General features: G+C 33.9%; 4 protein-coding genes across 7 annotated transcripts in view; 3 read left to right on the top strand and 1 right to left on the bottom strand.

Annotated features, from left to right (window-relative positions):
* The window catches only part of LOC129000881 (GTP cyclohydrolase 1-like), a 20,643-nt gene extending 15,010 nt beyond the window's left edge, over nucleotides 1–5,633 (top strand). For both annotated transcript variants that reach the window (XM_054427948.1, XM_054427947.1), the window contains 4 exons: nucleotides 2,983–3,192; nucleotides 3,840–4,037; nucleotides 4,646–4,730; nucleotides 5,152–5,633. In XM_054427948.1, the coding sequence (XP_054283923.1) occupies nucleotides 2,983–3,192; nucleotides 3,840–4,037; nucleotides 4,646–4,730; nucleotides 5,152–5,281 (623 nt within the window). In that variant the 3' untranslated portion in view covers nucleotides 5,282–5,633. The remainder of the gene's footprint in view (nucleotides 1–2,982; nucleotides 3,193–3,839; nucleotides 4,038–4,645; nucleotides 4,731–5,151) is intronic.
* Nucleotides 5,634–17,334: 11,701 nt separating this feature from the next.
* LOC129000474 (uncharacterized protein K02A2.6-like) lies at nucleotides 17,335–21,168 on the top strand. The gene is made up of 2 exons (XM_054427437.1): nucleotides 17,335–18,148; nucleotides 18,632–21,168. The coding sequence occupies exons 1-2, from the start codon at nucleotides 17,335–17,337 to the stop codon at nucleotides 21,166–21,168; spliced, it is 3,351 nt and encodes a 1,116-aa protein (XP_054283412.1).
* Nucleotides 21,169–22,912: 1,744 nt separating this feature from the next.
* Nucleotides 22,913–40,853, top strand: LOC129001023 (uncharacterized). 3 transcript variants are annotated; one of them, XM_054428156.1, is made up of 21 exons: nucleotides 22,913–23,062; nucleotides 23,325–23,400; nucleotides 23,845–23,958; nucleotides 24,134–24,210; nucleotides 25,353–25,453; nucleotides 26,634–26,829; nucleotides 27,412–27,572; nucleotides 28,147–28,250; nucleotides 28,333–28,471; nucleotides 29,386–29,565; nucleotides 30,497–30,700; nucleotides 31,772–31,933; nucleotides 32,894–33,019; nucleotides 34,599–35,218; nucleotides 35,743–35,868; nucleotides 36,273–36,510; nucleotides 37,813–37,962; nucleotides 38,505–38,636; nucleotides 39,854–39,957; nucleotides 40,466–40,585; nucleotides 40,780–40,853. In XM_054428156.1, exons 2-21 carry the CDS (start codon nucleotides 23,342–23,344, stop codon nucleotides 40,829–40,831), a joined length of 3,165 nt encoding a protein of 1,054 aa, XP_054284131.1. In that variant the 5' UTR covers nucleotides 22,913–23,062; nucleotides 23,325–23,341; the 3' UTR covers nucleotides 40,832–40,853. The 3 variants fall into 3 exon arrangements, 2 of the variants coding, with proteins under 2 accessions (XP_054284131.1, XP_054284132.1); XR_008491382.1 differs by lacking the exon at nucleotides 39,854–39,957; XM_054428157.1 differs by lacking the exon at nucleotides 38,505–38,636.
* A 389-nt stretch (nucleotides 40,854–41,242) lies between these two features.
* Nucleotides 41,243–64,867, bottom strand: LOC129001776 (UV radiation resistance-associated protein-like). Its single transcript, XM_054429219.1, has 10 exons — nucleotides 64,707–64,867; nucleotides 59,455–59,668; nucleotides 58,484–58,772; nucleotides 57,058–57,163; nucleotides 52,518–52,728; nucleotides 50,327–50,499; nucleotides 49,396–49,622; nucleotides 48,428–48,598; nucleotides 47,718–47,916; nucleotides 41,243–44,802 (listed from the first exon to the last, which is right to left on the bottom strand). Exons 1-10 carry the CDS (start codon nucleotides 64,770–64,772, stop codon nucleotides 44,536–44,538), a joined length of 1,923 nt encoding a protein of 640 aa, XP_054285194.1. The 5' UTR covers nucleotides 64,773–64,867; the 3' UTR covers nucleotides 41,243–44,535.
* Nucleotides 64,868–72,089: the final 7,222 nt, after the last annotated feature.

Raw genomic sequence — 72,089 nt, 5'->3', positions numbered from 1 at the left:
TACAAAGTAGTGAGGCCATATTTTAATGGCTAAAGACAATCTCGCCAATCCAGTGAATACATTAAAATGACTTGGATCTTGATAGGTACTCTCGTTTTCCAGGAGAAGATAGCGTAAAATGCCATCTTGAGTGTTACAGACAAAGGGAAAGACTAGACAGACAGACAGACAGACAGACAGACAGACAGAAATTGAGATAAGACTCGTTTCTGCTTATTTAATGTATAAGACGTAAAAATAACCTAAAAATATATAATTCTGAGCAATGAACAGACAAAACTCTAATTTTATTTATATAGAAGATAAAAAATTTAATCTGTCATTTAACCAAACGTAATGGTTGTCAATACTCTCCTACAAATAACTTTTTTGTTTGTTTTTATTTAAACAGTTCCTTTTAAATATTACGTTCAAGAATGCAGGATATTCCTGATACACGGTGATCCCATTACAACGATCTTGATTTACACTTATAGTTGTAGTTTCTCATTCAAAACATCAGTTGAGACCAAGATAACTAAATTGCCTTTTAACATCGCCTCTTTTCTAGTCTTGTTATTTTTATTTTGACATATTTGTCAACATTTTGCAACATGGAGAAAGTAAAAATTCTGACAATTTAGCATATATGCAAAAATACACCAAATGATATATAATATAATAAATGCAATAACCTGAATATTAATATATAATAACTTGATGGATAACAATCATTAACACGTGAAGTAACATTTTAACAATGTTTATCTGAGAATACACCTTATCCAACAATTGATCAAGCGAACTGCGTATTTAAATAACATCTAATTTTTTCTAATCTGATTGCAATAATGAAAAATCTGATAATAATAGCCTCCACCAAATTTTATTTGTCCAATTTTTATATTTGGAAGGTTAGCTTAAACTCTTTTTAATGTAACTAGTTTCATCACTGTATGTACTAAACTTAAAATTAGTGACTCTTGACATGGTTTTTAACAAAAGTGTACCTATTTTATTCAAATTAATTACCGCAGACGGTTTTTGCAAATCGTCACTTGCAGTTAAGATTTTAACCTCTTTAATGATGGTTTTGGTTAATAAACTAGCAAACTTAGTATTGAGGCGTTTGTAAATAATAGATTTATTAGAGCAGAGACCTTAAACAATAAGTGAAAAAGTCTTTCCCTTTGTATACTGGTTTCTCAATCATGTTATTTTGAATCATGTTGAATTAAAGGCCCTTATTGGTGGACATGATTTTTGATACTTTGCCTTCGCCAAATTAATGTTTATAGTTTAACCATGCAGACAAACAAAACGTTTAGACCTCGGTGTCTATATTTTGCAATATAGGTTGTAAGTCCTGGGTAGTTGCAATGCTATTATTGCTGCCAATCATTATGAAGGAAAGGAGCTTTTTAACATTCCATAAGTGGTTTTCCTTCAAGCCGCTCCTTCGTCGCCTACAACCTCTGAACGACCAACGATGACGATAAACGAGGGAAACAACCAACAACAAACGAGGAAATCCCGCTCTTAAAACTCGAAGATTAATATCGATAAATAACGATAGGATTAAATCATGCATGTTGAAACTGTCAAGCAAAGGCTTCTTGAAGTGGTTTGCGAATTTCCCCTCTTGGAAATGAATCTTCTTTACTGAATAATAACGAGATAAATAATACTTAACTTCGAGTGGAGAGTGCGTCATGTTTATCTTGCAATTTAGAATATATTCAACTGTAATGTTTCGAACCCTGGGAATATGAGTGATTTATTTTCTTGTTTTGTCAACTGATTTATGTAATACAACCTCAATTTATGTCACACGTTTTCCTTCTCAAAGACAAATAATCTACGAAGTGAATATTTTTTTCCTTTTTAAATTGTACTATTCGATAGTGATCTGTGTTGTTTTCATATATACATAACTTCTGTATGGACTATAAACAGTGCTTTCGGAGATAAATTGAATTTTCAATTATTTTTTTTTTCATTGATTACTTTTACAATATATTCAGTCTTTATCCACAAATCATCGGATAATGAAAAAAATCATAATTCCTTGTTTATTGTCTTGCATTATTGCATGTTATTTAATATAGTACTGCATTTATACAAACACACATCAGCTTACCAATGTTTAAAGCATTAAAGGACTTTGGAAATTAGTCCTGAAAGGTCAAAGGAATATCTCATATTTCTTATAAAATAACTGATCTTTATCTTTTCGGTTTTAAAGTTTGTTCATTTGTTTTTCTCACCGGTTTCCTTTGTTGTTAAACAAGATCCACGGACGGGTTGGAATGTTTTTGATAGCGGTCGTGCATGGCAAATTAGCAAAACAAACCATAGTCAAGGGTATTGGCATTGCTCAACTTTCTATGTAGTCTTCGAGGTTATGTTTTTGTCCTCTATCGCACATTGTTATTGTCTACGTAATGGCGTTTCCTTTACAACCCGACGCAATTAAAATATGGCAGCCGAGAACGCTCCAATGGTTTATAGCTATAGCTGAATATCCCAATACACTTAAACTCGCGCCCTAGCGGAGGTAACTCTTCTTGTACCTACTTCATTCTCTTCTTATAATACCTATTTTATATAATAATAATGTTTATTGTTTAACCAATATTTCAAAGCTCGAGTTTATGAAATAATGGGATTATAAAAGCTAAGTGCTAAAAAATGGAGCTGGACTTGTACCATCCCATTTATATTACATATTCATTCTTGCCAATAATTAATGGTGTCACCTCACTCCACATCTGTGTCACACTTTTTTCTTTAGCTCAATGTGCGCTGTCAAGATCATATTACTTTTATGCCAGTGTATGTTACTTTTAGTTTTGCAATAATTCGTCCAGCTTTTGACTCGTAAAAACATAAAGTTGGATGTCTTCATGATTTAAAGGATAGGCGTAGATATTTATACAGAAGTTCAACTGCTTTCCATCAGCTATAGCCAAACTAATCCTTCCCTAAACCATCTTGTTTCAGGTCACGAGAAGTGCACATTCCACCATGACTTGGAGCTGGACCACCGACCACCTACAAGGGAGGCACTTCTGCCTGACATGGCTCACAGCTACCGCATGCTGCTGGGCTCCTTAGGAGAGAACCCTGACCGCCAAGGACTCCTGAAGACACCTGAGAGGGCTGCCAAGGCCATGCTCTTCTTCACCAAGGGATACGACCAGTGTCTTGAAGGTAAACATTTTACGCTATCATTGAATCCTCAAAATTATATAATTTTCCACTAATTATATAATTTTTACACTCCATTCGGGGTTTTATAGTCTCAGAAGTAAGTCTGTATAATATCTGGATCATTTCTCATGGATGGTCGCAGAGATGAATGGCTAAGTTGAGTACAACGCCTTGGCAAGATGGATCCCTCAAATTCCTCATTACTAATATGAAGAGTCCAAGGGGAAACGGGCTAACCCTAAAAAATGCAACATTTAGTTATGAACAGTTTTTAATGGGCCTACATCTTTTAAATCTAAACAGTTTGCCAAATTGAAAATTGACAAAAATGGGTTCCTTATACGAGTAAATCACCTTTGAAATAAACACATCCAGGGGAAGAACGGGACAACCCTCGTTTAATTTTTAAAGTAATGGGCTGGCAATTAGTTCCTGAAAAACCTTCTTTTGGCTCTCCTGAAAATTTTACTTTTGCGGGGTTAGTCCGTTTTTTCCTTGGACTCTTCATATTTACTCTGCTTTTTAAATAACTCTATAAGCCATTATTGAAAAAATATATAATATACAGTTTTCCGTTTCTTTCAAACATGCCAAGTTGTAATTCAGATATTAAAATTTGATAACTAACCCACTCCTTCTATGTGCAGATGTTCTGAATGACGCTGTGTTCGATGAAGACCACGATGAGATGGTGGTTGTAAAGGATATTGAAATGTTCTCCATGTGCGAACACCACCTCGTGCCCTTCTACGGCAAAGTCTCCATTGGCTACCTTCCTAACAAGAAGATCCTTGGTCTATCCAAGTTGGCCAGGATCGTCGAAATCTACAGCAGGAGGCTTCAAGGTTTGTTAGTTATTCAATGGATCATATACTTTTTGAGGTAGTCATTTTAAGTCAGAACTAAAAAACTGTGAGGCAACCTGTCATTTTAAAACATTTTTATTCGCTCGCTTTCTTGTATGTTTCGTAGAAATTTTGCAATCGATTTTATACTAACTTCCCGATAAGCTAGAGCCTTGAAACTTGAAACATAGCTCACAAATGGATGACAATGCAATATTAAATCATTTCATATTTCACTTGGGCTATGCCCCATAGGCTTCCAAATTTTCAATGTTTACATTTTGGAAGAATGTAAAATAGGTAGTCAATTATATCAATTTAAGTTAGCTGTAAATACTTTAGTTTGACAGTTTGTTCAAAGAGCAGAGGTTAAGATGTACAGCTTCTGTTCCCGAGAGATTCTAAAAATGTAAACAAACATTTCGAAGTAAACCTAAAACATCTAATTGCAGATAAAAAGTATTTGGTTATTGTATTAACAGGCCATAGAAATAGATTATAATAAAAGTAAAAACACCAATATATGTCTTCCATCCATCTTATCTAGGTTATTATGGTAAAGTCATATTGAGGAGAGTTGCTTATTAACAGCTAAATTTCCATTGCAGTACAAGAGCGTCTGACAAAGCAAATTGCGATCGCAGTCACCAAAGCAGTTCAACCCATGGGCGTAGCCGTTGTTGTTGAGGGAGTGTAAGTATTAATTTTATTCTTTAATATGTTTTAATAGGAATTTTATTTACAGTACATAAATTTAATTTATAATGAATTTGATTTACATCAGTTTAATTTAATGTATTCATTTTTACACACATCTTACAAATGAACAATTCAATTTAGACCTAAATACAAATGAAGTTATCTAGCTGCAGGGTAGCTACTTCTGTAAAGTTGTTTGCACATTGTTCGTATCATCTTATTATATCATCTTCTTTAACTCTTTTTAAACTAAAGATTTTGAATCAAACTAAACCAATATCTACTGATTTTGTTAATGTACACATTACATTTACCCAAACTAGTCGCAGTAAAGGTACATCAGCTGAGTTATTCCACACAAGTTTCCACTCTAACATTTTATTTTGTATTTTTACTGATCATTGTGTTATTGCAGGCACATGTGCATGGTTATGCGAGGTGTGCAGAAGATCAACTCCAAGACTGTCACCTCCACCATGTTGGGAGTGTTCCGTGACGACCCTAAGACCCGCGAGGAGTTCTTGAACCTGGTTCAGCAACGCTAACTTCCCTCTCCACCTCCGCACAACGACCTCCCGCCAAGTATTATCAGAGACAATAACACACTCACACAAGTGACCAACAAAACATTCCTGTCTTTCAATTGCATTTAATTCAAATTCATTTTAACAAGGAAAATACTCGACCAGTGATGGCTTTATAAGATTAATTTTAAGAGTTTTGATTGTTGAAGTATTTAAATTGTTTGTATTTTTAGATAGGTATATTTTTATATTTGTAGTTGTTTTCACTATTTCCAGTTGTAATGGAATTGTTTGCGTATGATTGAGGACCAACCTAGTTCTAAGCTGATAGTGTGCAGTTGTTACGATTGTTATTAAACATATATTTTATGGATACGTTTGTTTTATTTGTCAACACTTCTCTTATTTATCATCCAGAGTAATTCTCTCAATTTTTTACTTAATATTTTGATTGTATAACATTAAGATAGCAACTTTTAAAATTCAATCCAATGTGGTTCTTAAACATACAACTCAATTAAAGTACAGAATTTTCTTGTTTTTAATAGCAGGGAATTTAATTAATCTGATCCAAACCTACTTAGTGAAATGGATCTGTGAGATTCTGAAGCCTATAGTTTTCAGAGGCATATATATTTTGCCTGAGGCACACTTGGACATAAAATTTTGAGGATATTAATAGTTGTTTCACTTTGTGAAAAGTGTCCAATATTTCAAATTGTATTCAATTCGAAAAAAAATATTATTTTTAAAATATTAATCAAAGTTGAAGGTAAATTAGAGCGTTGACAATGGTTCATCTTTAGAGGACGTGGAAGAAAATCAAGAACAGAATAGAATAAAAAAGTGACAAGAAATAAAGAGACAGTGAGAAGGAAGAGAAGGGAGGAAATGGTTGGAGGATGGACTAATTGAATTTCAAAGTAAATGTTGGGATTTGTTGTCTTCTGAACTGAACAGAACCCTCATTGAGCGTGCTAGCTATTATTACACAGAGTACAACTACAATTTAGAATTTTTTTTAAATTTAGTGATTTTTTAAACTTTCCTTCAAACACTTAAATGTACAAAAGCTGCAGATTGTTACACATAGGAAATTATAAATTATTTTAAAAATATATTTTGATGGGTTTTCTGTAGTACTTTTGTGTAAAGAAAGTCATCTTACTTCTGCTGGGACAGGGGCTTACTTTATACTTTCAGACTGTGACTCTTTATATAGAAGATTACAAATAAAAATATTCATGGTCATTAGTCAATAGGTAAAGTTTAATTAATGCTTCATGCTCAAGTTAAACAGACACTTTGTAGTCACTATAATAGGATTTTTCCTCCTGATCTGTGTAAAAATATTAAAATAAGTAAATAAATATTTACAGTACAATGTAACATATACAAACAAATTTAGTAACAACTACAAATCGATACGTTAACTAACCTTTATTTCAAGTGTCTTAGTTAAACATAAAAAAATTGAGCATGGGATGGTTAAAATAATATTAAATGGCATTTTTGTTCCTCAATGCCCAATCATTATTATAACATGCTAGGCTCTGGATACCTATCTGTTTGAAAGTAAAAGAAGGAGCTCACATAAAGCAGAGAGGATAAAATTTATCTCCTCAGAATTAAATAAAACATGAAGTTACTTGGAAAACCAGAGTCTACTGAATCTTTGCTTTAACCCCTCTCCCCATGTATTTAACCCCCTGTCATCTCCTACAACCCCCCTTACACTTTGAGATGCCCTCCACTAGGCTCTCTCGACATTAAATGCTACCACTTGTTGGGTTTCTTTTATTTTATCTCCTCTTCTACAGCATTAATTGTTGTAAGCTTTATTTCTTAGGCTACGCACAAAATACATATCGTAGCAAATTTGTTTATTTTTTTATTGTCTAAAACACAAGCTGTAATATTGAGTTAGGGCACCAACATTGCATCAAGGTAAAAGGAATGTATACACAACTAATCAAACCATTAAGATTCCAGGTGTTAGTAGTTGACAGTACTCACAATAGTTCAGAACACAATTAATTAAACATTTTTTTCATCATACTGCAGCAAAAACAGCCTTTTTGAATGCATGGTGGGTCTAAATTAGCATTATTACTCTCTAGGGAGTAAAAATATTGTTTTAGACCCTAGAGAGTAAAAATCAGCCGTTGTCAACTTAGTTGTGAATTTCTATTGTAAAAAATTGCATGTATCGATTGTTTAATCGATTGTAGTTAATTGTTGCCTTATTGTAAATAGTTCGACATATCAATAGTATAATGTACACTAACACAATCAAAACGATTGAATCACTTACTAAACAGCTGCTTGTTTCCATTAGCAAATTAAATTGAAAACATCAAGCTTGAAGTAGTTCTGAAAGGTTATCTTTAAATTAAAACTATTTTAGATTTGTAACATAGTTTGTTTAAATAATGGTGCTTTTCAAATAATGGGGCAATATGACAAAAATATAGTTCATCACACAGGCAAAATGTGTCTTTTACCTAGCTCATTTTCCAACCTCGGCTTCACCTCGATCTTAAAACGTGGACTCAGGTCAAAAAGAGTATCTTTATTGACCACTCCCCTGAGGCTTCTTCACAAGGAAATAATAGAGTTTTCTAAATAAGTAAAAATTAAACATTAAGTCTACAGAATTTTAAGTACTCTTCTTTTAATAAGTTTATTCCTATTGTATCATTTTGATAACTTTTTTTTACAAGAGCGCCTAGGAATTTAAATACGGTAAAATAAGTTAAAGCAGCTGTGTACATCCGCTACCGCTAGTAGTCGGCAACATTAAGCTTCAAGCCCCATCATGTGTCTCAATTGTAAGGTTTAACCAAACTACTCTAGGGACCTATTGACATAAGCTATTACAACAATGCCCTTCTAACCAACAATTACCTTGGCTTTTACACAGAAAATGTATTAGAAAAATAATAGGACATCTAATTTGAACTCTTTTTAATTAAATATGACAAAAATAATTGAACGCTGCTGTCACTTATAAATGTGCCCTTTTCTATGAGAAGACAATCAGTATTACATATTTCAATCCATCTAGAGTCAAAATTTAAGAACAATTGTCATACTTAGTCATTTGAAGATATTACATACTAGTTCAACATTGATTATTACAGATAAAGAGCTTCAAAGCACCATTGTTCCATTCTCAGACCTAATCATAAAAACCACAAATTAACTTATGTCAGTTCAAACAATATTTAAAAACACTGAGCACTACCTTTATGTAACACATTTTATTTAAACTAGTATCACCTTCAATCCAATTTCAAAGTGTTACATAGTATAATAAGTATACAGGGTGGTAAAAAAGTCTTGGGAAAGTTAAATATTTAAAAAGATAATAAAAAATGGAGCTACAAAACTTAGAACAAAGTTACTTAGCATGAAAATTATTTTTAACTCATTATTCAGTGGTGCACTACCTCCTCATGGATACGGACTGAAAGGGATTAGAATAAAATTAATTCTTTATTAAGGCAGCTCCAGACATGCGCCATTCGCCAAGCACCAAACAGGGACTCACCGAATCGCAATTAGTGTGGAGTGGATAAGTGATTGTCTATTTGGCAAGCAGCAAACATTCGTACTCGTGTTTTCCCTTTCATTGTCGGTATTTTTGCACAGATCAAAGTGAACAAATATTTTTTTTATTCCTGAAACGAACGGTCGCCCGGAAAACAACACATGTGTGTAGACTTCCACTTAATCGGCCAATAGTACAACTAGATGGCCGATCGTCTAATATTTCGTGATTTGCGAATGGTGCCTGTCTAGAGCCGGCTTTAGTAAAATACAATGCCACAAACCCAAACTTAAACAGAAAACAACTGATCAAAAATGGCAGCGGTTGAAAGAATAAGCTTTTTAAATAATATTTAATTCCGTGCAGCAAAATAATAAAGCACTTAAATATTAATTTTACGACAGTAATTTCCCCTGTGGTAGTAACAAAAATAAAACGTTTATCTGATACTGAAAAGGTCTAAAGTACTCAATCTTGAGGAGCTGAAATCACTAGAATTACATCAAAAGGCAAGACAATGTTCAGATAAGAGCAATCATGATACTGAGGGGGGGAGGGAGGTTGGTTGCCTAGCAACAGTCTCTGTTGTGTCCGACTGACTCACATACACCTGTGATACTGTCAGATCTGTTGGTCAATTTGCTAACAATCAAAACGGAATAGAAAATATGCCACCTTTTGCATAACAAATGTTCATATTTTTTCGTATCAAGACATCTAAATAAGTTTTTTTTAATTCCTACCAACCTCTTTAAAAACATAATGCACCACTGGCTTCGATAGAGGAAAACAGTTATGGAAATATTGTAATACAACACCTTGCTGTCTATAATATTTGTATTATAACTGATAGATTTTCATTTAAGTTCAACAAAGAAAATTTGAGTCGAGGGCATATATATCTCCTAAAAAAATTTACATTACACCATATAACACTGATGTTTTCCTCACTTCTTCAGAGTGAAGATTGATGAAAATGTTTGTTACTTAATCATTGCACTCCTTTTATAAAAAACCTGATATTGGGTTAAAATATCAGTGTTTTGCTGTATGACCTGTTTTGGATACCATATTTTTTATGTCCCACTCCCACCTTCACATCCTCAGACGCTATATAGCTCTAGCCCAGGATGGTTTCACACATTACTTCAGGCTAGACATAGAAGCTGTGAGATAAAATGAAAATCCAATGGTCATTCGCTGCATTCTGCAAGAGCCGCTCACTCCCTTGTATTTGTAAACCATTGGAATTTAATAAGCTAAAAAATAACTATTCAATCAGCTTTTGAAGTTTTTTAACATCCCTAAAACTAAAAAAAAAACTTTTGGTTTGTTGAAGACGAGTTATTTTTATTTGTATTAGTTTTACTATTTGTCTGTATTTTATTGCTTTAAATTGTTTTTGTAATCGTATAAAATTAATTACTATATACTGAGGACAGTATCCCTCTCAGGAACCCCTTTTTTATTTCCTCTCTTGAAGAGGAGTACCTCAGTCAAACTGGTACACAATAATAATAATTTTAAAGTTTCCCTATGGTATTTTACTTACAAATGTATTGATTGGTGTTAAGCCTATTTCAATCTAGTTTATCTACGCTATAGGTTTATTTATAGGCCTACCTATTGTAAGTACTGTTAGTCTGAACTATTCCTAGGGGAAATAATTTTTGATTTATTTAAACAATATAGTATATCTAACAAAATTGTGAAAATTATCATTTCAAATCATCAATTATAGTTCGACCGCTTAGAAAACGACCTGCGCGCTGATGCTAAACCAATGCTGGAGGAGGTCGCTTTCTAAGCGGCCGAACTATAATTTATAAGTTAACAGTAAATAAAACTGGCAACTACCCCAATATTTGGATCTATGTTATTGTAGTTTACGCAACGATTGCGTAAAGATGTAGTGTTAACAACACAAGTAGAAAATTTAAGGAACAAGCCTTGGCGAGTGCCTTTAAAACTTCTACAAGTGTCATTAAGACTATTTACGCGAGTTGTGTACACTATAGTCCAGGACCTGACTAGGGTTCTGTGTGCATGTCGTGTATAGTGAATTTTACTTTTGCATTTCAATATAGGTGTCTTAGGAAGTGTTTTCCACTCGGGTGTCAAGTTCGCACCTGGTACGTTTTCGAGCTATGACGTCATCAAGATGGCGGCTCAGCAATTTTTGAATGCGTATATTTCGCGAACCGTTTAATGGATCAGGATGATTTATTTTTTGTTTGAAAGATATTTTTACACCCTATCTTTCTTGTATTTACACTTTTGTTGTAAACTTAATATTTATCTCACTATATTAAAAAACGTGTTTTTTATTATTATTATATTTATTGTTTTGCTTATAACTTCTTAACCGCTGATAAAATCAAATACCACCCATTGCAAAAGTTGCAGATGATTCTATACCCTTTCCAATGATACCAAACAATATGTGATTAGACCTAAAGATAAAGCAAAGAGATTGAATAAATCGTAAACGAACACTGAAAGTGGTGTACGTTCCGGGAAAGATTTAGTCCTGGACATGACTAGAATTCTGTGTGCATGTCGTGTATAGAGAATTTTGCTTTTGCATTTCAATATAGGTGTCTTAGGAAGTGTTTTCCACTCGGGTGTCAAGTTCGCACCTGGTACGTTTTCGAGCTATGACGTCATCAAAATGGCGGCCATTGATTTTTTTAAATCGTATATTTCGCAAACTATTTGTCGGATCGGAATGAATGTTTTTTTGTTTGAAAGATAATTTTAAATGCTACCTGTTTTACATTTACACATTTGTTGTATGTTTAGTACATTCTTCGTAATTTTGCAAAAACCTGTATTTTTAAATATTTTTGAGTTGTTTTTGTTTGTAACGTTTTATTGATATAATTTATCAAAAACCACCAATGAAAAAAGTTGTAGAACATTTAAAAATCTTTACAAAAATACCAAATTCGATATGTTTTACTCAAAATATTACGTCAAGAAACTAGATAAATCTCATAAAAACACCAATTTTGGCGCAAAAACGCCTATTAGTCCGGCCTCTAGGGCAGATCGCAAGTCTTATAAAAACAGTTTCGCCATTCAATGTTGATGTACGTGTCTAAATAAGGGTTTTCAACTCGGGTGTCACGTCTGCACCCACTGCAGTTTCCGGTTATGACGTCATTAAAATGGCGGAAAGGGCTATATTAAAAATAACGATATTTTACATACCATGTATTGGATCCTAATGAACTTTTTTTTGTTTGAAAGATAAGTTTACATGCTATCTTTCTTACATTTGCACTTTTGTTTTATGTTTAGTACATTTTTCGTAATTTTGCAAAAACCTATATTTTTAAACATTTTTGTGTTATTTTTGTCGATAACGTTTTATTGATACAATATATCAGAAATAACTTAAAGACAAAGTTGTAGCACGTTAAAAGAGCTTTACAAAAATACCAAATTCGATATGCTTTACTCAAAAGATCACGTCAAGAAACTAGAAAATCGTACAAAACAACCTAATTTTGCGCAAAAACGCATATAAATCTCAATCCATGCAAATGGAAATTCGCTTAGTCGAAAGGATTGCTGCACCGGGGGTATTTATATAGTGGAAACATTCCTATGGACTAATTACATTGATTTGTTGTGCTTTTATTTGCATAAAAGAGGGTAATGGTCTTATTTTAAGTAAAATAGCTGGTGAAATCGTAACATGTAGCAATTTTTAAGACATCATAACCGGAAACTGCAGTGGGTCCAGACGTGACACCCGAGTTAAAAACACTTCTTTAGACACATACATCAACATTGAATGGTAAAACTGTCTATATATGACTCGAACACAGCCATCGATGTCGGATTTATATGCGTTTTTGCGCAAAATTAGGTTGTTTTGTACGATTTTCTAGTTTCTTGACGTGATCTTTTGAGTAAAGCATATCGAATTTGGTATTTTTGTAAAGCTATTTTAACGTGCTACAACTTTGTCTATAAGTTATTTCTGATATATTGTATCAATAAAACGTTATCGACAAAAATAACACAAAAATATTTAAAAATATAGGTTTTTGCAAAATTACGAAAAATGTACTAAACATACAACAAATGTGTAAATGTAAAACAGGTAGCATTTAAAATTATCTTTCAAACAAAAAAACATTCATTCCGATCCGACAAATAGTTTGCGAAATATACAATTTAAAAAAATCAATGGCCGCCATTTTGATGACGTCATAGCTCGAAAACGTACCAGGTGCGAACTTGACACCCGAGTGGAAAACACTTCCTAAGACACCTATATTGAAATGCAAAAGTAAAATTCACTATACACGACATGCACACAGAACCCTAGTCAGGTCCTGGACTACTACTTTACCTATGACAGTTTTTAAATTACAAACAATCCCTACTCATAACTTCTACGAAAGGTTATTTTTCGTTTATAACCTCTCATTGCCACTGACAGTGATGCAAGGAATAATTTTACCAAACACCAATTGCACCAAAATCGTTAACAATTAAATTAGTAAACAGTTGATTAGCTGAAGTCTGAAGTATTACAATTTTACTCCTTCTCTCTCATTCCTTGAACCTCATTGGTCCGTTACCCGTGTCGTTAAGTAAAACTATACTGTTATGTAAGTAAACAATGCTGTTACCTATCTAAAACTTTGCAATTCTAAAAACTGAACTGAAACGGCTTTTAAAAACGGTAGAAGGTAAATTTATTTTTAGTATGCACCTACAAAAATAAGATAAATATCATGGAATAAATCAGAGATATATTATATTTAAGGAAGAAGCCGAACAAGATTTGTTGCTAGGAGACCAACTTATTGCTGCAGATGCTGCCTACTAAGTCAATCTTCTTCCTTGCTACAATATCTTAAATGTTAAAAAAGAATATGTGTTTCTATCATCTGCAGTTTAAAATACACATTTATATTTATATCACATAATATAAAATTGATAATTTGAGTTAGGAGGATGATTTTAGTTCTACAGTAGCTACTACAAATTAAGAACCCATTTACTACCAAAAAATTCAATAAATATCTGGACAACCGTTCTTAATCACGTTTAATAACAATATTTATAATTGGTATACAGTATTTGAAAGTAAACATAAAGCACTTATCAACAGAATAAGCATTTTAACAAAAATATTAACTCATGGTTAATATACTTTTAAAATACAATACAAATCAATTGAAAATACTGTATGATCATTTGTAAGTAAGGTGAGGATATCCTCATTGAAAGTATCTACAACTATTCAGAGAAATTAATTCTCTAACTGGATAACCATTAAAGTTGTTATGAAATTTAGGTGGTTCAGTGCATCATTGTTTGAGTTTAAAGATTCCAAAATAATGCGTGAATGAAGAGCGATAAAAAGGGATGAATTCGAGTGTGGTCATCCAGCGTGGAGTGCTATACATGTGAGTTGCATTAAACAACACTCTCTGTTGCTAAGCAACCAGCTTCATCCCCCCACACACCCCCCTACAACCAATCAAACCAGCTGGTAGACTTGAGGTGATTGTGTTTATCTTTGGTCACATGACAACTTTTGAAAATTTTATGCAGATATAGCGTTGACATTTTAGTAACGTTTTAGCGAATTTCCCATATAGGGAATAAGCTATTACCGTAGTACTCATGGTAAGACCTGGATGCAGGACCGATTTTTTTTTTCGTTTTGAGGTCCCTAGAGGCCAAAAACAGAATCCGTTCAAATTCATATATATATATATTTATATATTTATATATTTATCTATATATATATATATATATATATACTAGCTGGCCCGACAGACGTCATCCTGTCCTAATGTGGTTTTATGTCAAATGCTCGTTCATTTTCAAGATGAGCTCGTTCGCATCGTTCAATCACGTCCTGGTTGAAGTTCGTTTGCTACGCTTACTCACCTTTAGGTTGGAGGTCGTTCGCCACGTTCATTCACCTTTTGGTTGCAAATTAGCTGTAATAAATTTAAACAAATAATAGTGCTGCTTAATCGGTGTTGGTAAACCGATTAACTTTTTAATGTATTGAACATCACAGAATCAAATTATTTAGTTGAACCAGCTGTTAAGATTATTTAATTCCATTTAAATATAAGTACTCATAAGGTTAACATGGGAAACTCCAGAGCTACTGGGGCAGAGCCCTTTTGACGGATCTGCACAAAACTTCACACAAACCATCCTTGAATAATGCTTAATAATGCCTGAAAGTTTCATTACAATCTGTTGAGCGGTTTCGGAGTCCATAACGTTCAAATTTAAATATATATACATACATACATACAAACTTCTTCTTTTATAAATATAGATACAGTGACCAAATGTTCACACTATGTTTATACAACCATTTACTAGTTCCCTACACAGGTGTTTTGTAGTAGTTGTTATGCAACCTAAATAATGGTATGTTTTAGTAAGAAAGAAATCTCAAAATCGCAATATTTTTCATGATTTTGTATAACGAATTTATCATTATGGATAACTAGCTGAGTACCCGTCCTTCGTACGGGGTGGGTAAGCAATGCTTATTGTAGTTAAATACTCGTGCTTTGCATTTGCAATGAGAGAGGACACGTTTTGAGAAAATTTGGTTTACTATTTTATCTACGGTATACTATAGTATATAGAACATCTTACCATAGCCATAATGTTCTACTACTTCATTTAAACAATAGAAAAAAGTAAACTTCTCACACTCAGGTTTTTGTTGCTGCTTGGTTCAAATTAGCTGTTGTCATAAATGTATAAAGAACTAATGGTGCTGCACCCTATTGGTAAACCGTATAACCTTTTAATGCTATTGAATATCATAGAAACAAATTATGTAGTTGAAACAGCTGGCAAAATTATTTAATTCCTTTTAAATATGAATACTCATAAGGTTAACATGGGAAACTCTAGAGCCGCTGGGGCGGAACCGGAAAGGATTTTTGAGGTAAGAATATGTCTATATGTTAATCGGGAATGTGAGCTATCATCATACCAAATTTCAACACAATCCGACCAGTAGTTAATGTGTGATTGAACTTCAAACAAACAAACAAACAAACAAATAAACAAACACACAAACTTTCACATTTATAATATTAGTATGATGTGTGTGTGTGTGTGTGTCCGTTAGCACCATAACTCGAGCAAAAATGATCCGATTTTGATAAAATTTGGTACAAACGTGTAAACCTACGTTTATTTGAACGAGTTCGCGATCCAGCATGATCGGACCATGGGAACGGGAGTTTATGGGGGGTTTTCTGGGGTAAAAATAGGTTTTTCCCATTTTTGACCCAAAAAACATAAAATTTAGCAATTTCTTTCCAAACCATTTTGTAGAGCTCAAAAAAACAAATAATTTAGTATATTGAAGCGTTATTATGCACCTAATGGTTACGGAGAAAATTCCAAAAAAACTGTAAATTTAAAATTCCCATGTTATTCTTATGGAGAACTAGCTGTAACCCGCGGGCTTTGCCCCGTTTAACTTCTTAATTTTCAAAATTATCTCGTTCGCATGGCTCAATCACGTCCTGGTTGAAGTTTGTTCGCTACGCTCACTCACCTTTAGGTTGGAGCTCGTTCGCTACGCTCACTCACCTTTAGGTTGGAGCTCGTTCGCTGCGCTCACTTGCCTTCAGGTTAGCTCGTTCGCTACGCTAACTTGCCTCCAGGTTGGAGTTCGTTCGCTACGCTCACTCACCTTTTGGTTACAAATTAGCTGTTGTCATAAATGTAAAAGAAATAATAGTGCTGCACCCTGTTGGTAATCCTTGTAACTTTAAAGCTATTGAACATCATAGAACAGAACCAACTTGTTTAATTGAAACAGCTGTTAATATTCGATAATTCCATTTCTCATAAGGTTAACATGAGAAACTGCAGAGCCACTGGGGCGGAGCCCGAAAGGATTTTTGAAATAAGAATATGCCTATATTTTAATCGGGTATGTGAGCTATCATCATGCCAAATTTCAGCCCAATCCGACCAGTATTTTTCGCGTTCACTTGTCACAAACATACATCCATACATCCATACATTCATACATCCAAACTTTCTCATTTATAATATTAGTAGGATAAGTAAACTGCTGTAGTTTGCTTGTTTATGAACATATTTTGATCAAATTTGGAAAATGATTTTATTTCTTACTAACTATTAACATTTTACAAAAAAAAAACAAAAAACAGTTTTACCCTCCCTGATGCAGCAAACCTAAGTACTTGTTAAACTAATTCTTTTTAAATAGGAAATAAATGTTATATTTTTAAGTAGACATTTTAGTGTAAATCCAATCAGGCAAATGGAAATTCGCTTAGTCTGCAGGTTTGCTGCGGCGGGGGTGTAGTGTACTGAATCAGCTGATACAATTTAAATGTGTTTTCAATACTTTGTTTACATTGTTGTTTGTTTACGTTTGACATAACAACAGAGTTACTTGGTTTTTCTAATATAACTTTTCTTACGAAAATGTCTTGTTACTTTACATAATTAACTCACAGTACTACAAATGGCGCAGTCTACTAAACGGACCGACGATTTACGTATAGATGCTTTTGATGGTCATTCTGAAGAATGGACTTACTGGCTCGAACGTTTCAAGATTGCATTACGAAACAGAGGAATCAAGAATGAGGATACAAAACGAGACTTGTTGCTAGGGAACCTTGGACCTCAACCCTTCAAGCTAGTATTTGACCACGCACGACCTGATCCCGTCAGTAATCTTCACTTTACAGGAGTTATTGATATACTTAAGAAATACTACACACAAAAATCCGCACCACTATCACAGCGGGTTATCTTTAGTCGCCGTTTCAGACAAGAAGGTGAATCTGTTAGTCATTTCGAATTTGCTTTGCGCGAAATTGCAGGTCTCTGTGACTTTAGTGACAACTTAGACGAACAGCTGAGAGATCAGTTTGTTCTGGGCATCAACAATGATCGCTGGCAACTTGAACTTTTGCGCTTACATGCTACGACAGATACTACATTTGAACAAGTCACAAACACCGCTACTTTATTGGAAAATGTTGACAATCAACAGTCACAATTCCGTAATACACGTTCAGTCAACAGAATAAGCAACAGGAACAAGAAGAATGCTTTCGAAACGATACCGTTGAAACAAGAAACAAAAGGAAACACTTCGAAACAAAACATCTTACATCTTAACAAGAGAACTGACTGCATTCGGTGTGGTTACAAGAAACATACACAAGGAACGAGCTGTCCCGCTGTCGATGCCACTTGCAACGCCTGTGGAGGACTGAATCATTTTGCACGCACTTGTCTTAAAGTGGGTAATGCAGTCATTATCAAAGGTAAGCGACTTAACATGTTAGAGGCAAAAAACTCGTCTTGTAACTCTAGTGTTAAATCTTTTCCTGATACAGATCAAATCCAAGCGATTAATAAAGGGTCAAAAGTAATGCTTTCAGTCAAGTTAAACAATCATACAATTTCAATGTTGTATGACCCAGGTGCAGCGTTCAGTATCATTAGCAGAAACATATGGCGAGATCTAGGAACTCCTAAACTATTTCCCACAGAAAATCTTAATGCATATACAGGAGTTCTAATTGAAACTATGGGTAAAACGTATGTTTCAGTTGAAGCTTTTGGTTCCAAACGTAAGTTACCGGTAATTGTTGTTAAGAAAAACGATATACCTTTGTTCGGCCTAGACTGGGTTCTTGATTTTAACTTACCACTGCCACCTGGGGCTCAAATATGTACATTGTCCAAACAGCAAACAGAACAAGTAAGTGAACAGATTGTTAATGACATTGTTAACGGTTTTCCAGAAGTTTTCAGTCCCTCTTTAGGTACGATTAAAAATCACAAGGTATCTTTTCACATGGCTTCAAATGCAGCTCCTGTAGTTTCAAAACCACGGCCAGTTCCTTTTGCTTTACGGGAACCTGTGGAAAATGAAATTCAACGATTAGTAGACAGTGGAGTTTTAGAACCAGTCGATGCCAGGAATGAACCTATCATTTGGGCTTCGCCCATAGTAATAGTGGTAAAACCGTCTGGAGCTATCCGCATATGCGCGGATTTCAAAAATACTATAAACAAACATATGCTCCCCGATAAATATCCTATGCCTACATTCGAAGAGATCACCTCAAAACTTACAGGTGGCCAGGAATTCTCCGTCATAGATCTCAAAGATGCATATCTGCAGATGGAGGTCGAACCATCGGCACAACAGTACCTGATTATTTCTACTCACAAAGGATTTTTCAAGTACAAACGCTTACCCTTCGGAATCAAAATTGCCACCGGGGTTTTTCAATGCAAGATGGATCAAGTACTGGCAGGCTTACATGGAGTCGCTTGTCTCCTTGACGACGTCATAGTCACAGCCCCAACGAGAGAGGAACATATAGAACGTGTCAAAGAAGTGTTAAGACGTTTTCAAGAATCTGGAATTCGTGTCCAGACATCAAAATGTAAATGGTTTCAAGATTCCGTTAACTATTTGGGTCACAGAATTGATAGAGCTGGTATACATCCAACGACAGAACATCTGGAAGCAGTGAAAAACATGCAATCACCGAAAAATGTGAAAGAGTTAAGATCATTTCTTGGGTCGATCAATTACTACAGTAAATTTATTCCCCATTTACAGTCCTTGTGTGTTCCATTACACAAACTGCTAAAGAAAGGCGTGAAATGGCATTGGAACGAAAACCATGAACAGGTAGCAGCAAAATTGAGGCATCTTCTTACTACAACAGACACGTTGGCTCACTATGACGAATCCCTACCTCTCATCCTCGCAACTGATGCGAGTGATATTGTTGTTGGAGCTGCTCTTTTCCAAAAGTATCCTGATGGGACTGAAAAACCTTTAGCTTTTGCGTCAAGGCGCCTTGATCATGCTGAGTGCCGATACAGCGTGATAGAAAAGGAGGCGTTAGGTTTGGTTTTTGGAGTAACTCGTTTTGAACAGTACCTTTATGGTAGACATTTCGAAGTTCGAACGGACCATAAAGCATTGGTTAAAGTCTTCGGTGAACATGATTCAATTCCGAAGGTAGTTTCAAATCGAATCGCTAGATGGGCATTAACACTGAGTGCCTATGACTACTCGATCAACTATCAACAGGGCAAAGATAACAAAACAGCCGATCTATTATCAAGATTTCCCTTGCAAAATACGATAAAATCTACAGAGGAAGACCAGGGTGGCAGTAACAAAGCACACCTTTTCCATTTGCGTTCACAGGATCTACCAATATCGACAAAGTGTTTGCAAGAAGCGACAAAAACTGATCCAATACTTTCAAAAGTAGTAAACTATTTAAAAAGGGGTTGTTGGCCTTTGGAAAATAATGAAGACACTAACCTACAACCGTACTACAGCAAACGTGAAGAACTTTCCTTTGAGAATGGAATTCTACTTTGGTTTGGGAGATTGGTCATACCTGTGAAACTTAGATCAAGAGTGATGGAAATACTACATGAGGGACATCCAGGTATTGTAGCTATGAAAGGGAAGGCACGTTTTCAAGTCTGGTGGCCTAAACTGGACAAGGACTTGGAAGAACACACTAGACATTGCAATGGATGTCAAGAAAACAGAAGCAAAGATCCTGAAATGCCGTTATTCTCATGGCCTGTTCCTGGAGAAGTTTGGTCACGGATCCACATCGATTTTGCCGGACCCTTCATGGGGAAAATGTGGTTGATTGTAGTAGATGCTCGGTCAAAATGGCTTGAAGTATTCCCGATGTCGTCAACTTCAACAAAGTCAACGATCAAAGCTTTAGAAGAGTTATTTTCAAGATTTGGCTATCCAAGGGTAATTGTAAGCGATAATGGACCACAGCTAACATCCTACGAGTTTCAAACCTTTTGTAAGAGCCTAAACATTAAACATGCTCGAATCACCCCCTATCACCCAAAAAGCAATGGGTTAGCGGAACGATGTGTTCGTACATTCAAAGAACGCATGAATGCTTCAAAAGGAAATGCTGGGACTTTCCAAGAAAAACTCAACAGCTTTTTATTTGCTTACAGAACGTCACTGAGAAGATCTACTGGAAAAACTCCAGCATTTATGATGTTTGGTCGCGAATTACGCTCCAAATTAGACATGTTGTTTCCTGACGTTGAGCAGAAAAACGACGAAGAGTTGGTTCAACAGCGGCTACAAAAACCTGGATCAAAAGAAAAAGTTTTTAAAGAGGACGACAATGTATGGGTACTAGACAAATCTGGAGCTGGGTTCAAGAAAGGAACGATTGTGAAAGTGAATGGTCCTTACTCATATGTAGTAAATACAAATGGACTAAATAGACGATGCCACGCAGATCAACTTCGTCTGGCTTAACTCTTAGAAGAAGGTGGGACGATGTAGTGTACTGAATCAGCTGATACAATTTAAATGTGTTTTCAATACTTTGTTTACATTGTTGTTTGTTTACGTTTGACATAACAACAGAGTTACTTGGTTTTTCTAATATAACTTTTCTTACGAAAATGTCTTGTTACTTTACATAATTAACTCACAGTACTACAGGGGGTATTTATTATAAAGCTGTCACAGTTGTGTTTTATAGCTGTAGGGCTTTTAACACACATGGTGTTGGAATACCATTGTTGTCTAGCACTTGAATAGAATTTAAAATTAAGTCTTAGACTGATTTATTTTACAATTATTACCAGCAAGTAAAAGGGAGGGCTAAAAAAATGGACAGATCAAAAAGGGTAGAAAAAAATTCTACTGTGCCACTAATTTTTATGTTTGTCAATAAACATAACTAGACCTTCCATTCCATTTCCATATTAAAGTTGTAACCAATTTATTGTATAGAATGAAAATGAACGTAGTTGAATTTAACTGACAGATTGTGCTTAATATAAGTTACTGATTTCAGTTGACTGACTGTGTCAACGTTTTGACCAAACCAAACAGAAAGGACAGCTTATTTTAAACAATAGCATCTCGTGTCACATAAACTATCGTGGTAATAAAAATAAGGAGAATATACAAAATTTTACACAGAGAACTCTCTGCATGGTTTATTCAACTAATGAGAGAAAATGTGTGTCAGATTGCTGATACCGGTTATTTAATAAAAAGTTGGCCACAGCTTTTCCTTATAGATGAGATGTCTGATCCATAAAGTAAAGGTCAGTATTTTCATATAAGAAATTGTTCACCAATATTTATTACATTTCTTACAGAAGGTTAGACTCAATATATGACAAACTTGTGGCTGGTTGGAGATAATACGAGCAGGCAATTTATCACACACGAAGCTCAGGAGCGAGTATACACTGCAACTCCATTTGAGTACTTTTTCCGCAGGTGACGTGACAACAATATACAATTTGTGCCTGAATGCAATGAAAAATCTTCAATACCAAACTTTTGTCTTTAAAATGCATTATTAAAACTTTTCTAAGAATGAATTCTCAATTAGATATTCCTTGAATGGAATGTTCGATTCAGAATAAAGAGAGAGAAATAAATTCAGCTAACCCTTTTGTATCTGTAATATAGATCAAATAAATTACACAGAGTATTTGAGTGTTGTTTCATCGGATTTAATTTGTTGTATGGTGTAGTGAAAAATAACTAAATGGAAATGAATAAATTAAATGACATTGGAACCTTTATTGTAAGTGGCATGAAGCAAACTTACTGAAATCAAGCTTTAGATTTTCCAATGGGATGAGAAATCCACTTGTAAAATGTTCAAGTCAGTGATGGTAATTTGTAACAGGTTGGTTGATAGAACTAGTTTAAGAGACCAGTTGTTTGATCTTCTTTTGGGTGTGGATTGAGCTTATTCGGTTTGTTTGGGTGGAAGATAAAACTGTTAAGGCAGTGAATGATTATAAAACAACCAATGATCAAACAAAGTCTTAAGTATTTTTTCTCTTGAGTACATTTTTACTCTTTCAGGTCTGCATCTTAGCCTGAGCATGTACTAAGAAGATTAAATTTGAAATATCAACTGTTTGTACATAAACAAACAAATTTTGTTTATTTAAATCAGTGTTAGTAAACAATTATGAATAAACTATGAAAATTGTGTTTACCTATTTCTAACAAAATTAATCTTTGCTTTCTTATTTTTGCACTTTAATATTAAATTAAGTACTACCCAAACTATTTATTTATTCTCTCCTATATTTAATTGTTAATATTTCGGTATTTTTTTGTGTGAAAAAGAGGTAGGATTAACCTGCATTAACCTTAATCTGCATTTCCTCAGGTAGGTTTCCAATCTATTGAGACTTTTAGTCAGTTTATTATTTTTTTATTTAGAAGAGTAAATAATACTTTTTTGTAATATTTTTTTGTATACTTAATACTTTGTAAGTGTAAGAAATATGACATTTTAAAACAATATAGTTGTACCACTTATTTGATTTATCAGTAAATTATGTGGAGATTAGTTAGTCAGTTTTATAATATTTCAATCTCTGATTTTAGATTTTAAACTTAGAACTCAGTTGTTTTACATGTTTTGCCAGGATTGACCACATCAGCGATGTTTACAAAGTTTAAGCAAAATGAAATAGGAGATGGGAATGCTTATGAATACACTGAGTAAGTAGGCCTAGTTAATATATTGATATGAATTAATCAATAAAAAATATGTATCTACTTAAATTTACTTTAGTTATCGGTATGTGACCAACAAACTAAAATTTATTGCGTCCTTGACAAATTTTCTCTTGTGTTTATTTCTGTCACATTTAAAATTGCAAATAAATACTTGGCTGAAGTTTTCGTTTAGTAATCAAACTAGTTTTATTTTGAACATATTTAATTGTTTTATGACCTTGGTAATCAAAACAAGTACTATTCATGCATTCAGATTTTAATTAAGGTATTTACAAAATTCAGTGGGTGTTTATGAACCTGAATAGACGAGGCTTAATATTACATTAATAAAACTCAATAGTGATTGGAAGAAAAAATCATATAGGACAGATTTTTTCTCTTATAATTATGTTTTATTACGTGCATTAATCTGTAATCATGTTTCAGATCAGACCAGTACAAAACACATGAAGATAAACCTTCTTTCAACTTTTTATCAAAAATATTTTCATCAAAAAAGCCAAAATTGATTAATGGAGCTAGAAACCCATTTCTACGAAGGTAAGCAGTATTTTATCAATTAAGTAGGTATGTTTCTTTCTGATAAAAATTAACCTATCATTGAATTTTTTTAAATTCTATGGTACCTATTGATTATCTTAAGTTTCAACACATATTTGTCAAATACATTATTGAAATATTATTGTAATAAAAAATGTTAAATATTTGATTTCAGGTTTGAGCCTCAACCACACTCTGATCCAAGAGAGACGGTGTTCGTTGAGGATGACAGGGACGAAGCTTTGTACCATGGTAAAATATAATTTATTGAAGTATAGAATTATTTATTATACAAATAGAAATACCGTACATTATCTTGTACCTTCAATATACAGGGTGTCCCGGAACTCTCTACCAATATTTTAGGGCATTGCTCCTGGGTAAGAAACATAACTAAATATCATATTTAAACTGTCCGGAAGTCCTTAGTTACTCACACAGCCACCATTTTGTTTTTTTCAGTTATTATTTTTTTCTAAAGAATGGTTAAACATACGAAATGGAAACTTTGCACAAACATTTATGACAACTAAACAAAGCTACCGTACCAAAAAATTATCACGATTATTCAAATTCATAAAACAAAATGGCGGCAATTTAAAATTTTTGTAAAATCAATGGTTTTTGAGTTATTTAAGAAAGAAAATTTTAAATGGCCGCCATTTTGTTTTATGAATTTGAAAAATCGTCATAATTTTTTTGTAGCTTTGTCTAGTAGTCAAAGATGTTTGTACAAAGTTTCCATTTCGTATGTTTAACCTTTCTTTAGAAAAAAAATAATAACTGAAAAAAACAAAATGGCGGCTGTGTGAGTAACTAAGGACTTCCGGACAATTCAAATATGATATTTAGGTACGTTTCTTACCCAGGATCAATGCCCAAAAATATTGGTAGAGAGTTCCGGGACACCCTGTATATTTTAAAACACATAGGTGTTTTTTGGATTAGTTAAACTACATAAAGTCACATATTTAATATTCCTGACATATTTTACTATGTCTATGACCAAATTTTTCAACCCCATTCGTTCATTTCAAAGCCATCATATAAATTCGGAAATTGAAATATTCTGTTAGTTACTTCTGAATAATAGCTTGGCCATGATTTTTCTGATAGCAAACAACACAATATAGGAGTGTATTTAAAGTGAATATAAATCAAAGACGAGTGATGAATGAAGTGCGTTTATCTATAGCTTATTACTGGCAAGGATCGGCTGTTTCTGTGGCCAGGATCACTTTATTAAAAGCCATACAATCGAGGACTAATTTCAGCCAAAACCTTTTGACAGTCAAGGGAAGCAGAGTAGGCTACACTTCCTTGTACACCTGGTTTCCCAACATTTATTTTAAAACACAACTATCTGACGAGTACAGTAGTTTGTCTCTTTGTAGCTGATTTTGAAGACCAAGAGGTTTGTTCAAAATCGGACTCCCGATACAACCTCATGTTCATCGAAGGTCCTGCAAACACACTTAGCCGTCAATTTATGCAGGTAATACCTAAAAGATCCTACTACAAATGAATTCTCAGTAGACCAAATTTAAGTGCACACTTAATGTCTATGTCAGTAAATCTGTTAACAATAGCAATCAGAATCCAACAAACACTCTCAGAAAAAGGTTATTGGTTCAGTCAATCCAGACCAATGACTCTCATCATAGACAGTAAGAAATAAACAATTTATCATAGCACACCATGATTGAGTCAAGTTTAAGTCTACATTAAGTTAAGTTTGAAAATAATTACTCTCAATTCTATGAGTATTGTAGTATCAGTTCATGAGACAGAGCCGTAGAGGAAACCTTATACACATATGTTATCTTTGTTCTGCTGTATGATTTCACTACTGAGTTGAAAACAAATTACTGATAATGAATAATGAATAATAATGAATAATGAATAATAATGAAGATACAGATCATCTTTTTGTATTTGACATGGTGTTCAACAGTGGCGGTTTTAGGATCTTGTCAAGGGGGGGCTAACCTGGCTAACGGGGGTGTCCGACCAAACAAAACCCCACTGGTCTGATACCAGGAAAGAGCTTTGGGGGCTCTCTCCCAAAGTTTTATTTTTATTTTTAAAGTAGATTGGTGACTTTTAAAGCCATTTTAAATATCTAGGACTGTGTCTAAATCCCCTAGTGCAGGTGTATGACAAAATGCATGATTACATTTATATTTCCAAGGTCCAAGGACTTTGGCCTCTTTAGACCCCCCCCCCTCTTGGAACCACCGCTGGCGTTAATTTGATAGTATAGTAAGCTATCTAGACCATAACATAGAACTACACATAACATTCAAACTATTTTATTTGTCGCTAGTTTTAGAATTTGCATATTAAATTAGATTAATTAAGCCAGCAACAAAGAGTGTTAATTCCTGTTGCTTTTTAATCCAGCCAAACTGAAAGAACTATATAGTTGCATCAACTCTAGGATCTGTTGTCACGACTACCACTACCAGCGTAACAAATAATAGGCCTAAGGGAGAAAACGAAATCTCAGACTATAGAACACTCTGTGATTGGCTCACTAAACCTACTAGTTCATATATATGGGATGTCTATTTTAGTATCCAGAAGTCAATAATACTACAAAGTTCATACATTATGTGGTAGTTTGTGTACGATAACATGCATTGCTTTATATGAGAACTTAATTTCATCAACAGGGCGAACCTTATGCAGAGTATAGTAACGGACAGAACACAGAGCAGAGGAGGATTGGTCCACACAAATCCTTCCTGGAAGTGGTCAGTGTCACTGACAGAGGCACTGACCTGTGTGACTTACTGCCAGAGAGACCTCTCATGTTAGACATGGGAACTGACCCACCAGAACACAGGGAATGTGCTCTACCCTCTTGTGGTGAGTTAATCGTAACTCTTTGAGCCCTTGTGATTAGTTTTTCCTTTAATTTGATTATAGGTCCTACCTATTTTTATCTAGTTAACTTCTCATCTTAAGACATCTTTTGTAAACTCACATACAGTTAGGATGAGTAAAAAAAGCAGTGTAATGCGTGGGTTGTGGTGCAATTCACAAAGATCCACAGATCCTGTAAATTTCCACTCGTATACGTTTATTTTATGCGGTTTAATTTCCATAAAAGTAACATGGGAATTTTAAATTTACAATATTTTTGAATTTTCTCCGTAGTTAATAGTAAAATAATACTTTAATATAGTAAATTATTCTTTTTTAAGCTTTTCAAAATGGTTTAGAAAGAGGTTGGGAAAGTTTATGTTGTGAGGGCCAAAAATGGGAAAACCCAATTATTTTTATCCCATAAATCTTCCCTATAAAACCCTGTTCCCGTAGTCCGATCATGCTGGTTCGCAAACTCATTCAAGTTTATTCCAAGTGAAAAAAAAAAACATTTCATTTAAAGTTATTTTATTGGAACTTCAAGAAATTAAATAATAATTATTTTAAAGGTTTTTTTTATAGAGAATCAAAAGTCACATCTAAATGAAGAACTTGAAAGAAAAGAAAAATTAGTAAAGAGTTGTTTAGAGGAAGGAAATCTGCTGTTGGATGATTTGGAGAAAATAAAGAGACATTTGAGTGGAAGTTCAAAGATTCCTGAGATCATCAGTTCATGTTTAAGTGTAAGCGTAAGCATCTCAAAATAACATGTATCAAGTTAAATATTATTTAGATGGAAGTACAAATAATCAATGGTACAATGAACTAAATGAATTGAATTGGATGATGGATTTATCTACTGGATAAAATTATCTGAAAATACCAGAATGAATAAATTACTGTATCTAAAAAATATAAATAAAATATTTAAAATTTATGATTAGGATATTAACATGAGCCTCCTGTATCCTAACACAGAGGGGAAATTTTAAAATGTGTTCTCTGGAAGTTCTGCTTCATAAAGTGATCAAATGTTTCATTAGCTTGCACTAATACGCTAACGCTAAGCTAATGGCTTGTTAAAATGATATACATTGGCTATAAGAAAAGGGAAGCATAAAATCTGTTTCAAATAAAACTTCAATGACGAACAACATCAAGAGACAGTTACAAACCAATCAGAAATATGTAGTGCGCACTTAGCACTATTTCATGTTTTATAACAAAGCAAATCATAAAACGTAGTCAATATAATATAAAATATTTCTATATGTTCATGTTTTGAGTATTCTCTGTTTTCAATTTTCATTGTTTCAGGTTAAAAAAGAGGACCCAGCTGACTTTCTACACCTCAGTCGTAAATGTCTAATAGAGCTCGGAAAACATTTGCTGGCGACTCAGAAACAGACTGAAGCTGACATGTGAGTTTTAAAAACTTGCACAACTTTTCACACATTTACGTTAAGCTAGCAAACTATGTTGTCAATAATGGTTTTCTTGTAGGCAAACATTGAAAAGTGAACTGATCACTGTGAAAAAAGAAAAACTAGATAAAGAAGAAAAGATTTTGAGTCTGAAACGGAAACTTGACGTGCAAACTAATAAAGTAAATCATGAAGAGGAAGATAGTGCACAGTTACAGGTACTTTAGTTATAAATAAATAGTCTCCTACCCTACCCCCTCTATTAGCTCAGAAAATTAATCTATTACATAACCGTTGGATACTGAAGCAGATATCCCATCTGTATGGGCCGACTGCAGCTAGATTTTTTACTGGAATACAGTGTAGTTGAATGAGACGTTGAGTTTTAATTTTGCTTTTTTTATTCTGATATAGATATTCTAGACTTAAAATATGCTGTTTAAAAAATGTTGTCCATTTTGGCACCGTTGTGGTTTTTTTTAAGAAAGATCAAGTTATTTTACATCAACACAATCTTTAGGCTGCCCGGCTTTCACATAGAAATAAGAAATCTACTTTACAGTAGGAGGATATTACACTTAATGCTTATTCAGCGGTTGAGCAATATTTTAAAGGGAAGGGTCAAGAGGAGGGGATAGATTTCTTCCCCTAAAGCTAAAACCGCCTAAATATTATGAAGGAACTATAGTATATTAATAATATTTAATGGAAAGTATTTTTGAATAAAACAATAAATCGTCTTTAACTTTACTTTGACAACCGTGGGGACTGTCACATTAGGAGTAAACATATTTCCCTTGATTTACAGACCACTTATAATTTTGACTATAAATTTGTCGCTTGCGAGATTAAGAGGTGTAAGTACAAAGACTTATCATGTGTGTTCTTATTTCTTCTTGCAAGCGTTGAATTGGATTGTGTTATAAATTCAGGAAAATCAACCTTTTGTAGCAGGTAAATCAATAGTCTACCAGAAAGAAATTGAAACTCTTTAATAGTTTTTCCACAGCAACTTTTATGATTGCAACACAATTAAGAAAATAGACTTTTGTACACTTAAAAGATTTATTTAGCAATTTGTTTAATCTATCTTACTTTTTAATTTGTAATTGTCTTCAAATATTTTTTCCAGTCAAAAGTTAGAAAACTCCAGGAGGCTTTAGAAGCAGGAAAGAAAACGTTAAAAGATACGGAGGCATTTTTCAAAAGTAAAATAGATAAACTGGGACTTGAACTATCCATTGAAAAGGAAGCTAATCATAAGCTAAGTAAAAGTTTGGAAGAAAAGACTTACCTCATTAAAAAATTAGAAGTAAGTATTTTTAAAATTTTTATTTTACACAAACCTTCTATATTTTTAAATATTTATAGAACAGCTGAGGTTTGCCAGAACGTCAATCAGCTGAAATATATACATTGAGCAAAAACAAGTGGTGGGGGAACTTTCCCTCAAACCGTCTAAATTGTGTGAATGGAGTATAATGCCGTCAACTTCCACCCAATCTGTGGGCCCTCCCACTGGCTAAGCCACAGATTAGTAAGCTTAATATTGATTTCACACATACAGGATTTTAACATGGGATATTAAAATGGCTTAGAAAAGTATGTGTTACACCATGTTACTCTTGATGAGTATGATTTAACTGCTTTAGATTGGGGTCCTTTATCATTAGGTTTTTAATAAATGGTCTGGATAAAGACATTTTCAGTCCTAGTGACAAAGTTAAACAATGTATTCGAGTCCATTCTACAATTAGCCTAATTATGAGTTATGGAATACAGAAATGAAGTGTAATAAATCAATTTGAACTGGGATGATTTATTAAACTTGTCTGACTGGCTAAAGTCATTTTAACCTATGGATCACGTTTTAAAAATTTGTTGCACCAAAGAGGTGGAACCATTTTAATTATATTCTCTGTAGTTGAGACCTAGTTGTAAATATACAACACTAACACTGTTAATATTAGTAGTAAGAATTAGAATAAGAATCCATTTATTTGTCAATTTACATTGCTATAGACAACGCCAAAGAACAAAAGAAATACATTAAAGTGCAGTATAAAAGGTAAGAGTACAATGTACTTGTAAGGCTAAAAGATAAAACATCACAATTAACAATTAGCAACAAATCAATATAAACTATGAAAGTTAACAATAAATAAATTACAACTATTCACCAAAGCATCACTGGATCAAAGCTCATAGTATTAACTACACAAATATTTTTGTCTTTGTGTTAGGATGATATGAAAGAGTTCCAAAACAGTTTGGAAAGCAGCAAACAACACGTGAAAGATATTCAAGCCTCGTACAAATCAAAAATAACAAAACTAGAACAGGACCATGCAAATAAAATGGCTGTTTTGTGTGAAAATCAAACTTTAACTAACGAACAGCTGAGCAAAGCTCTGGAAAGGTCTTCAAACTTTGTTGCCCAGTTGGAGGTAAGATTAAAAGGATTTGTGGTATTTGGTAATAAATAACCAAGTAAATAACTCACGGTTTATAACTATTTACCAACAAAACTAGCAAGTGTTTTGTTGGGCACGGTATCATAATGCACTGGGTGAGTAAGTTATCAATAATTATTTTAACTGTGTGAAAGTCAGTAGGAAGCTGACAGAAGACATGCTATTTAGTCACAGTAAGACTTTGGATACATTAAACCATTGTCAAATGTTGAATCAAATGAGGCAAAAAATACATACGAGAAAATCTACAAAAGAATGCAGGACTATAATTTACTGATAGATGATTGGAATATTATGATGTAAAGCCCGCTTCAGACATACGCCATCCGCAAAGCACAAAATATTTTACTAGATGTCGTGCTTCGTGCTATTCGCCAATTAACGAGTAGACGTCTACACATATGTGTTGTTTTCCAAGCAACTGTTCATTTTGGGAATAGCAAAAATATTCGTTCACTTTGATGTGTGCAAAAATACCGACAATGAACGGGAAAACACAAGCACGAATGTTTGCTGCTTGCCAAATAGACAAACACATATCCACACTACTCGCGATTCGGCGAGTCGGTGTTCATGCTTGGCGAATGGCGCATGTCTGGAGCCGCCTTAACATGTTATACAAATATATCCAGAATGGTAATCACTTCTGTTTTGCGGTGTTACAAATCACTATAATGACACTGATAAAACCAATGATTCAAATTCTAGTGTAGCATTTCATCTGAGGATCCTGTAAGTATAATTTTGTTTGACTAAACTTTGGTGATCCAAATCCTTGAAAAGGCAACCACTTTTGAAATCTTTTTCAGGTGAACGTCGTTTTATTCTTCATTCCAAAGTCATAAAGTTTTGCAAACACTGATTCACACACACATAATATATTTCCTCGGCAATAGATACAAAAATGTAAAAACATTTTTGTTGAATGCACGGAATAATGGATAAGAGGAAGATCTTATGTAAATCGAAAATGGTTATTTTCAAGGGTTTTTGGTCCCATGGCAGATAAGGCAGTTTTAACCGGAATGGTGTTTTTGATTTAAGGAGTGTAAAAAAGAGAGCTCAGTCCTATCAGATGCTAACAAGAGCCTGCAAGAGAGGTTGGTAGCCCTAGAGAGAGACGTGACCAAGGCTCGCGAACAGAGTATTGTGGCTGAGCGACGACTGGCGCGAGAAACCCAGGAAGTCATGGCACTGAAGAGTCAGGTCACTATTGGTTGGATTAGAAATTAAAGAAGCTAAAAAATACCTTAGAGTTCTTAAAATAAACAAAAGGACATGACTTTATACTTAATAAGATAGCCAGCTACATAATAAGACTGAAAACAATGTATAGTGTAGCAAGGAAGACTTGTAATTACCTTATTCATCATTGCCTCCAGGATTGATTATTGACAATATAAATAGGTTACATACCTTACGTCGTCAATCCTAAAATAAGTCTATGGCGACTAGTTTCGAAACATCAAGGTTTCATTGTCGAGCCTCATGCCTCTTAAAAACATTGTGACATCTTGTCGTCGTCATTATACACAGTACATTTAACATAAACACACGAACACGGACACATACTATTTACAAAAATGAATTACAAAAATGACCGGCCGCGCATTCATTTTTGTAAATAGTATGTGTCCGTGTTCGTGTGTTTATGTTAAATGTACTGTGTATAATGACGACGACAAGATGTCACAATGTTTTTAAGAGGCATGAGGCTCGACAATGAAACCTTGATGTTTCGAAACTAGTCGCCATAGACTTATTTTAGGATTGACGACGTAAGGTATGTAACCTATTTATATTGTAATTACCGTCTCAATTGACTCGACTTCAGCATTAGTAAACTTTTAAAGTGATTCTTACTCATCACGATGGAAATATTATTTTATGTAGGTACAATTAAATGTTAGTGCAATATTTTTGGCACCTTAAAGTTTTAAATTGGTTCAATACTCATGAAAAGGTGTTAACAAAAGTAGTTTTTCTACTATGAATGCAAGGGGCGATACTGGCTAGTAATTATTTGCCTTCTGTCTTTTAAATTGATTAACACATAGAATAGTGTATTATATTAAAATCAATGCAATTACGCAGAACACTGTGTCCCTGTTGCAGTAGCTTTGGAAAAAAAAACTAATAATTTGTATGATACTGCCATGTTTTAAGGTGGCCAAACTAGAGGCGATGAAGGAGGAAGAGTTGTTGAGCATAGACGGAGACATCTGGTGTCAAATCATGTACCAACATGATCAGTGGATAATAGAGGATCTGAGAGCCAGCTTGCAAGACAAGGTGATTATGAGTCATATTGAGATAATTGTAAATCATTGTTACTTTTCCCACATTAGTGTTGATTGTAAGATGTAGTGTGGGTTTGAAAGATACAAATCACTTACGGCCTAGCAATGTCATGTAATAGGATATAACTATTGCTATATTTTGAAATTTATTTCAGATGTAATCTATCTATATATATAAAATCCAATGTATGTTTGTATGTTTGTATATTTGTATGTTTGTATATTTGTATGTTTGTCCTTTATGGACTCCGAAACCGCTCGACAGATTGTAATGAAACCTTCAGGCATTATTAAGCATTATTCAAGGATGGTTTGTGTGAAGTTTGGTGCAGATCCGTCAAAAGGGCTCCGCCCCAGTGGCTCTGGAGTTTCCCATGTTAACCTTATGAGTACTCATATTTAAATGGAATTAAAGAATCTTAACAGCTGGTTCAACTAAACTATCTGATTCTGTGATGTTCAATAGCATTAAAAAGTTAATAGGTTTACCAACAGGGTGCAGCACTATATTTTTTTAATTTATGATAACAGCTAACTTGCAACCAAAAGGTGAGTGAGCGTAGCGAACGAACTTCAACCTGGAGGCGAGTTAGCGTAGCGAACGAGCTAACCTGAAGGCAAGTGAGCGCAGCGAACGAGCTCCAACCTAAAGGTGAGTGAGCGTAGCGAACGAACTTTAACCAGGACATGATTGAGCCATGCGAACGAACTCATCTTGAAAATGAACGAGCATTTTACATAAATCCACACTAGGACAGGACGACGTCTGTCGGGCCAGCTAGTATTATATAAAATCCAATGTATGTTTGTATGTTTGTCCTTTATGGACTCCGAAACCGCTCGACAGATTGTAATGAAACTTTCAGGCATTATTAAGCATTATTCAATGATGGTTTGTGTAAAGTTTGGTGCAGATCCGTCAAAAGGGCTCCGCCCCAGTGGCTCTGGAGTTTCCCATGTTAACCTTATGAGTACTCATATTTAAATGGAATTAAAGAAAATTAACAGCTGGTTTAACTAAGCAATTTGATTCTGTGATGTTCAATAGCATTAAAAGTTAATAAGTTTACCAACAGGGTGCAGCACAATTATATTTTTTTTAATTTATGACAACAGCTAATTTGCAACCAAAAGGTGAGTGAGCGTAGCGAACGAACTTCAACCTGAAGGCAAGTGAGCACAGCGAACGAGCTCCAACCTAAAGGTGAGTGAGCGTAGCGAACGAACTTCAACCAGGATCTTGAAAATGAACAAGCATTTGACATAAAAGCATAGGACAGGACGACGTCTGTCGGGCCAGCTAGTTTATGATAATCATGAATCATGAATGATGTTTTTTTTTTAGTATTTATTTCCTAATTATGTAGGGAACAAGTGCTTGGGTACTAGGGATATTTTTGGCATGTACAGTAAATCCTTATTACTACCAACTTTTCTTAATTCTTGGAATAGCACTGCTATTCTTCACTCCTTGTTTTTTATTTTTTATTTTATTTCATCCAACTAATCTAGTCTCAAATTAGTTCAGATTAACAAGGGTTTTCTGTACTTAAAATAGAAGACTTTTACAGGAGAATTATCTGGAAACCTTACGGTCACAAGGCGACTGTGCTCTGAGAGACTTTGAGAAAGTACAAAACGAACTGCAACAAAGGAGACAACAGTTTAATGAGCTAAAAGATGTTTTCTTGGATTTTGAGAAGAAACGAGACAGTGTGGTCAGGGAACAAAGAGATTTTTACAACAAAATGATGCTTCTCAGTAGGAAAACCATTCCTAGGGATAGATTTTTCAAAAATCTCATAGAAGAATGCCAGATGAAAACCAACAGGATTGGGGAGATAGAAGATATGTTAAGAGACACTAACCAAGCTCTTGAGGAAACAAAGAAGATATCAGAGGCACAGTTGAAGGCAATGCAGACTGAAATGCAATTTACAGCAGAGAGGTTATACGAGTTTGAAAATCAAATACGGATAAAGGACATGCAGCTTCAGGAGGTAGTAAACGTATTCGAACAAGAAAAGAAAAACAAAGCGTCAGCCGAGGAAGCTTTGAATACGTATAAAATACTTTTGGATAGTTCCAAAAAGGAAAACGAGGAAGTTCGAAGTAAGCTTAACTACTTAGAGGACATGGAAAAAAATAGAACCAATGTTCAAGCAGCTGAGGATTTAGCTAAGGAAACTCAGTAAGTTTCGAGTCAAAAGAATTATTATTAGTTTTATTTTTAAATTGAACTAGGAAGTATGGTTAGATTGCTATTTAATTTGTCTTGCTTGAACAAACTACATTATAATCTCCATAACTTTAGTTTTTTGTACCGTAGTACAGTACTTTAGAAGATTTCTTTTTCCAAGTTCATACTAAACAAAGCGATAGAAAAACATTGTCTTATTTTGTAAAAGTCAATTATTTGTAACATTTGAATATTTGAATTGTAAAACCATATTTTAGACGCTAGAATAGTATATAACATACAAGACATTTTTCAAATACTTTGATCATAGATAATCTTGTAAACGAAAGTAAAAATTGTTCTCAGGGCTGAGCAGTATAAAACAACCTATTTTACCAAAATTGTGGAAATGGCTCAAAAATAGCTTTAATTAACAAGTATTTTCACAATAGGCTATAAAACATTAAACTAAAGACATATTTAACTACAGATACAATATTTTACTTTCTATTAACATGGATTTTGACTTGTTTTAGAAAAAGAAAGGATACTGAACGAAAATTAAAAAAGCTAGACAAAGAACTAGTTGACTTGAAAAATATACTTCAGGGAAAAGTCGAAGCATCAACACCTCATTCAGATAAAAGCAGTCTAAGTTCCAGGTATGCATTAATACAAAAAATTTAATTCCCTCGTTTTCATTTGTTTGTAGTTGTTGAAGTTTTACAAATAAATGTTGTTCACACAAAAAGATCGATACGTATAATAACATTGAATAACATAGTGGGATTTTCCTGATATTTCAATACATGAATTAATAAATTGGACAGTCCTTTTTTAAATTTTTTATTTCACTACTGTAATGATAAATGGCTTTATTATGGTTGAAACTTTGTGAAGCTAAGAAATGATTGAGCCCTAAATTTCTTTCAAAATCAACCTAAAGGCTAAAAATACAACTATTGAAAAATTGTCATCCACATATCTTTCTAAGGAAGAATTAATTGTAGAGTGTAAAATAGTATCACCACTTTTTCTCTCATTTTTTCACATTGCTTCATTTTAGGGATATTGAACAGTTGCAGTCGAAAGTCCGAGAACTGCTAGAGAACAGGAAGTATATGGAGAGGATTCTAGTGGAGAGTCAGAGGACGAAGGAACAGCTGCAGAAGGACCACGAGGAGTTATACAGCAAGATGAGACACGCTGTTAGGGTGATGGTGGAGTCCAAGAGGAATCAGGAAGAACTGGAACAAAGACTAGAGCAACGAGGACACACCATTCAGAAGCTACAGAGAAGCCAGGTAGCCGGGGAAATTTTAATTAATGAATACCCTTTTGTGCTTTAAGACGAATTTCAGTAACAACAAGTTTACACATTTTCACAGTGAATTAGGAATGACTAATGAACATTATAGTTGATAGCAGTATAGATTTGTTGTTTAAAGGATTATGGGAGACATTTTCCATCACATATTAGTAAAACACAAGATTCATGAGCAGGATTTTCAAGTTAAAAGGAATGTAGAGCATAAAAAACCAAGCATTGCCAGGAAACACACAGCTGAAGTAACAAATTATTAGATGATCTTTCTAAAAAGACAAACATATAATAGAAAAAAAAACAAAATATGTCAATGAACACTTTTTTGAAAAAACACCGGTTCAAAACCAACTGATTGAGACTCTATCTATAGTGAGTTTGGTCACTTGGCGTGTCAGTTGGTAACGCAGCAGACTGTAACACAGCGGCGGCAAGGTTTGGAGTCGGCCATCACAGTAAATTCTTGTATTGGAATGGCTCACCCATTGTGTTTGCTTTGCAGGATATGTTCCAAGCCCATGGGAGCGGGCAAATGCTAGATTGAAAGAAGCAGTCCAACCTCTTTAAAAAGAACGTTTATGACTATATTCCCTTAATATCAGTTATCAATCATTGAGATGGACCGTATTTTAACACAAATATTCACCCTTTAAGAAGCGCAATGCCTTTGTTAAAAATTCAGTCTGGGAATATTTGAATTTTGGATAGTTTCCCACGGCGGCTACTAGGTAGCGAAGGTGCTACTATTGCGAGTAGCACGGACAAATCAGCTGGCTGAGTGAGAGAGAGAGAGAGAGAGAGAGAGAGAGTAGCGCGGCTGCCGCACGAGTGATCCTAGCGCCGGCTGTGCAAAGCTCATTTCAGCGGTAAAATTCCAGTCTAACTATTCTTCAAAAGCATTTCACTTCTTAAAGGGTTCATCATACTCATTAAATGCATTGTGATACCTTGTGTAGCTTTGGTACTAAGATCTGCTGTTTAATTACCCAGGACCATTAGCCCAACGATCAAGGCCAACTGGGTCCAGTTTAGATTTTTAAACCATAAAAAAGCTATACACTTTTCTCAGGATCAAACCATCAAGTGTCCACCTTTGGATTACTAGGATACATGACGTATGATGGTCCATACTGATATCGAATTTACAAAAGACATTAAAGAAAGGATAAAACGAGACAGTTGGTCAGGCAAAATTTAAATTTGGGTAAACCATTGCCAGAGTCGTAGTTTTCCTTGAATTTTTCCTAAATCTTATTCCTACATATTTCAAAATTGTTTTCAGGATGAAACAGAAGACAGACTAGAGGAACTGAAGGATATATTGCATGAAATGAAGAAAACTATTGAACTGTTGTATCGAGACAGAGAGGATTTGGAGGATAAACTGTCCAACCACATGCACTGTCATGCAGAACGAGCAGTGCACCAGGAAGTATGTCACCCTTACAAATGACACAATCAAATGTTGCTTAGATGGTTTTGGTACAACAGTGTTTTGGAAATAAAAAATTCATATGTCAGTTGCTTTATTTGTTCAAACTTGGCCAAGGGCTTTATGAAGATGAAGTTTTTAGAAAAAGAATGTTAGTGATTCATTTGACTAAAATGTCTTTAAATTTCAATAGACAACCTATCACAGCGATATAAACATATTTATTCAACAAAATAAATTCAAAGGATTAATTTATTTAAAATATGTCTTACTAGAATGTTTTAATAAGTTTAATAAACTCGTATGTATATTTCGTAATCAATCTTTTTGAACTGTTAATTTCAAAATAATTATATTATAAAAATAGTTTATAGAAAATGTAAAAAAAAACTATGTTCATACCAGATAAGTTAAACTGTAAAACAGCAGAGACAAAAATAAATGTCTTTTAACTTTTGGATACTGCGATCAATTACACAAATCAGTTCAGTTAAAGGTTTTACTTAGCTCATAAAGGAATAAAACAACTTTTCTTGGTTTAGCTCAAGTCCCTGCAAAGAGACAAAGCTATTTCGGAAGAGCAGAATTCTCGTGAGAGGGAAATGCTTCTTCATCGTATTAAAGACAATGAGTCTATAATCAAAGATCAACACAAACACATTCGCTCTCTGCAGGTATCCAATCAATATTTTCAACTAGTATTTCTCAGGAAAATCAACATGCAAAGTAATGAATAGTATTAAGCAAAATAGTAAGCACAATAAGCTTCAGATGACACACCGGCCCCAAAAAGCAAAATAGTATCAAGTATTTCCTCATAAAATTGACTGGGCACTGTAGAGAGTTAATATTTGAAATCCACAATAGGGGGAAATTCCTCAGTCATTTTTGTTGGGTTATAATTGTAAAGTAAAAATTTCAAAGAAAACTCACTCCCAACTTTTTATCTTGTCCTTTTGTCATAATTATTGTGTTAGTGCTTAGCAATGTGAAAAATACATAATGATTAAGTAAAAAATAGTAGGCCTAAAAACCAAAAACTTATACTGCTGAAGTGGGTGGTAGGAATTTTTCTGCAGCCGTAAAAAATTCAAAATAAATACGTTATCACATGTTTATAACAAGTTGAAACTGTAATCAATTCTCTATAGATCGCTGAATTTTTATTTCAGGTTTAATTTTGCCAACAGTGTCATTTGTAGGCTTCTGATTGGCTTAGGGAACACCATTACCGGAACAATACAAAATGCCGTCATCGGCCTCGGTGGCATAGTGGATAAAGTGCTGGTCTTATAAACGGGAGGGCCGGGTTCAAATCCTACCGATAGTACTATCTTTTTGTCTAGGATTTTTTTATTATCAGCAAGTTTGGTTGGTTTTGTTTGGTTATGACATTTTAATTGTATAATTAAAACATAAAATGGAATTTCAGCCATTTATAGTTTTATTTTATGAACAGAACTGTTTGTTTTTTTTTTCAATTAAACCTTCATTAGATTTTTCTTTTTAATTATCAGCCAGTCTGGTTAGTTTGGTTAGGTTATGGTTTAATTTCAGAATAAAAAAAATAATAAAATTGAATTTGAGGCATTTATAATTTTATTTAATGAACAGAACTAATTTTTTGATTAGTATAGTAAACCTTCATTTGTAAATGACACTGTTGGCAAAATTAATCCTGAAAAACAAATTGTACCTATAGATCATATTGTAATTACTCTAACCTCAATAGTTCAGACTTAGTAATTCTTTGACAATGTCACAAGTTTTATGGCTATGCTATGTACGAACAAGAAAGGTTCTACTTGTTATTTTGAAGTCAAGCACTGTAGGATGTAGACCAAACCTAGATTATTTAAGTGATGGATACAATGATACAATGGTGTTTTAGGATCAACTGGATAATCTGACAGTACAATTACGAGAGACCAAAAGTGCATTGGTCACTGAGAGACATAACCACACACAGCAGCTGCTCAGCGTCCAGTCTGAGAAGTGAGATATAGATAAATGAAACATTTATTAAGATATTAAATACCATATTACCAATAATTTCTTACTGCCTGAGGTACCATATGGTGTGTGTATAACATTTTAAATATAAAGACGGTTCCTACTTGATAATACATGTGAATTTCCCCATCAGTAAAGGAGCTACTAACTGGTACTACTTATTATAGTTAACTAGCTTTTTGCTGAAAACACTGTTGTTGTTATATATATAAATAATATTTTACAACATCAACAACATATTTAACGTTAATTGTAAGGGAGTGTCCCAACTCCAAGTCTTACCTAATATCATTATTGACAGATGATAGCGCCATTGATTGATAAATGGCTTGAACTTTAAGATCGGTATAGTTTCTACTGCTATACACTTCAACCTGCTATAGAACAAATTGCATGTTAGTAGTGTAAGGTATCACTAAAACCAATCATACTGACAAGAGGTCCCAGTCATGAAATACTGATATTTATAGTGTTTCTATCCTTTTTCTAGAAAGAAACAAGAGCTTTACATCCAAGAGTTGGAGGCTAGACTAGCCTACGAGACTAGACTGCGGCTAAAGGGCTCCAACACTGTCCTATCCACATCTCACTATGTCAACACATCTGACAGGCAAGTTTAGATTACTAAAACACTCTGTTTACTTTAGAGTCACTTAATATAGATTATCATTCGGAATCATAGGTCCAATACAGATTAGAGACCAAGGTCAATAAAAGCCACACCCACCAAGCTCAACCATTTTTTGTGGTGGGGGGATTTTTATTTTATTTTAGAGTTCCTAAATCCTATGTGTTTTTTTCCAGCTATGATCCACCTATCCGAGACTTCAATAAAAATCATCCTCACAGGAAATAGGACATGTTGAAAACACTTTGTGATTTAAAAAATAATGTAAAAGTTAGGCCTAAATAAAAAAAACTAACATTGCCTCAACTATAATATTTTTGTATGCTCTTGAATTTAATTATTGGTTATCTTGTTGTTACAATATAAAAGAAAACGCCTTACAACATTGTCTTTTTTCCAAATCGCTCTTTTTTTTATTGAGAATCATTCATTGAGGACGGAGGTTGATGCAGTTTGGAAGTAAAGTTAATATTCACTAAAAATCTTTCACTGGATCAACAATGATACTTTTCTAGTTTGAAAAATATTTATAGTTGTGTCACAAAAAACGAGAGGTTAGTTCAAATATAAGTAAATAAATTTGTAATATGGTTTTATTCAAAGGAACAATTAGTTATACAAAGTTAACAATATATCACAGATAACTTTATCTGAACCAGTAGAGCAAAAAATATAAACAATCAACACTTTAAAATGATTAACAAAGGAAATTACTAATATGTGTAAATATATGAATGAAAATAGTTACAGACAAACAATCCCAAAAACATTCAAACTATATACCTTTAATAGTGTTTAATAAATGAATTGATTTACTAAAATAACAACAAAAATCAATCAAAAAATAGCATTAACACTAAAAAGGCAACAAATTCAGTAAGCTACTACGGTATACGTATAACAAAAACTACCTCATGTAAAATTTGTAGAAATGACTGTTAAAGCTTAAATAAAGTTGCAATTATTTATATGAACAAGAAGAATAAGTTTAATAACCCAAATTACTTTAGGCCCAAGAAATAATAACATTTGAATTGAACCAAAGTTTGAATTTATCAAATTGTTTTGGTAACAAATTGGTTAGAAAATAACTTTAATAAGATTCAGATATGTTTTCAGTGAATAATTGGAAAATAGTTCTTTTGATAAATATTATTTTATAGCATAAGTGTACAATCAAACAAGATGATAGTTACTTAACGAATATTTATAGTTAAGTCTTTGACTAGATTTAAGTGAACTACATATGAGTAAAAAATACCTATTAATTTAACAATCAAATAAATATTCTTTTAAAGTTTAAATTACAATACTTTAGCCAGTCTCCAGTTTTACAAAACCAAACTAAAAATGAGATTTGTGGAATTAAGTTGTTATACAAAACCATATTTCATCATTTTTTTTAACATTACAATACCACGAACCTAGATATAGTATAGGAAGGTTTTAGGTTTAGGAAGTTAGGAATGTCATCAAGCCATTAATTTTTTACTGCCGGTAACTAAATAAGCTCACATAGTTCTTATACTTATAGTTCTAAATGTATAATGTTTTGCAGTTTTTACGGTCTGTGTTCCATTTTTAATTATGAAGCTGTTTGAGATTATTATTTACTGTCTAATAATCTTCAAGGAAATGTATTTTTGTTTATTTATGTGACCACATTGGTAATTTATTTATTTTAAATACAACTCTCCATAATCCTCTCAAACATTACCAGTTTGTTTTTTTAATTACTAGTTCAAATATAAAACATTTTAACATGTTTAACCTTGATTAATTTTTTTATTTGTGGTAGATTTTATTTAAGTGGCTATTTTTGGACATACAGTAACTATTTTTGGCTAAATGGATAGCCCAAATATTAAAAGCAATGGCTGGTAAGAATATTAATAATCAGGTGAAATGATGTGTTGTTATGCCTATCTAATGGTAAAAGGCAAAAGTAACACCTCCATTTTTTAACAAATCAACTCTAAATCAATACAGTAGAACCTCTTTAATCCGAACCCCCGTAATCCGAACGTCCACTAATCCGAACCCCTCATTGCTGTACTCTATACACAGTACAGCAGTTCTTTATTGTATACTGTATTTAATTTACAGTAGTGTTTATTCACTATGTTAACTACTGTATTAAATAAACACTGTATTTTATTTTATAAAACCTTTTTTCACTATTCCCAAAATAATTTTGATCAATTTTAGCCATGTTTTAGCTATTGTTATGTAAAAACAACAATATGTTCTGTAATCCGAACTATTCAATAGTCCGAACTACCCCTGGTCCCAATTAGTTCGGATTAAAGAGGTTCTACTGTACAATTTTGCAGCTTAAAGGTAGTTGCCAAATTGCTTCAAACACAGTACCAAATTGAATCAAACCTAAAAGCTGAAAAGATATCCAGTTAAAATCTTAACTATGTCTCATGTATGAGGGCTATTCAGAAAGTAAGGAACATTTACTCTGAACAGAGTACAGACGTTTTCACCTCCTCAATGACTGTGAAAATGTCTTTGTGTTACACTTTGTTGCAATATTACTGTGTTAAAAGTTTGCAGCAATTGAAAATCTCACTAGTTGTGAGGTGCAGTCATAACCTTAAAACCTATACACTTTTTTATTGTCGAGTCTGCGGAGTTGTACGGAAACAACTTGATAAATGAAAAGATATAGTGCTTTCAGTTTCAAAACGGCTATACTGAAGTTGATGTCCAACATTTAGTTTTTGCATTACAATGCCTGACCTCATGAGGCCAATTCCAATTGCACACAAAATCTGTAATCATTCAATTAGCAACTACCCTACAGTTCAGTTTATTTCCCAGAATTGACTTGGTAAGCAGCACAGCACTTTGTTAATGACAAGTAGCTCCAGTTGCATTTCACTAAGTGGTTCAGCTCGCAGGCAGCGGAATTCTACGACAATGAAATTTCAATGCTCATCCACCGCTATGATAAGTGCCTATTTAGAAAAGTAGTATTTTAGTTGCTCTTTCAAATGTAGGCATTATAATTATTTTTCTGTACAAACTTTTTCTTTTATTCCAAAATCTTCCTTGCTTTCTTGATTGCCCTCATATCATAAAATAATGTTAAATAATTAACTAAGATTAGGTTCTCTGTTTTGGGACTTTAAAGGGTGAAGTGTAAAAAAACTACTATGAGTCTACAGTTTACAAATGCTTACCAATTATGTTAAGTGGATTTTCTATATAAATGACATAAAAGTGTGGGGCACATTGTATTCAAAGCTTGGCAAAGCAAATGTCGCATTTTAATACTGTGGAACAAATTTTCTGTGGATAGACATTTTAAACAAGATTACTTTGAACGTGTTAAGCAAATTAAAGAATCAGTGTTACAAGGTCATTGGCATCGATGCAATTGTGAAAAAACATTAATTAAATCATTGCACTAAACTATGGTATATTAAACCTAAAATGCACAGCCACCTGGAATAAGAATAATCTTGGGGAGCCCACAGAGATAAACTAACGGGCATTCACAAAAATATAGTACACAATAATCATCATCTAAATATACATAAATTATATAATACACAGTGGAAAGTATAATACATCAGTCAAAATATTGGTTCCTTGAAAAGGCACAGTTTTTAAACAGTGTGGATTTTTCACAAGAAATTTTAAAAAAAATTGAAAAAAAGAACATAAACAAATTTACTGTAATTTTCTGCGGACATTGTGTTCTAATTATGAGCATAAATCATTTTGACATAAAAATATTTTTATAAGCTGAGCCTAAAATGTTCCGCCACTTATTTTGTGAACAAAGCACAGTGAAAAGGACATCTGAAACGAGACCTTGTACTTTTCTAATTGTTAAATCAAACCTTTCAATTGTACACAAAAATGTCAATCCATCCCAACACTGTTACAACGAATTTGGCCTAGTGCCTTTTCAAGTGCTATGAATCTGCGTATGTACTTTGGGACGTAACCTGTCGGATACTCTGGTAAGTGAAGGCATCCGTGGAGTCTCTGGATATGTTTGTCGGATACTTGGAAGGAGAGTTGATCTTGTTGATGATGCTTGCCAGACTCTCCTCCTGCAGCAGGATGTCATTGCTGGAACGCAAGCTGCGCTCAGAGTCAGAGCATATCGGCGCCGGGCCCTGCGCCATCCAGGAGTTGAGGAACTCTCGCTGTCCATCGTCTTCTGAACTGTGCGGTACCTGAAAATTAATTACAGTTATTTATTTTTAACCGACTTCCCCACTACCAACAAAAGGAGGAGGTTCTCAATTTGTCTGTGGCGATGTTTTTTTTTTCTATGTATGTTCACCAATTTCTCTGTGATTCTCTTACCGATCAGTGTGGTTCCACCACCAAAATAACCAGGAGAGTTTCTATTTGGTACCTTATATATTATGTTTAAGTATAATATTTGTTTCGGTGAAAAATTCTGAAAACCTTAAATATTCAACATTCATTTTGTTTACATTTGTGCACATTGTTTACATTTGTGCAGAGAAGGCAATAAATAATAATAACATTCCTACAGCTGTTAGTTGAAACCATTTAAAAGACACAGACAATTTCTTCATGAAACAGTTGCTTCATATTGATCAATAAACTATTTCTTGCCATGAAGCCTAAATTAATTACATTGAGAAAAATGCATTTTGTTTTGGTTACTATAAAAAATGTATTTTAACGTTTGACCTGATTTGTGTATACAGTAATTATGTTTTTAGTATTGAATATTCTGACTAACAAAAACATACATTTTTCAGTGAATAGCTGTATGATAATGACAAATAAAGGTGTATTGTGAAAACCACAGCATTCGTAAAACAGGTATAAATATAAATCAAATGCAATTATTCCTTACACGACCTAAGAAGTGTGACAGTGCATAATCGTCAATTGTCTTAAAAGTGTTGAATATTTTAATTACTAAACATGCATTTGCAGATGTGGAATGTTTATTGATATTCTCTACCCAGTTACTATAACATATCAATACTATTTTATGCCTGCTTCGGAAAGTCCTAGAGGAAGATGATTTGCAATTTCAACTAGGCTATATCTTGAGCAAACAAAACCCCCTACATGACTTACACCACTTTTAGCTGAACCAATCTTTCATATAATATTTTCCAAAGGTACTATACGAAAGGTTCTATGGTGTTAACGACCAATTTTCCACTTTTGAGAGATTTTTTAGTGCTGGTAGCTGAGGAATAACTTTATTTTGTTCCAAAAGGCTTGAGACGTTACTGTATTTCTTTTTATAATGTAGAAGTACACCGATTGCAAAGAAACGATGATGTCTGACATTTCAATGTATCTAGAAAAGACAATTAGTTTTTCATTAGGCCTAATGTAATGGACAACTCTTTCTTTCTTAATATCTAAATATGTTTATTTTCATACCCATTGATTATGTAACCTGAACAGGTGACTCAAGCAGTTTTAAAATAATGATTGTTCTGTGGAACGTTTGATTGTTTCAAACAGTTTTGCTTATCAAAAAACCTCAAGTAATTAATACCGGTACATAAAAACTATACGGTCACTAAAAATCATAAAATAATTTATTTTTGTAAAAAAATACAACCGACTTCAAACGCTCTAAAAAGAATGAAATAATTTAAATAAAGTTAACTTTTGTATTAGGCAAGCTCACGTATTTCAAGTCGGCGCGGTTCAAACTGCAAATATGATTGAAATTAAATATTGTGTGTGTATTTTGAAAATCAATAAATTGTAGCTGGATAACATAAATATATAAAAAACATACTGAACTGTTTTGTTTATATATTAAAGGAAATATTTTCTTGTATTTTATGTTTACTTCAGAATAAATGCATTATGAAAATAACACACACAAATGTTCTATATGAATAGGAAAATAATTTAGTTTGATATTATGATAGGGAAAAGAAGCTAGTTTAGTATTAAAACGTTACATTTCCAAGTTAGAAACATTTAAATGCGTTATAATCTTTTTAAAGATACTCGTTAATACCACTATAATGCCGATCTCTGATTAAGGTAATAAAATAACACTTAACGCATAACTATGAAAAAGACATGCAGATTAACACCTTTAGTTATAGATAGTCACCTGCAATATGGACACCCTCTTTCAATTTTGTATCAAAAATCATCATAGAGCCGCGCCGAATTGAAATACGTGAGCTTGCCTAATACAAAAGTTAACTTTATTTAAATTATTTCATTCTTTTTAGAGCGTTTGAAGTCGGTTGTATTTTTTTACAAAAATAAATTATGTTTATTTATTTTACCCAATATCGAGTCACTGAACTCCCTTAGAGTACTCCATGAACTTGACGATAAAATGGTACCTGCCGGATTATTGGAGATAGAAATAACCATAGTTATAGATAAATCGTATGAAAATTACTACATTTTATATTTATTGAATTGTAACAGCCCTGGAAGTGGATATTCGTAGTAACTAATTCTGATTTAAGATACCTGTCTACAGTTTCAAAGGTAACAATCAAGGTTTTACAAGTGTTTGTATTCGCACACAAAAACATTCTTGCCAAAACATGCATGCAACATCTTGAATGCTACTTTGGCACTGCAGACAACATGTATTGAAAAATCCACATTCTCATTACTGTAGTCAAAATTAATCCATAAACAACAATAAAACAGATTGCACTATAACATTTTCTTAGACATAGAGATGACCAAATTAATATATTTTTATATACACTTTATATTTTTGAATTATCTAGACGTTGCATTGCAAAATAATCTCTCATGTCCTATGTATTACAGCCACTCCTTGGTTACAGAATTTGTCAGCTAACGTTGGATTAGTGAGATTTGTTTACATAGTAAGTTAAATTGTAAAACTATGAAAATCGCTTTTTCAAAATATGAATAAACTACTTCTCAGACACTTTAAAGATTGTTTTTTTTTTATCTGTATTTACTAATAAGAAATTACTTCAATGATTACAATGATAAAGGCCATAATCCTAAGTATTAAATTGATTAAGAGTCACAAAGTTGCAGTTTATCCCCAGATTTCCAACTGGAATCAACAATTATTCAATCAATTGGCTGATTATTAATCCTGTCTGAGCATCACTTGTCAAGGACCTACCAAGATCTCGTTGGGCTCGGAGCTGTTGTGTGTGATGCTCCGTTGCCGAGGCACTAGGCGTGGACTGCCGTGGTCCAGCCGGTCCAAGCCCTTGTCTAGGGAGTAGCAGAGAGGAGCCTGAGGCGGCCGCAAGCCTCTCACACCCTGCAGCTCAAGTGTAGAGCTGGACATTGTACGCTTGCCTGCCTCCAGTCCAGCCCTGTAACATCATCACCAGTCACCACTGTCATTCCTGTATGCTGTTTAGTGTCAATCTTTGTGCATCTTTTTTTATATATCATTAGACTTAGAGTGACCAAACTTTTAACACATACAAGTCAAATCTACTAGTTTCCTACAGCAGGATGCCTATTTAGCTTGCATGCCTGAATTAAAATAATCAATTAACTACTAAGGGTGTAACATAGAGCACAAGGGCCTAAGTTTTTAGGATTTTTTTTAAAGATAGCATAATTACCTGAATGGGAAAGAGTCCAAACTGGCACAAGAAACAGGATATATGTTGTCAAATATGGTTTCCTAGATATCCTGAATTAAGTCAACAATTTAAACAATAAGAGATGATTTATAGGACTGTTCATACAAAGAACAACTCAAAATTTGCTGTTAATAGACTAATTATTTAGATTCCAAATCCCAAAACATCATAAACCTCCTGTTTCTTCAATAATTGGCGGACAGTGTTTGACTTTAACGTAAACCCAACTCACCCGCTGAGGCTGGGCTTGAGGTTCAGCAGAGCCAGCAAGTTAGGCAGTGTACACCTGAGATCTGACGTGGTGAGGCTACAATACCATCTCAACTGTGCGATGTTCTTGTTGAGCAAATACACTCCGTAGTTGAACTGAAGCTTATCCTTGCCCTTAGAGAATAGAGGAAATCTGGAAACAAATTCAACACTGTAAACGGACGTCTGTACAATGTTATATTGCTGATAATAGGTTAAATTCATGCTTTTAATGTTTCACATATTGTTGCAAGAGATTGCCGCAGGGTAAAATTATTGTAAAGAATGAGGCTATGAATATTCAGGTATAATAGTCAAAGTTATTATAGTGTTTATTCAGTATTTAATTACAGCCTGATTTGATCTAAAAACACAACTTCATTTCATTAATATTGGATCTATAAGAGCCTGGAGGCATATTGTTGTAGCCCACAAAAAGAACAAGTGTCTTCATCTAAAAAATAACCATGAATTTGATACAAAAAATGTAGGACTTTTTGCCTTGATTTGGTGGGAATTCAAACTTAGTTCCATAGCCTCTTTCTGCACAAAAATGTGTTGAACTATTAAAAAAAGAGAATAAAGTGAATAAAATAGGATGTAAAATAGGGATTTAAAGTTTAAAGCATTCAGTATGTTTTACTTCCAGTGTCTTGAATCCTAAAAATCAAGCACTTCTTCAAGGTAATCAATTATAGCTTAAGGGGTCATGAATAGCCACAAAGACAATACAGTCTCTCTTTGAAGTGTTTGGATTTGTAATTTCAATTTCCAAACCTCATTTTACACACCATAAATTCAACTCCCTACCCAAGTGAATGAACAAAAACTTTGGTGGAATAAAACTACCTTGGAATTTCAACCTTCACTAACTTGATAGAAGAGCCTATTGTTTCGGCTGAGTTTGTGGGCATTCTATAGAATGATATGAAGAGATAAAATGGTACTCACTCTCTCTCCTTATCAGGTATCTTGTCAGTGATATGGTCGATGATCTTACTGCGAGAGCCTGCATGGACAATGGAGTAACGGAGAGGAACGTGCAAGAAATACGCAATCATCTGGACCAGGTGAGCGACAAAACCCAGCGCTACTGAGATCATAATCTCATCATGTCCAGCAAAATCTTCTGAGTTGGGCAGATGGACTCCACAGATGGCAAACTTGTCATCTCCAATCTGAAAAAAAACATCAAATTAGATCAACAAGAGGCTTAGTGTTACATTGAGTATTAATTAGCTTTGCAATGAATACATCCAAATCTGGCTGTTTGACTGATAAAAGTACAATATACAAGCACTAAATTATTTTTTTCATATCATAATCTAAACTACAAATTGTTACACACATATTTTTGAATGGATGATGAAAACTATTCTATTGATTTGAAATTTACTGGGTCCAGTCTTTTATTATTATTGGCTTATTTATATGCAAAACTTTCTCACAAAACCCTTAATATGTTGAAAAAGTCGCTCAGATTTTTTAAAATCAATAAACTCGGAAAAAACTAAAAACACAGAACAGAATTATTTTTCCCGATCTGGGGTAAGAACTAATGGAACAGAATTTTGTAATATTCTCGACTTAAAACACTTCATCTTACTGCAAATAATATACATTAACTATTCAATTTAGGTGCAGGTAAGTAACACTACTTAATTCTATGACTGTTGTAACTTTAATAAATAATACTATAAAATATTATACGAGTTAAACTTATTAGTAAAGTATTTTAAAACTAATTTTAAAATATATATATAATTTACAGAAAAATATTTAAATGTTGTAAAAACAATCAAAAACTATTACAATGAATAAAGCCAGGTTAGTGTAAGAAAAAAAGATTTTAAATTTCATTTACATGTTAGCTTTTTCTTACCTGACTGATGGGGTATATATAATTTAACTCTGAAATGCGCTTTCGTCTCAGAGCTAACAGCATTTGGTTGACAGAAAACAGATTTTCTTTGGCATCTATAGAAACACGTTTAAGATCTTTCAGACGTTCCATTTCTTTGTGAAGCATCCGATTCTTTTCCACCAATTCTAAATCTGAAATAAATAATATTAGTTAACCTTCCATCGGGCGCATCACGGAAGTTACCTCCGGGTACCTCCGTTTTTTTACGTTATAAAAACCATAGTGTGTGTGCAGGGCTGTGGCCTGATTTACCTCACAAACCTCTTTTGCGGAATCGGTTTTATATTCTCTTACCCCTTTCCCAGTTGTCAGTCGACCTTGGGGGGGTGGTTCGCATCGCTACTGGAAGTAGCTTCCGTGAGCGCCCTGTGATGCTACAGGTTTCCCGGAGCCTAGTTCCATGTGCCCCCTTGTGTTTGACCTTATTAGCGATATTACAAAATGTATGCAGAACTAATTGTGAGATTGTTGGCTAGTGTTGAAAGGGAAGACAAGGAACAACATTTAGTAGAAAGAACTAATGGTGCATGAGTTCGGAAACCTTTTTTTTTCAAGAAAAAGAGCTTTGACAAAATGAGTAGTCTTCTAACAAATGATTTTTTGCATTAGACAATAGGTGTTTTATTTCAAACACCATTGCAATTTTTTCTTAAAAGCTTGGATAAAGTAAGTTATCCTTGATATAATAATCTTTTTCATAATATCATTGGTGTATTTATGCCATACACTGATGCAATTTTTGTCTAAGAGCTTTAATTGAATGGATTGTCCTTGTACAAAATTATTATTTTTATTAGACCATTTACGTGTTTTTATGCCATAGAATATTAAAATTTGTTTTCTAATATACGACTGTATAAGTACAAAAAGTTAATCATTTTTATCCACAACACTTACGTATTTTTATTTTTTTATAACATTTTCTTTGTAATACCTAACTAACTTAAGTAATAGTGTAATAACTCATAATAAATGTTTTTCATAGAGTTTTATTGCTATTAAAATGTTTTTACTCATCATTGTATAGTTTTTGTACTCCCGGAGGTAACATCCGTGAGCGCCCTTTGGTGTTTGAAAATCAATGCGCCCGACGGAAGGTTAAAGATGATTACTGATTGCTATATGTTAACTTAGGTACTCAATATAGACATATTTTCAACCCTATTTATTTATTTTTTTGTTATCAGAATAGAGCAATGAATATGTTCAAGGTCTTTTAAGGTAGAGAATAATATAATTCATAACCATGATGATTATTAAATAGAAAACATATTAACAAATAATAATCGGCACTTAAAATTTACAAAAAATTATTAATTATTTTATATCAATTCTAAATCTGAAATCTTCTTGTAAGCTACCTATGTTTTAATCAACCTTCTTAAGCTACAAACCTAATCGTTCCACTAGGTGGCTTGCGAAACCTCCAAAAAGTGTCAGTTAAAACAAGTATTGTGTCCTTGCTTGGCAATTTTAGCAAAACCTTTGACTAATATTCATAAAAATGGACATTCCAGCTTCTGAAGTTGTTAAAGTTGTTGCCAATTTCAGAGTCAAAATTGACATAGTTTAATTGAGCCACCGACAGAATTTGCTAATCTAAATTACTGATTTCTGTTGAATACACCAACTTAACCTGATGGACTTTTTGTAAGCTATAGGCCTAACATCGTTTTTGCAACATCAACTATCTTAGTAATAAAAACTAGTAGTAGAGTCTTTCTATGTATCTTTTACAACCTAAAGAACCTGACTTTACTACCGATATAATAGCTCTGAAAATTCTGTATTTATGTGTTTATTTGTGGTTTTCAACTATTTTCATCAGTAAGGTAAGCTTATCAATTACAAAATCCTTAAAACCCTGGCCTAAAGCTATCTTGACAAAAACGTCGTAACCTGGAGAAAAAAGAATGCAAGACTGTATCACACTCTGTGCGTATGTCATTCCACAAAATTCTTTTTGGATAAAAATAGGCTACAGCTGGTCCATCCCGCATATGCCTTATAGATGGGATGTCTACTTCAGTAACCTAAAGTCAAAGTTTCAACATAACCAAAGAAGAATTACATGACACTTGTGTTTACAATACCCTATCTTGGTAAGTTAGAATCTTTATGACTTTTTGACCAGACGTCCAAGCCTCACCTTCGTCCAACATTCGATCGGTAAGTTTACTCTTGTCCTCCAGCTGCCTGCGCAAGGCTGACTTCTTCTTATCCCTCTCATGAGTCAGCAGATGTACTCTGAACCTCACCTCCTCCACTTCTCGTTTCACAGCTGTCAGCTGTTGATGGAGTCGTGGTGTTGCACCTGTAGGCTTGGCACGATGTAACACCCGACGCAGCATGGCGCTCTCCTACACACACACAGTTTAATGAGCCTAAATGAAGATGTGATAGAAAAACATTTTGACAAGGTCAATAGAAAGTTTATGCAGTAAATATATACAGTGCTTGAAGATTAGGCTTTACTTCTGATAATGTATATTTTGACCCTAAAAATGTTCTTCCTCAAGAAAAACTGTGTAAACCATTGTACCAATGCCTGCTGACATACTCACATTCTGATATAACTGTAAACAATTTTGTTTGAATATTATACCTATTTAATTATTTAAAAATGTTTTACATAATAAAACTAGTAGGCCTAATGACAGTCCATCTACTCTTTGTAATGTTTCAATGCATTTCTTTCTGTTACCAGTCAACATGTTTTTCCATTTGTCTGCAAACAGAAATAGTAAGCAATTAGTATTTAACAAGCTCAAGGTGTAGAACTTCCCCTTTTGTTTGACTCTAAGCAAGGCCCCACTAGAAAAAACAGGCCATGCTGCAGCGCGGGCAGTGCAACGCTACGTCACAGTGGTGGATAGCTGTACTTAAGTTGCCAGATGTAAATATAAAATTGTAAACATGTATTAAACAAATATAACCTGTGGAATGTTTCGTTAGTATTTTGGTGATGTCGTTGTGTCTTGCGCTACTCAGTTTTTTTGGTACGATGAAATATTGTGTATAGTAAAAAATAAAACATGCCGTACTGTTGTTGCGTCCCAGGTTGTCGGAGCAATTACTACAAGGACAGAGAAAATGTGCCAGTGCCCATTTTTTCATTCCCAAAAGACCAAACTAAAGCAAATGCCTGGACAAGTGCAATACACCGTAGTGATTTTAAACCAAGTTCGAGTTCAAGAGTGTGTATTAAACACTTCGACGAAAGGTTCATTGTAAAAGAAGACTCTGTGGTTCGGCCTGACGGGACGGTATTGTGTGTTCCTCGAAACCGTGTAAAGCTCACAGAAGATGCAGTACCGTCAATATTGTACAATGAGCCAATTTACATGTCAGAAACATTACACTTACCTACACAAACTCCAACACAGTGGGTAATTGAAGGGGGACAAAGTGTTTTAAGCCAACAGGAAGAAGAGCAGTCAAAGGACATTATCGAAAGCTTCATAAGTTTAAAAACATATTTGAAAAGTAATTGCGTCCCTATTGTAAAAAACGTTAAGTGCAATATTTTTGACGATTTTATCAATGTATTTAATGTAAAATATATCAATGTACATGTTCCAAAGATTGAGGTTTCCCTAGTAATAAAGAAAGACTTGTCGTTTGTTGTAACTAAAAACGACTTTGTAATTAACAATATCACCAACACTTGTCCTGTAATCTTTTCTGAACCAAACAAAATTAGTCGTATTTCTGAACTTGATGCCTTATGTGAGTGGTTGTTTGAAAAAGACTCTTCTGTAATAATTACTACAACCGACAAACTACAGCATATAAATGAAATTATGGATGAACTAAGTGAATCAAGTAATGATGAAGTAGTTTCGAGAAAACTTACTTTTTATAAAGAACAAATAAATCTAGTTTTCCAAAAACAAATTAGGTATTGTGCTAGAACTCTAATATGGTTTGCAACTATTTTCTTTTGTTTCCCAGCTGCATACAAAAGTATAAGGAAGTCTAATTTGTTAACTATGCCTCATCCAAGATACCTAAAAACGTTTACATCAAATGTTGGAAACGGGTGTTCGACTTTTGATCCTGCTCATGTTAACTATTTGAAAACTAAATTCAAATATTTGGAGGATCACGAAAAAATAGTTAACCTCCTTGCTGATGAAGTTTACGTTAGACCCGAACTCAGTTATCAGGGTGGTAAATTAGAAGGGGTAGTACACGAGTCATCCAAAGAAAGGGATTCATCTGTACAGCTAGCGACAACTATACAAACATTTATGATCACTAGTTTATTTTCTAGAACAAAAGATGTAGTAGGTTTATTCCCATGTAAGGACCTTGATGGAAAATATTTGCATAAATTAATTTTGCAAATATTAAAAATGCTAACCACTATAGGATACAAAGTTTTAAGCATAATAACAGATAACAACTCATTAAATCGTAATGCTTTTGCTAAACTAAATGGTGGAACATTAATGGCAAGTTTTATCAATCCTTATGATAACACAGGCAAACAAAAAGTGTTTCTTCTTTTTGATTCTGTGCATCTATTCAAATCGATTAGAAATAATTGGTTAAATCAAACGGATTGTAAGCAAACATTTATATTTCCTAAATTTGAAAACTTTGACGAAATGTGTACTGCAAGTGTATCTGACCTCAAATCACTTCACAAAGAAGAAGAAAATAGTGTAATAAAGCTAGCCCCTGCTTTAAATAAAAAAGTGCTGCATCCTACATCCGTTGAACGACAAAAAGTAGACCTATGTGTGAAGTTTTTTGACGAGAAAAATGTTGCAGCGTTAAAGTATGTTAAATCTAAATATAATGTAAATAACGAGGGTACTATATTATTCTTAGAACTAGTTATTAAATGGTGGAAAATTATGAACGTTTCTCATGTGTTTAAGGGTGATCGTTTTAATGATCCTTTTTGTCAGCCCATAAGAACTCTAAATGATGAAAACTTTCTATTTCTTCGGCGGTTTGTTTTGTGGCTTAGTAAGTGGAATGAATTTAAAATACAGGGTGAAAGAAATCATAAAAAAAGTAAAAGAAATGGGAAGCTGACTGCGGAGACACAACTAGCTCTACAACATACAACTTCCACTATAATAGAGATTATTGAATATCTGAAGAAAGACTGGAGTGTGGACTACATACTATTAAGTAAATTTCAGAATGATCCCCTAGAAGAAAGATTTGGCCAATATAGACAGATGAGTGGAGGTTGCTACAATGTTACCGTTCAACAAATCTTAGATTCAGAAAAAAAACTTAAAACCGTTAGTATTATTGAGTTGTTTTCGGCCTCTAAAAAAGAAATCAAAATTTCAGACCTGCATATAAATATTGATAGCATAAATTCTAATCCAGAAATGGAAGAAATCGATTGCAACGAATATTCTGAATTTGAAGATATTTATGAAGACATTAGATTTATGGACGTTAGTGACAACGATTAAGTGTGTCTCACCTATATTGGTGGATATGTGTGCTATAAACTGTTAAAAGTGAACAAATGTAAAATATGTGAAGTAACATTACTAAACAGGAATAAAGACACAATCGTTTCAAATATCAATAATGAATATTTGAGAATCGTTGACAGAGGTAGCCTTAAGTACCCATCAGATGATATTGTGAACATTTTAGCTGTAGGTTTGAAATTGTTTAAGATGATTATAAGTGAAAGGTATGAATATGCCTTCGTAAGTTCAAAATGTCAACGAAAACTTTTAGTACATTTAATTTCAGATGCAGTTGATTTATTCTTTTTAAATAACATAACGACGGTGTGTGCTTTTTGCAATTTTCCACTTATGAACAAATGTATTACCATTTTTTGTAATATTCTTTTGAATAACTATTGTAAATGTTCTAGAGAAAAGTTATCAGTAAAAAAGTCAAACAAAAAACGAAAGCTTGACAAATTAACACAATAAGATCGTAAACCTACCTACATGTGTTTAATAAAATATTTAAAATCTTATCACTGTTTAAATTCATTTACCTACATTTAGTACACTAATTCTGTATTTTTAAGGAGAGATGATTTATCAGAATTAGGTGGATAACTCATTACACCATTTTAGTATATTTATATATTTTTCAAACTACTCTAAGCCTAATGCGAAGAACTAATTGCAACATCAGTGTTCCAATTATAGGTAAAAGAGCGATACGGCGTAAACATAACCTACACGCAATGTTTATTGTGCTTTTGAAGCCTACAGACGACGCGTACCGTCAAAATCTGTCAAACAGCCAGCTTATTTACCTAAAACATATGGGATATGAGAGTGAATCCATCCACTAATGTGACGTCATGAATTCTGCAGCATGGCCTGTTTTTTTCTAGTGGGGCCTTGCTCTAAGGGTGTAAAAAAATATGTAAGCTATTATTGTTTTTAACATTTACTTTTATTTTAGGTGGTTTAATGGATTTTTATATGTTGGTTCAACAAAACATATGTTCTCTCTTAAAATGTTAGATCTGCTAAGACACTATTTTTATGCATGCCTAATTTATTTAAAAAATAGGTCATTAAAACAGTGAAGTAAGCATCCAAACCTCAATCATATTATATTGCATAGGAATTGCAAGAACAGTATTCTAATACTGTAGTGGTTATTGGCATTACAATAGAATAGTTACTGCAAAAGTAGTGAAGAGTGAATAAGAAAAGGAATTATTTAGGCTACAGTACCTTTCCTTCACTGCTACTCCCACTCAAACTTCCGTCCGAGATCCTCTCTCTAAGAGAAGCAGCTGCAACTGAATGTTGCTTGATAGCTTGCTGGAGTGAATGCAGCCTGAACACACATTTAACAGGCAATTAAAAAAAAAACATTTCTTATATGGACTGCCTTGGAAAAATGCCCAGCTTACAGTACCTAGCTTAGTCCAGGGGCTTAGATGTACTAGTTAGATGTAGTAGCAGGCAGTCTTAATCGGCAGGAGCAAAACAAATCCATGGTGACATAAATACAACTCTCTCTGCACTATAGGATTCTGTATGTACTGTCATTGTGTGGCTAGTTTTGATAAATTGGGCCTACACATACTGCTTAGTGCTTAGTTTTGTCAACTTCAAAACATAGTGTTTTTATACTGTCGCAAATACAACCTAGTTTAGTTATATTTCATCTTAATCAAATGAAATTGGGCTTACACATACTGTGCAGTGCTTAGTTTTGTCAACTTCAAAACATAGTGTTTTTATACTGTCGCAAATACAACCTAGTTTAGTTATATTTCACCTTAATCAAATGAAATTGGGCTTACACATACTGTGCAGTGCTTAGTTTCGTCAACTTCAAAACATAGTGTTTTTATACTGTCGCAAATACAACCTAGTTTAGTTATATTTTATCTTAATCAAATGAAATTGGGCTTACACATACTGTGCAGTGCTTAGTTTCGTCAACTTCAAAACATAGTGTTTTTATACTGTCGCAAATACAACCTAGTTTAGTTATATTTCACCTTAATCAAATGAAATTGGGCTTACACATACTGTGCAGTGCTTAGTTTTGTCAACTTCAAAACATAGTGTTTTTATACTGTCGCAAATACAACCTAGTTTAGTTATATTTTATCTTAATCAAATGAAATTTGGCTTACACATACTGTGCAGTGCTTAGTTTCGTCAACTTCAAAACATAGTGTTTTATACTCTCCCAAATACAACCTAGTTTAGTTATATTTCATCTTAATCAAATGAATTATCAACAAAACCACCATTTCGGTAATCCAACTTCCTCCCAGCCCCATATCTGTCAGATAATCGAGGGACAACTGTGCACAAAAACCCATACGGAAAACACGCAATTACTAATATTTTTTATTAATTATTATTATCATTATTCAAAAATATTTAGATGTTACTATACATTTTTAAATCTTCACTATCTTACGAAATGAGGCTTCATGTGAACAGTTGTTTCATGTTAGCAACTTTTCTCCTCTACCGCGCAATAGCCTACATAAACACCTGTGAAATTCCAGTAATAAAAATCATAAAAATTAATAATTGACCAACCAAGACAAAAAACACTATATAAAAATACAACATTTTCCCCAAGGTTGAGTGAATCTCGACAATACTACTTTGATTACTAAATTCTCTTCACCTCAACAGTCGGCTGACGGAGTAGCTCTGACGTAACTCTACGGGGGTCATGAGCACTGAGACTACGCGTCGAGGCTCGACTCTGGGCTCCTTGAAGCAGTGAGGTGCTGTGAAGTATCCACCCTGCATGTGCAATATGAGCGTGTTGCTGTGGAACTGTGACGGATCCGAGGTGACAAGTCTTGGACCGATGTACGCCAAGCCGCTGAAGTAGATGCCCCATACAGCCACTACCAGCTCCGTACTCTCCTCCCCAGTCGCTGAGTGGCACCACAGCCTGATCACCACCCCTGGCAAACACATCAATAAATGAGCTCACCCCCACAGCAGCAAACCTGCCAGCTAAACGAATTCCCATTTGTTTGATTGTATATTAGGTACGTTTCAGATTTATTCCCTTTTTAAAAAAGAATTAGATTACGAGTACTTTTTGCAACATGGAAGGTAATAAAAGTGTATGTATCAGTAAAATGTGAAATAGCTTAGTATGAAAAACAAATTTTATGACTTTTAAAAGAATATGAAGCTATGGGATTTAAATTTAGTTTTACTGTATTTCTTAATGTTCTTCAAAGCTAATAGGCCTAATAAGCTTCAACATAGTGGCACTTGTCTTGTCAGTATTTAAAAGCTCTAGGCCTACTGTAAAAAAATGCTTTAAAGAAAGAGATTGCAAAATATGTTTTGAGGGTAAAAGCACAAATCTTATTATGTGTTGGCTACAAAAAATGATATTCAAAAATGTGTTTATGTCAAATTTTAAAAGCCTGCAATAAATTAATGAAATTGCGTAGTCAAGGTTGGTGCAAGGAGTTTTCCACAAACATGCGAGAGTCATTCTAAGACCTAATTGATAACAAAATAAGACACACAAAAACAATTTACAATAGTGAATAGAGATGGATAATTGTAGAGAAATAAATATTTTATAAATCCTAATTTGTTTAACCAGTACAGAAGTTTCTAACTCACCTGTGGCAGGACCAATTGCCTGACTGATCTCAATATCCGCCCATTTAGGATTATCACTTTCAAGTTTTTCACTTGTATAAAATGGAGCTGACATTGTTGTCAAATGTAATGTGTAATAGTAGCTCAATTTACCCACTCCTCTTACTAAATGAGTGCATTTCTCAAAGGGATTGACATTGAATCCAATTATTTGTATTAGGTTGCGAAGACGTTGCTGAAACAAAGAAAAATAAGATAGGTTACCAATTATAATTCTTAAATGTATGTAGGCTTATACAGCTCATTTAGGCTATTTTGTACTACTTAAGATTCAGTTCTAAAAATTAAAACTAGGCCTGATAAAACTAGGTAGGCTGTAACGGTTGTAAATGTTGACCAGCTCTAAGTTGATATTTACAACCGTTAGTGTAAGCAAAAGGCGCGGACAACAAGCTGGTTCGGGGACAAGGGTCAACCTCGATAACAGCGCCATGGCCATGGCCAGTAGGGAATTAGTTTAGTTTATTTAATCATTTTTACTTTAGAAAGACCGGCGAGTTAGCCTGGCAAGTAGGATTTTATTTTATTTAAATTGTTGTAGGTTAGAAAGACCTGCGAGTTAGCCTGGCCAGTAGGGAATTAGTTTAGTTTATTTAATCATTTTTACTTTAGAAAGACCGGATAGTTAGCCTGGCAAGTAGGATTTTATTTTATTTTATTAAATTGTTGTAGGTTAGGAAGACCGGTGAGTTAGCCTAGCAAGTAGGATTTTATTTTATTTTATTTAAATTGTTGTAGGTTAGAAAGACCGGCGTGTTAGCCTGGCCAGTAGGGAATTATTTTAGTTTATTTTATTATTTTTACTTTAGAAAGACCGGCGAGTTAGCCTGACAAGTAGGATTTTATTTTATTTAAATTGTTGTAGGTTAGAAAGACCGGCGAGTTAGCCTGGCCAGTAGGGAATTAGTTTAGTTTATTTAATCATTTTTACTTTAGAAAGACCGGCGAGTTAGCCTGGCAAGTAGGATTTTATTTTATTTTATTAAATTGTTGTAGGTTAGAAAGACCGGCGTGTTAGCCTGGCCGGTAGGGAATTATTTTAGTTTACTTAATTAATTTGACTTTAGAAAGACCGGCGTGTTAGCCTGGCCAGTAGGGAATTATTTTAGTTTACTTAATTAATTTGACTTTAGAAAGACCGGCGAGTTAGCCTGGCAAGTAGGGAATTATTTTATTTATTTGAATTGTTGTATGTTAGAAAGACCGGCGAGTTAGCCTGGCCAGTAGGGAATTTAGTTTAGTTTATTTAATCATTTTTACTTTAGAAAGACCGGCGAGTTAGCCTGGCAGTTAGGGTGACATTTTAGCATACTGCATCGGTTAATTTGATTAAGACCGGCGAATTAGCCTGGTACGAGACACGCGAGAACAACCCAGCGTTGGCAATTGTTTTAAAAGTGATCATTAAAGCGATGATGAGTGTGATGACACCGTTGACCCCCTGTGGTGAGGTGTCACTCTGAGCTTTAACAGACAATAAAGACGTTTGATTCAAAATTGAGTAGCGGAAGGACCTTGGAGGTTCCCAGCTCGACTCGAGCGATTCCGAGCATTTTATTTGTAAGGCGATACGGTAGAGGAGCGTAGTACGGGAGAGCCTCAGATAGGAAGGCCATGACCCCGGCGCGCCATAGCACCTTACAAGGCTACCAGTATTATTGTTTTTAGTTATCCTAAGTAGGCCTGCCATTGATGGCCATAAACGTTGTGAAGTCTTTCCCCATCACTACCTCAGTAAAAAAGCATTTGTTTTAAGTTCTGTATTAATAAGGTATTTTTATTCATAGGTACTTCAATACTTTTATACTTTAATCAGGCCCGGTCTGGCTCCATTGGAGGCCCTCGGCTAGATGTTGATTTAGGCCCCCAGCCAGAAATAAAACAAGGACCATGGGGTGCTCTCACGGCAACAATTAGTTAGCATATATGTTTGCTGCATGTCGCAGGTGCATAAAAAGGCCTAAGGTGGTTTTAAATGATTAAACGTTTTTGATAATTTTGATTAAATTAATAATTGCTAAATTTCCATAAATTAAAATCTTTGTATTTATAAATTTAATTCCAATGTACCGATCAATTTAAATTTTACATAAAATTTGCTCGTATTTCTATTCACCTCTACAGCTGCCAAATTTAAAGGCCTATTCTTAAAATTGTTTTAAGTCTTCAATTTAAAAATAAGACCAAAACCTAGTTCTTGGAGTTTTTGCCATACATAGTAAAAAAGCATATCACGTACCACTTTTGAATTTTGAATACATCTATGAATGGACCATATTTACTGTTTATCACACACTTTACTCCATAGTTGTACTTCAGCAACAAAGACAAACAGAAATAATCAAAAGTATTTTAATTTAAACGTTGTAAGGATTACAAAAAACTTCTGATGATTTCCGCCTGCCTGTTTGCGACTTCTCATTGTTGCAAAATCAGAACTGAAACCAGCTAACCTGCTAACCATAAGTTCAAACAGTTTGACTTTAATTTGTTTTTATTTTGAAATATTTCCTATTCATTTTTATTTTGATTGCGCCACTACTTGCGTTAGTAACCTTTCAAACAATACGTCATAGCCCACTACGTAGGAATGACTGGAAACAGTCGTCGGTGATTAAACTAGTCGTAACACCATACTCGAACTTTTGGTGTTGAGATGAGGCTGACTGGTCGAATAAAATCAGTTGTAGATAAACTGACGGATAGGAATTGGGAACAGTTTATAGGGATGATACATAAAATGTAATTGCATTTATTTTTGTTGTTTAAAAAAATATAAAATTGCCAAGACACTGTGTTTTATATACTGATGATTTAGATTTTAATGCCTGTAGTAAAATCTGTTTTAAAAACCAGGTAATAAATAAACAGGAATATTTGTTATACTGAGTTAGAGACATTAGGCCTACAGAATAATTTAAATCTTGCAGTCATGTAATAAACTAAACAATTTTAATTAATTGTAAATATTGTCATTCTGTACGTTTTATAACAAAGTAACAAAATATTAATGCAAATGACAACAAACAATAGGAATCAAGCGGGAAAACTCCGATGTTTTAAGTAAAATTATATTCGATAATTTTCTTTGCAATGACTGAAACCACTGCACCGATTGAACTCCACCAGTTGTTGTTGAAGTGGAATTCTCTCGGTTTTTCACTACGATCACTACCGCGGAGCGCTGGGCACTGAGCTGGTTCGTTGGTTGAGCCGCATTGGTTCGTAACGGTGCGTTGCAGTGAGATCGGTGACTATCCTCTAGTACCGAGTGACTATCACTGTACTTAGGGGCTAACTGTAATTCAAATAAAAAAAGAGTATTGTTTATTTAAAATTGTTTTTGCAAGACTACGTCGCTGTGAAACAGTTAATCAAAATATTTTACTATCATAACTAAATTTTTTTGAATTGATTTTTTGGCTTTTGGAGGCCCCCTTGAGCCGGAGGCCCTTGGGGATCGCTGACCAGCCGCCCTGGCCAGACCAGCCTGACTTTAATACTTTTCTTTGAAATGGCGACCATACAAATGTAGGTATTTTAAGCCAAGTATGAATGGAGATGAGTGTAGGATGAGTGGCGATTACGCTTGTGAACTTAGCCTAACATTTATTTTTGTGAAACACTCTGTATAAGAATAAACTTACTTCCTTAAGTCTACATCAGTGTAGGCTAACTTTAGTTAGGTGAAGTTGACAATGGTTTGGTTCAGATGGTAGCATATTTTAAATTGAACAAAACTACATTGACAGCCACTAACACTTGGAGGAAAGGATGGTACAAAGAGACCACACTGTTGCCAGTGCCATTCAACATAAAGACCTGAAGAGTAAGGCTTTGGTTTCCTAGACGCGTAATAGATGCGCTGTGGCTTTTATCCAGGTCTCAAAATGCAACCGCCGTCAGTGGTTTCCTAGCCTGCCCATACATATGGTTGGTGCGTAACATAAGTTCACGGGAGAGATTACTAGCGGCTGCTATAATTTTATACGATGATTTAGATAATGGCATGGATATTTTGCTATTACAAGCATCGAAGAAGCGTAGGCAGTGAAAAGTAGATTATTATGAACTGTATGTGGCCCTAACGGATATGTTACCTTAGTAGGCCTATTAAAGCAAACATTAAAAAATTTTAAATGTAAACAATAAATCTTAATTTACTCCCTCCAACTTTGCTTTCACTGTTATTATAGTTAACTTACTTGCTCGGGATTTACCGGGTCGATGAAAATACCTTTTACAACATAACATACTAGCAGAGTACCCGTCCTTCATACGGGATTGGCGTATAGGACTAGGGTAAGTATAAAATCCTTATTGCAGTTTTTAAGTCCGTGAGGATCACGCACACAAAATTGATGACGCCTCGGGAGATGCCGTGCCAAGCTTAAGTGCAAGTTTAGGTGGAAATGCATGTGATGTTTTTTTTTTTTTTTTTTTGGGAGAGGGGGCCCGGCGAACAAACTTGCAGAGAGGCCCATTGGCCCGCTCTTACCGCCGCCACTGTTACAGTTGATATGTAACTTTTAACTTATGGTAATTCACTTGTAAAATTGGTGTTAGTAAAATCTGTTGGCAATAAATAAAAAAATAGTAATGTGTATTCTAGAAAGTTGTTCGTATCAAAACTTCAAGCCTAGGGCCTAAGATAGCCTAAGTGTTTAGGAAAGAATAAAGGTTAAGTTACAGTGATCCTACAGATCACAGGAAAGAGGTGCTAATATAAAACAGCAGCATAAACCTGCTGGTTGGGCCTACTGTAGGCTAAAATTACCTAAGCTAACCAATTAATAGCAAAAGCTATGTAGGTACTAAGAGAATTTGCAGGAATTTCGGTTTTTTCGTTCATGAGATCTTGTCTAACTTTTAAAAACCTACGGTACAAATATTTTTTTTTAAATCTCCATCACCAATCTTCAACAGCAAAAAATAGAATGGGCAGTGGATATCTTCTGTCTGTCACCCATGAACAGATAGAACAGATTCTATCAGGCATGAAGGATTTGAACAGTTTCTGACCAAACGGATAGGCTAGCATTCTGTTCAAGGCTGATGTTAACGAATTCGATACCTATAATATATGATAGCCCAGGCCTAGTATCACAAAACTATTTACCAGACCATACGCACACATCATGATCACCTCTACCGGTACTAGATTAAAAACAAATAGGAACTTATCGCTAATGATAGAACAATTATTTTCAAACCTGTTGTGTGAGTAAAGGAAGCCACTCTTTCCATCTCAGTGTTGCCCTTGGAGGTACAATGGACATTATTTTAAAATGAAATAGGCCTAATTCTGTCCTAACTACAATATTGGCTTTCCCCTTTGGTAGATATCCAGCTGAGCATTGGTAGTACTTTGAAGACCTTGATAGTTAACAGTCTAAATTTGTGTTAGTTAGATTTCAGTTTCACCATAGACTAACCAACGTAATGTTTCACTGGTTTGGAGTTGGTTCTTAGTCATTAAACTTAAGAAACAGCATTATTTAGGCTGTTACATTGTAAATGAATATGGCTTTTCAATCATAACACAAGCACAAAATGCAACAAGTTGTTGGCACTTGCTAGTAAGTTTAGTACATGTTTATGTTTAGAACCCAGACCCACTCACTAGCACAGCACAATAGTCTAAAAAATTATTGTCTTTTCTGTTAAGCCTTCGTAGTTGGCTGGTAGGCCTAGCCTTCATCGGATGACTAAAATATAAACGTAAAAACATTCATCACTTCAGGGGAAATTCTACTACCGTAGGCCCTATATAGTATTATTTGTATGGTCAATACAAATAAGATATCAACACTTAACACTTCTTCATCTAAATACGTATTTTTAACAAAGTTTTTGGGATGGTAAGGTTACGTACGAAGGAAACTACAAAATATGACAATAGACGATACGATACACTATGACATCTGACATGACATTGACGACAATTGACAATTCACACATTATTAGAAAAGAAAAAGAAAGTTCTTTACGAAAAACTCAATTTCATAGAGTAAGCAAATACTCATAACTATTTTATTTCTCAGAATATTCTAGAGATCGGAAAATGATCGTTGATTAAGAACAGAACACAACATTTATTTATTTATTTACGGCATACTTAGTTATTTTTAGTGTACATTTATTTTGTGATACGGGCATTGATTATTGTATAGTTGCAGTTTTGTTATCAATGATAAGGATCTTCCACCGTGCAATGTTTCGATAATAATCAAGGCAAAACTGTGGATATTCTCTATCCTGAAAAGTTAACATTTTGTCAAACTTCTAATTTAATTTGCTTTACGAAAAGAGAGAACATCGCTGATGAATTATGATCCCAAAAACAGCAACGATGTAATGTGACAAAAGTTTATCGGATACACTCGGGAAGTAACTGTAAGCAAACAAAATTTAACTTTGCCAAACTTTTCAGTCACTTATATTCCAATTAGTATTTATATAACAGCTAAAGAATATTATTTCAAAAATTTTAGATTTACAGTTGCTTATTTTTTTAATAAATCCAAGATAATCCGGTTCTACTGAATTGCGAGCATCGTAAAAAACTCAGTGAGAGCTTAAGTTCAGTCATAGATTAGGTGTTTGTTAGTCTATGGTTCAGGGTTTCCCAACCTGTGGACGATTTTAGGAATCGGGTTGCTATAATTTTACACCTTATACTTATCTTAACAACTACAATCAAGAGTGCTAGTAAAGGTCTTATACAAATCCGCAGTGTTGAAATTGTTTAATTTTTGTGTTACTGAACCGTTAACTTTTGATTTCCAAGTCATGGTTACATGAACCGTTGCCGTTTAAATTATCCTGGCTCAGAGTTGTAAGTTAATGGGACAGGCTCTGGCACACGTTTTGATGCAACAGTTGTGAGCGTCCGAGCTTTTTCATCTGCTTTTTTGAAGCTCGGACGCTCACAACTGATGCATTAAAACATGAGCCAGAGCCTGTCCTATACAACCATCTGAGCCAGGAAAATTTAAACGGCAAGGTTCATAAAACCATTCTGGAAATAAAAGATTAACGATTCAGTAACACAAAATTAAACAACTTCAATATGGATTTGTATAGGACCTTTACCTGGGCATATAGAATTAATATATGACATTGATAGAATAATACAAGAAATTTTCAAATTAACACAAAATGCTCCAATTTTCAAATAGCTCTGGAGCCTTGACGGTTCATCGGAGATTAACACATAAGGTGCACATTTTGTAGCAAATTTTTTGTACTTTTAATTTTAATAATATATACTATTTACAAAAAGTTTATTGTTCCTGAGTTATAAGGCGAAAATTGCAAAAAAAATACAATTTTCCACATTTTTGTCAATGTTGCGTCAGGAATTTTTGTTAGCAAACTTAAGATTTGGACTCTGCACCTCAAAAAACATACACAATGGACAAAATCAAAACTACCCTACAACTTTCCTGGTATAAGCACTAATTAACTGAATTAAATTAAAATTGTTTAAAGTTATGATTATGTTTTTAATTTAATAAATAATTTGTGGTATTGTGCAAATAGGGCGATTTTATATTTTTAATTTATGGACTTTATTTTTGTCCAAAATGTTTATAAAAAAGTATTGTGTTTGTTTCCCCCAAAGAAATTTCCAGGAAACAGATTACCATGTTAATAATTCTAGTACATTTATGATCGAGTCAATGATTTGGATGGAAGGAACTAATATTATGATATGAATGTTTGGTGTATGTCAATAACGTGAAAACTATTTTATCAATATTGAGCTGATTTTTTCCATGGGTAGAGCCGATATAACCACAGCTTAAATGTCATAGTCTTTTATTTTAATACTCTACTAGGGATCTGCTCTGACAACTTACAATGTTGTTCTGCAAAGTAACCATTTCAAAATTCCCCCAAACCGGTGCGGTACAGTAATGAATAGTTATATTAATGTACTTATGAAGTCAAGCAGGGCAAAGCCCGCGGGTAAAAGTGAGTTCCTACTATTAGTTTAAAAGGTTCTTTATTGAATTGTGAGTTGGAAAAGTAAAAGCTTGTGTTGAAAAGAACTATAGCTCTCTGACTGGCTATAACTATAATGGCGGTTCCGCGCTGCGAGCGCTCTTGCGCCCGACGCCACCTCCCGTTTTTGGACTGATTCTGTCAACTGGCTGCAATTAAAATACGTAAAACCCATATCATTTTAAAGATTGAGAAATACGCCAACTTTACATGGGTATACATACAATATACATGGGTTTACAATATACATAAATATACATGGGTTTACGTACAATATTTTTCATTATCCATTTCACTCATTGTCTAACAGTAACGTTCTTTTACAAACAAAAGCTAGGTTAGGAAAATACTTAAAAGCATAACAATAACATTCAAGCGCATACCCTAGCTGATTTCTAGCGTTTAACGTCGATGCCTCCATAGAGGTATATTTTTTTAAGTTAAGCACTCAAGCACTGTAACACATCTATAATGTGTTATTTAAATGGGTTTCATTACATCACCGAGTGAGTTTTTTCAACTTTACATCACTCGAGAAGTAAGGAAGTTGTATACATCACGCTTGGGATGGGGAAGTTTAACATTGCGGGTTAGGTAATAGCTATTTACCTTACAAGTATAGTAAGAGCGTTTTTACATCACGCAGGTGAATGTTGTGCAACGAGCGGAAGCGAGTTGCGTAATTTACCGAAGTGATGTAAACACGCTCTTGCGTAACGTGTAACGTACAAGATTTTACCTGACCCGACAATATACTGGAGATTACGAACAATATTTTTTATTATCCATTTCATTCATCTTCTAACAGTAACGTTCATTTAGAAACAAAAGCTAGGTTAGGAAAATTCTTCAAAGCATAACATTAAAATTCAAGCGCACAGCTGATTTCTAGCGTTGAACGTAGTTGGCTCCATAGAGGTATATTTTTTAAGTTAAGCACTCAATGTTATATAAATGGGTTTCATTACATCACCGAGTGAGTTTTTTTCAACTTTACATCACTCGAGAAGTAACCAAGTTATATACATCACGCTTGGGATAGGGAAGTTTAACATTGCGGGTTAGGTAAAACCCGGTATGGATCATAAACATAAACAAAATGACGTTGTTGGCCCGAATCCTATACTAATAGCATTGAACATATGTTTTAGCAGTTCCATTTAACCGATGTTAAATCATGTTTATTTTCGGGCCAAAAACGTCATTTGTTGATGTTTTTCTAGTAATCGTGGGTAAAACTATTTAACTACTCTGCCAATTTAATTTCACATGTAAGCACCTCAACTCTTCTCAGAGGAGTATGTAGTAATATTTTTAGAGTTTGACTTTGAGTAACAATATATTTATTGGGAGTACAAAGACTATCTTAAATAACACAGTAAATTAAACTCCTTTTATAATACTTAAAAGATATATTTACAAATACAAAGTAGGTATGTACATAAATGGTACGTATATGTAAAAGGTAATAAATTTAAATTGGAAATTCCAACAATCCACACAAACAGGTCAAATGTATTTAAAGAGAGCTAATTATGGTAAAAGGACACATTTATTTTAAAGCATTTCTTTGATTCCAGAATTGAAAAGGTTATAATACAACAAATTTTAATACTAAATGCAGTTTTGTGTTTGTCTATGACAAGTTAAAGCAAATAACATTTTTAAATTTTATACAATACAAATAAATAGAATATATAGTAGTACAGTCAATAACAGGTTGCAGTTAATATTTCCAAATGCTTAGATTCCTTGAAAGTGTTTTGCCCTTGAAATATATATACATTCATACTTTATATAATGTATTCACAAAGACTTTTTACACACATTTCAAAATTCTTCCAAGTGCCATCCCTGCCCCTTTCCCTCATATTTTGGAGGAAAATTAATGTCGCATCTAATAAAATTGACATTCCAATTTGAATTACTAAAATAAAGTTTACAAATTAGTATTATACTAAAATCAATAGAACAACTAACTAAAACCAATATAAGAGTACTGTAATAGTATCAGCAATCTGACACATTTCTCCCATTAGCTAGTTAACAACCCTTATCATGGGCAAGTGGTAAGAGAAAATATGGTATTTTAGTGGTAAAATCACAAAAGTTGCAATATAACTTTTGAACCACAATTTTTTCAGCAATGCGGGTTGCACGGTTTTGTTTAGAGTTGAAAGGACTATAACATACTAAGTTTTAATCAAAATACTTCAGGCATTTTTAAAAAATATTCAATTTCTTCCGGATTGTTATGGGTTTTTACAAAAAAATCACCACATAAAATGTTCAATAAAATGAAAAACGCCTAGATACTATGGTTTAGTACCATTGACTACATACAAAATACTTTCCATGTAATGTAAAAATTTGAAGCCAAAAACCGTGGTGCAATGAACTTCATATGCCCCCAGTACACTCTCGCCGAGACGCTTGCACTCCTCGAGTAATTCGGGCGAGAGCTTATGCGAGGTAACCGTGTACACTCTCGCATTTTCTCGCAGTCGAAATGGAACAAACTTCGATGTGGAAGTAGCGCTCGCCACTCGTGCAGTCTCGGGTCCTTTGACTCGTGTCAAAAAACCGACTCCAGATGGAGCGCCGGCGAGCACGAGGCAAGGCGAGGCGAGGCGACCCGAGTCAAGGCGAGAGAAGACGAGCGAACCGTGTACACTCTCGCACTCGCCAACGCTCGCCTTGCCTCGGCGAGAGTGTACTGGGGGCATTAGATGTTTGCCATGCAGCACAGGGGGGGGGGGGGGGGCACATTAGGCAATTGTAATCAGTGTAATTACAATTTGAAACATTTTTCTTTCCAATAGTGTAAAACAATGGTAAAACTTATTTTTTTCTAGTTTATACTTTTTCAGAAAGAAAGTCCCAGAACTGGGTTCATATTGTTGAATAGCCCTGTACAGTATTTTGATTCCACAATTAATTGCTGTCTAGTTAAAACCGCGATTCAAAACGCTTGTTATGGTTCCCATTTAGCCTATAAATCTATATATATTTTTGCAATGCTAATAAAAACATTTATTTGACATAAGCACACATTTCCAGCATAAATCAAACCAGCATGAAAACCAGTAACTATTTTCAGGCAATGGTAAAGGTAAACAATGTTTTCTAATAGCCTTGTGGTAACTTTGGATAAATATTGGCTTGAGAGTTTGCTTATACAAATTAAAATAGTTGATTTACATTTTTGTTCTAGTTCCAATTTTCGATTAAATCAAGAAAATCAGTAAAATACTGTACCTACCTATTTAATCAGTGGTGTTTTCCTAATGCCCTTTAATACTTTCTTGATATTCTTTAAACAATAGTTTACAACCAAATGTTTTTTTTTCCTTTGTACTGTATTTTTTCTTATAAGCATGTGCTATGATTCTTTGTTTACATTTACATTATTATCTCGTAACCATCATAGCAACTTATAAGGCTAAAAATGTTAACAATTTTATATTATTAGTTTTAAATTGTACAGTCATTATCAAACTTAAATGTAATTGTTAAATAACATGCTTACTGTTTGTCGAAATAACCTGGTAGGTTTGGCTTGAATACGTTCAGCCGTTAATGGTAGCCGAGTGGTTATAGAGCTTGCCTTCAAATCTGAAGGTCGCTAGTTCGAATCCCAGTGAGATTGTTTCCAGACCCAGATGCCATTTGTCATTGGGCTATGAATTAATGATGCTATCTAACAAAAAGGTCGACGTTAGATTGTAACAAGACCAGGGTTTGGACAGTTCCCTTTCAAAACGTAAAAAATGCCACTGGCGTAAATCGGTAAATAAAATTTCCATCCGGACATAGGTATATTATATACAGTATAGTCGTTTCTTTGCGTGTTATGAGGTTAACAATATGGACAGATAAAAGTTGGTACAGAGTAGCCCCAAAACTGATGTCTTTGATTTTTCACATTTTTAAATATTTTCACATTTGGTTACCGGTACCAATAACAGTTTTGAACAATGTCATCTCAATAAACAATAAATAAAATAATAAGCTACTCTGATTAAAAAGTTTAAATCTTGATTTTCTATTCAGCTTATGTTTACACCTCCAGGGATCACAGCATGAGGTTCAGGGTCACATAACTATCAAAATGTCATTTTTTTCTCACAGATCAAGATGCAACAATAATGATCTAATACATATTCAAGTATCGTGCACATATTAAAGTCTCCAACAAGCTACCATCAAGGCCAAGCAATCGAGTTCAAATCTGACTCTAGCGACTTTGTTTGTTATTCCATCCACTACTATTCTATCTGCCTCCCACCCATTTGCAATGATTATTCTATAACACTCAGCCAACAGCCAATAACAATGTGAGGCAAGATCAACACTCCAGACAAATTATATTTCATATTTCTGTGGTTTAAGGGGTCTCCCTATTAAAGTTCATCATCAATCTACAGATAAGAATTGAGAAAGTCTTTGGACATTGAAAATGTACGTAAAGGGTAGTAGAAGTTTGAAAGCGATCATACAAATTTGCACCGTGATAGCATTGTTTGCACGGTGTTGGCCTGCTGAGCTAGACCATCAGCTTTGTTTGAGACAATGAAAAAAGTTAG

Source organism: Macrosteles quadrilineatus, unplaced genomic scaffold (assembly GCF_028750875.1).
Source record: "Macrosteles quadrilineatus isolate MER2022 unplaced genomic scaffold, UCM_ALF_1.0 Scaffold_8__2_contigs__length_117827958, whole genome shotgun sequence".
NCBI classification, from domain to species: Eukaryota; Metazoa; Arthropoda; class Insecta; order Hemiptera; family Cicadellidae; genus Macrosteles; species Macrosteles quadrilineatus.
This window is presented reverse-complemented; position numbering and strand designations above follow the sequence as displayed.

Excerpts from the sequence above, each read along its gene's own strand:
- LOC129000474 (XM_054427437.1), top strand. The coding sequence starts at position 17,335 with ATGGCGCAGTCTACTAAACGGACCGACGATTTACGTATAGATGCTTTT. Across the intron at positions 18,149-18,631 it reads TAATGCAGTCATTATCAAAG|AAGTTTTCAGTCCCTCTTTA; the intron begins GTAAGCGACTTA and ends ACGGTTTTCCAG.
- LOC129001023 (XM_054428156.1), top strand. The coding sequence starts at position 23,342 with ATGTTTACAAAGTTTAAGCAAAATGAAATAGGAGATGGGAATGCTTAT. Across the intron at positions 24,211-25,352 it reads GGACGAAGCTTTGTACCATG|CTGATTTTGAAGACCAAGAG; the intron begins GTAAAATATAAT and ends GTCTCTTTGTAG. Across the intron at positions 27,573-28,146 it reads TCATCAGTTCATGTTTAAGT|GTTAAAAAAGAGGACCCAGC; the intron begins GTAAGCGTAAGC and ends TCATTGTTTCAG.
- LOC129001776 (XM_054429219.1), bottom strand. The coding sequence starts at position 64,772 with ATGTCCATTGTACCTCCAAGGGCAACACTGAGATGGAAAGAGTGGCTT. Across the intron at positions 48,599-49,395 it reads ATACCTGATAAGGAGAGAGA|ATTTCCTCTATTCTCTAAGG; the intron begins GTGAGTACCATT and ends ATTTGTTTCCAG. Across the intron at positions 47,917-48,427 it reads CTCAAGCCCAGCCTCAGCGG|GGCTGGACTGGAGGCAGGCA; the intron begins GTGAGTTGGGTT and ends ATGATGTTACAG.